The sequence below is a fragment of the Lactuca virosa genome, chromosome 4 (genome assembly GCF_052849685.1).
Source record: "Lactuca virosa cultivar CGN04683 chromosome 4, Lactuca_virosa_CGN04683_v6, whole genome shotgun sequence".
Lineage (NCBI taxonomy): Eukaryota > Viridiplantae > Streptophyta > Magnoliopsida > Asterales > Asteraceae > Lactuca > Lactuca virosa.
In genome coordinates this window covers 437,523,856-437,595,944 of record NC_136429.1, presented here as the reverse complement: position 1 = coordinate 437,595,944, position 72,089 = coordinate 437,523,856, and the positions used below count along the sequence as shown (strand labels likewise).

The 72,089-nt window shown below is 39.3% G+C and overlaps 3 protein-coding genes and 2 long non-coding RNA genes across 6 annotated transcripts; 4 read left to right on the top strand and 1 right to left on the bottom strand.

The window, feature by feature from the left end:
* Positions 1-38,852: 38,852 nt before the first annotated feature.
* Positions 38,853-39,599, top strand: LOC145169209 (uncharacterized). Its single transcript, XR_013742370.1, has 3 exons — positions 38,853-39,161; positions 39,248-39,351; positions 39,433-39,599. It is a non-coding gene; the product is annotated as an uncharacterized LOC145169209 (long non-coding RNA).
* A 531-nt stretch (positions 39,600-40,130) lies between these two features.
* Positions 40,131-41,003, top strand: LOC145169208 (uncharacterized). The gene is made up of 3 exons (XR_013742369.1): positions 40,131-40,201; positions 40,286-40,648; positions 40,742-41,003. It is a non-coding gene; the product is annotated as an uncharacterized LOC145169208 (long non-coding RNA).
* Positions 41,004-41,272: 269 nt separating this feature from the next.
* Positions 41,273-43,182, top strand: LOC145169207 (serine/threonine-protein phosphatase 5-like). 2 transcript variants are annotated; one of them, XM_079087776.1, is made up of 8 exons: positions 41,279-41,525; positions 41,628-41,769; positions 41,845-42,159; positions 42,224-42,352; positions 42,471-42,575; positions 42,759-42,819; positions 42,919-42,975; positions 43,062-43,182. In XM_079087776.1, exons 5-8 carry the CDS (start codon positions 42,477-42,479, stop codon positions 43,169-43,171), a joined length of 327 nt encoding a protein of 108 aa, XP_078943902.1. In that variant the 5' UTR covers positions 41,279-41,525; positions 41,628-41,769; positions 41,845-42,159; positions 42,224-42,352; positions 42,471-42,476; the 3' UTR covers positions 43,172-43,182. The 2 variants fall into 2 exon arrangements, with proteins under 2 accessions (XP_078943903.1, XP_078943902.1); XM_079087777.1 differs by having other exon boundaries at positions 41,273-41,366; positions 41,645-41,769; positions 41,845-42,352.
* An 11,131-nt stretch (positions 43,183-54,313) lies between these two features.
* Positions 54,314-54,751, top strand: LOC145106662 (uncharacterized). The gene has a single exon (XM_079043612.1). It carries the CDS (start codon positions 54,314-54,316, stop codon positions 54,749-54,751), a length of 438 nt encoding a protein of 145 aa, XP_078899738.1.
* Positions 54,752-55,526: 775 nt separating this feature from the next.
* On the bottom strand, positions 55,527-58,422 carry LOC145109062 (putative E3 ubiquitin-protein ligase EDA40). Its single transcript, XM_079046172.1, has 2 exons — positions 57,723-58,422; positions 55,527-57,621 (listed from the first exon to the last, which is right to left on the bottom strand). Exons 1-2 carry the CDS (start codon positions 58,134-58,136, stop codon positions 55,867-55,869), a joined length of 2,169 nt encoding a protein of 722 aa, XP_078902298.1. The 5' UTR covers positions 58,137-58,422; the 3' UTR covers positions 55,527-55,866.
* Between the last annotated feature and the right edge of the window lie 13,667 nt (positions 58,423-72,089).

The window sequence follows — 72,089 nt, the reverse complement described above, 5'->3', positions numbered from 1 at the left end:
CACTAAGCTTCGTGCTTACCGTGTTATGTGTTTCAGGTTGTTCTCAGGAATCGCGGGAAGACACCAGCTTGATTGTATACACAAGAGAAGGAATTAGGTTTTTGAAGATCCTGGGTTTTTACTAAACAAATTACGGAGTTTGAATTGTAAACTTAAATGCGATTTTTGTGAAATGCATTACAAGATTCATGTGATTTCTAATGAAAAATTGTTTGAAAATTTACGGTGTTACAAGAAGTGCCACAAGGAGGAACTTATCTCGCCAAAAAGGAACCACCACAAGAGCTTCTTCTTCTTCTTCAAGGAAATCAAAACACCAATAACACACCAATACCACCAACAATGGTTCAAGGGCTCAAGAGGATCGATTCTAGGGTTTCTCAGAGGTCGTGGAGGTGAAGGAGGTTGAGGAGAAGCAACCCTAATCACCCCTTACCTTTAAATACCCGAAAATAAGGGTTTTGGTGCATCAGGTGCATCTCACATCGTGAGCACTTCATGCTCACGTCATGAGTCTTAAGTGAGCTTGGTCTACAAGTCAACGATCACCCATCCGAACCACTCCAACTTCAAACGGCCATAACGTCTTCGTTTCAAATCCGTTTTCGACGTTATTTATATCCACGGAAAGGTGGAGAGAAGCTCTAAGCATGTATCAATTTATCCTCACCTCAAAACCTTCTGAACGAAAATCCAAAATTCATAAAGAGCTCGAACTGATATACCCCTTGGCTCCAAGGCACAACCCAAACTCCCGGATCACCTCAATTACATTATCCACACCTAAATGGGTCTAAATCTCTCTTTTCCAAAGGCCCTAAGCCTTATGATAACCTATCTTCAGGCCACAGTCCCGAATTAGGAAGATGATTTGGAACAGGGCGTTACAACTCTCCCCCACTTAAATTAGATTTCGTCCTCGAAATCCCTCCTTACTAACACCCATATCCAAACAAACGATTTGAGCAACACGGCTGATGATTCTACGCGCAAGGAAAGCTTCTCAAGACCACCGAAACTCAAACTAAACTACCATCTCGAAGAAATCAAACCCTGAGCCTGCGTAGGAAATCACTCGTACCTCTTTGAAAACGGAAATCCGCATTGGTCTGACTTCCTAACAGACCACCCACGCTGAACTTTACCATGCTTATTCCTCATCGAATGACCGACCAAATGCACACTTCAACCCGGATTCTCCCGATGCTACCAACCGAACCAAGTCACTGACCAGAAACAGTTGTAGAACACTTTATCCTTAACAGAAGGCTCAGATAATCCTTCAAGTAGAAGATTCATCCCTATACGGTTAGACTCATACGAGAGCTGTGCAATAGAGTCAAATCAATTACTCTGAGATTATTTAATCCCACTGTGAGTGACTTAACATTATCCAAGCAATCAGTTACCCATCCATACCTGAAATCCTAAAACATTAATACTGCCTGAGACACTGAAACTGCCCGAAGCACTGAACTGTATGAAACACTGAACTGTCCGAAATAGCATGCTGCCTCCTGGCTGCTTTTCAAAATCCACCGGGACCTCCCTAGTCCCAATTCGTCATTCAGTCACCTGAAATACCAGGTTCCAGCCCGGTCGCTGATCTTAAAAGACTCCCACACAGTCGCCCCCACATGACTTTCAAACGAAATCCTCATCTGTCAATAGTTACCATTAGTTATCTTGCCACTATGGCTCTAACAACCTCCTGACCCAACCGATCAGGTCCATATGTCGAATCCTGACGTCACCAAATCCAAAGCTAAAAGTGAATGCTACATGACTGAAGATAGCCTTATATCACAAACGACCTTATACGGTCCATCGCTTCCTTGATCCCGTGACTGCAATGGTGTTCCTACGGTCTTATCACTGGCTCAAACAGGTCTAATCCATCTGGTAAATTCGTAGGTTTGTCGCGCCCTTACTACTGCACCAGAACTGGTGGGTGCTACTGTTCTTTCCGCGATCTATCAACACTCCCATGATATCTATCAACCTAGTGAATGCTACGGTTACCCTCGCAGTCTTACAACAACCTAGCACTATCTGCCAACCTTGTGAATGTTACGACTACACCCGCAGTCTTACAAAACTCTAGCACTATCTACCAACCCTATGAATGCTACGGCTACACCCGCAGTCTTACAACACTCTAGCACTATCTGCCAACCTTGTGAATGATACGGCTACACCCGAAGTCTTAAAACACTCTACTAACCATAATCGTAACCCAAAGCCTTACCCCTAATCTATTAACTCGAACACACTCAAATTCGAGCACCCACTCGACCGAACACCCAAGCTGAACTCGAGTTCTGAATGGAACCTCAATCCTTCTCCCAAAGTCTGCTATCAAACACCACGAGAACGTGATCTCAATGTTGGTAAGTTTCCCGAACTTCCAACTTAACAATCCTCAATCCAAACAGCCGCTTGATCCGTCTTTTTCCCGAAGAGGATGTGAAACTTTTCCCAGTTTCAAAACCGCTCCTGCTTCTGAATCCATGGACGATTCTCCCCAACTTTGAACCGACTACATCCTCAAAGCACACGAGAATTGAAGGATTCCCATTCCTTCTTTCCTTACAACGATTAGAACTCTGACTACCAACGTTTAACCTTATTATTGGTCCATTACTAGCCCACTCCAAAAACCTCACAATTACCGAAGACTAGATGAACGCTTTTCGAATCCCAGCAATGCTGATAACTCCAAATGCCTTGAAATGATATCTCGCTCAGATCTCGAAATCCAAAGAACGGATGCTCCAACCAAGTCCTCCGTGACAACCCCTTTTTCTCGGCAATTCCGAAAGCCATCCCAAGCACAAATACTACGGCTGCTGAATCCTGGCGATACTGGAAGACTAACTTGCTGAATCCTAACCATAATTCCTTCGTTTAAATCCCTTGAACCGGTCTCGGTCCTAACCCAAGATAAAAACTGAACACTTGGAACTCGATATACGAGATACAACCCCTTACTAACCCACTAACGATTCATGGAATGCAAATGGCATATAACACTTCATGAAGATATAACCCCAACATAAGCAGAGAAATAACCCAACTATACATTTAACCCGAGCGATGCAAGATTCCAGATTGACGTACATACAGCTAAAACCATGAAGAAAGCAACATATAACATAGTCGCAATGTCACCTGTTGGATTCCTGACCTCCTCTGTCTGACATTGCAAATCATGACTCTTCTCTGCTGGGGCTCCTGCCCTACCCTCTCGTCCATTGGTGATTCTCAAAGTAGCCGGAGCAGGCACACATACTGCTCCTCCCTTCAACATCGGACGACCGACCTTCTTGTGGCTCACCTGTTCTTAGAGGAGACATAACGGGTTGGCCCCCTGAGGACAATCCCTGCTAACATGACCAAATCTGCCACACTTGTAGCAGTCCAAACTTATGGAACGACAAGTCCCCTCATGCAGTTTCCTTCACGTGCTACATAGATTCCGGCCCTGCTGCCCTTTCATCCACTGGTCAAAAATCTTGGGTATCTTCCCTGGACCCTCCAATGTTTGCACCTGGTCTACCCCCCTCTCACCAATGTGCTCCAAATCTATCTCCCACTTATGGGATCTAGAAATCATATCATTTAGGGTCTCGCACCCCGAAGTACTCACGAACTCCCTTATATCTTCCCGTAACATATCATGATTCCTCACTTTCTTCATCTACTCATCTGCTTCATATTACGGTACCAACAAAACCCTCTCATGGGGCTTGGCAGTGACCTCTGCCACAACCTCAGTAGTCTGGCGGAGACCCATAAACTCTCGCGGCAACTGCTGCACCTCGATTGCCAGAGCAAACTCTGCTAGATACCTGATCGGGAAATCATCCCATATCACAATATCAACCGCATCATCACCCAACTCACTACCAATCTCTTCCCACCAATCACGTGTCCGGTCCTTCAACAGGCAGGAAGCATATCTGACCTTAGCCTCCTCGGGGCAGAAACTCGTCCAGAACGCGTTAGCCATATCCGCTAATCACCTCCTACTGAGAATGGGGTCCCTAACCCCATGATAATCTGGAGCTCCACAAGCTCGGAACTCCCAAAACTTCATCGCACGCATCCCTATCATAGTCATCACCTCAGAGTAAAATGCGGTCATCCTCTCATCAAGGATCTCCAAATACCCTCCTTGACCGTACCGAAGATCACAGGAGTCTGGTCAATGATACATCGCGTAATCTCAGCTGGAATAAACTCCCTAATCTAATCATCGAGCTGCCCGGCTCCAAAGTCCGAGCATGATCCCTCGCCAGCACCAGAACTGTCTTCTAGTCTATGACGTAGCGTCACCATGCTGGAAACATACCATAACAACGATCCAAATACTCATCCAATATCGAGGGATCACATACGCTACAAGTTCCCTGGTTTCATCTCGGCCCTTCTTTAATCGAGTACGAATCCTCTGCTTTCAGTAGTACGGGCCCATACTACCTTCCATATCTATCTATACTTTCCTCAAGTTCCACCAAGTCCATTTCACTACTACCGCTCTCTGCACTAATCTCATCCTAGGTTTGCCATAGGGTAATCTCCAACTCACTCTCTGCCATCAGCTGCATAAGAATTTCCTGCTACCTCTCCCTAACTAGCTCGCGAATACCATTACATATTACTAAGACCAGATAATTCTTCGAATGAGAGGTATCTCCCTACAACGGTTAGACTCAAGCAAGAGCTGCGAAATAGGGCTAAACCAAACCTTCTTAAATTATTTAGTCCTCATAATATGTAACTTAACATATTCACTTACTAGTTAGTTAAAGATAATTAGAACTCCTAAGAGGACAAAGCAAGCAGCATTCGGGCATTGAGTAACCAAAACCAACCATATCCTAATCAGGCCATCATATCACGGACTAATCAGTACTAGCATGCAGTTCAATAAGCACATACAACATGCATATAACTCATCTTCCTAGATCCTTAGCCCTAATCTAGCATGCAATTCTCATACACATATAGTAGGCATATAAGGCATCCTTCCTAGATCCTTAGCACTATTATAGCATGCAATTCTCATAATCATATCATATATCATAGCAAACATGTATGGTATCTTGGGGAAACTTACTTGAGCTCGGCCGATTACACGCATCACACTCCTTGTTCTTTCTCAAAAACCCATAATTTTAAATTTTAGAAAATTTATTTTTCTTGTAAAAACATTTTAAACCCTCGATTAGAGTTTAGACACACCCGAGAGTGTGCCCAAATCCCTCAAACCAAGGCTCTGATACCAACTTGTACCATCCCAAAATTCAAGCCAAAAATTTCATTTTTAATTAAGTAATAGTAAAACCATTAGTCTGGAAACATCTATAGTAGCATCCCATATCAAAACCAATAGGTCAATAGTCAAAACATGTCATAATAAAACAACATCAGAGTTTAATTCCCAAATATCTCATGTGTGGAAAACATAGTATGATGCGCTACGATTATGCCAGCTCCTTTCCTCTCGAAGAAGAAGTACCTGAAACCAAAACCGAAAACCGTAAGCACGAAGCTTAGTGAGTTCCCCCATCATACCACATACCATACAATAACATATTGCCTAGCATATCCGGGTGTTGGCCTACCCCTTCAGTCTCTTTCAACCGTTAATTGTCTAGCATATCAGGGTGCTGGCCTACCCTTCGCTCTCTTTCAACCGGTAACTGCCTAGCATATCAGGGTGCTGGCCTACCCCCTAGGTCTCTTTCAACCGGTAACTGCCTGACATATCAGGGTGCTGGCCTATCCCTTCGGTCTCTTTCAACCGGTAACGGGGTCTATTTCACCCCTACCACTACCACATAACAGCATACATAATCATACATAAACATATTGTCAGACATATTTGGGTGCCCGACCTACCCCTTCGGTCTTATCAACCGGATACGGGGTCTATTTCACCCCCTACCACTATCACATAATATCATATCATACTAGCACATAAATCATAACAGATAGTGGCATACCAGATAATTATCACAAAGACAATCATCTAACTACAAACTCCTGCTAATGGGTCGGCCTTAGTGCCTTAGACCTGACGGGTTTTATGTACTCTAACATTCCTATGGTGCACATACAACCCTAATGCTTTGGATCTAAGTTTTCTCTAATTATACATGCAATATTGGTTTCCAAAGAATGAAGCTTAAACTAGCATACAAAATTTAACATATGAATCATAAAGATAGTTAGAGAATTACCTTTTGATGTAGCTAGTAGAACTTTGGACTTTAGGAGCTTAGCACCTTAAGTGTGATGCCTCAAATGTCTTACAACAAACCAAGAACAAATGGAGGAACTTGAGATAGAGGTTAGTGAGCACAAAATCGACTAGCTTCTTTATTTTTGTGCATAGAGCCGATTTTAGGGAGTTAGGGGTTTCTTTTATAGCCTAGAGTTTCATCCATGCAAACCCTAATCACCCATGACTCTTCACATTACAAAGGCCTTTTGGACTAAACCTTTATGGACTCTCATATAGGTTTAGTCCATGCCTAGTCAACATGGAGCATGGGTCCAACTATAAGTATTAGTGATTTACCTAATTAGTCCCCGTAACTTTAATCAGTCTCTTTTGATCACTAAATTAATTCCAAATTAATTCTTGACCAATACTAATCAACTAATGTGATTTCTCAATTAATATATTATACTTATAATATATTAATAAATCACAATAACCTCTTTTCAAATATCCATCCTAACAAATCGTTCCAGAGAGTTGCAACCCAAATGGACCATGCTATTTTCAGGTCAAGAACATACCAATTATAGTTATGGGCTTAGACACCTAATCCAACAGTCTCCCACTTGGATAAGTCTAATAACTATAATTTCAAATACAACTTCAAAATCCGATTATAAAACGTAGCTCTAAAAAAACCGATGTCATACTCTGATGTGTCCATTAGATAAGTGATCATATAATCCTTTGTTCTTCAAGATGTCGTGTGGACGAATACATGGAATAAAGTCATACTCTTTTTTCCAACAGTTTGTTTCCCGTTTTTTGATTTGTTCGACATAGAACTTAATTGAACATATCAATTGAGTCCTGACCAGGCCCGACACATAAGTCAAAACAAAATCATCGAGGGGCCCAAGATATCACTTTTAATCCTCTTAGGATAAAAAGAACAGATAAACTTCGACTTATATGCTTGTACCAACTACTCGTTAAATCATACACAACATCACGTTTTATAACATCAAGTTACTGATGCGTTCTCGCACTGTCAATGTGCAACCAACTCATAATCAACAACTCATATATCTTGGTTTGAAGACTATATGATATTATCATCTCACAATGACTCGTGATAAATTCCATTAAGTGATTCATGTGAGTGTGGGTTTAGTCCAATACTCAAATCTTATTTCAAGAGCACTCATGAATGTTTGTAGCAAACTTTGTTATGTCTAACACCTTAGACAATTTTACAAAAACCCATTCATGACAGTCTATTTTCATAACCTACTTCCAAAGTATGATCGACTGTGGACAATTTGAATAATCTTATTATTCTGGAAGTCAAAGAATGCAAAATGAAACAGTAGTAAACAACTGACACAAGATAGTAACTTTACTTATAAATAAAACTTCTTTTATTCAATCATCAAATGTCAATTACAATTTAGCTATTACAAGTTTCTAAATATCTATCTAATCATTAAAACTAATATCGTCTTTCAGCCCAATACTTATTGCATGTTGCAAGTGCTTATCCCTGCTTAGTCCCTTTTGTAAGGGGATCCGTTGGGTTCTCTTCTGATGATATCCTCTTTACTACGAGGAGTCCTTCTTCCACTTAATGCCGTATAAAGTGATATTTTATGTCGATGTGTCTGGATCTGCCATGATCCCTCCGTTCCTTGGCTAAGGCAACTGCAATGTCGTTGTCACAGAAAATTTCCATAGGCTCCTTTACATTTGGTACAACTCCAAGGTCTCCAATGAAGTTCTTCAGCCATATTGCCTCCTTTGCCGCTTCGCTTGCTGCTATGTACTCTGATTCGCACGTTGAATCAACTACAGTTTCCTGTTTGGAACTTTTCCATGTTACTGCTCCTCCATTCAGGGTAAATACCCACCCCGACTGAGAGCGGAAATTATCTCTGTCGGTCTGAAAGTTGGCGTCACTATACCCTGTCACTCTCAAATCATCACTCCCACCGAGGGTAAGGACTCGGTCCTTATTCCTCCGCAGGTACTTAAGAATGTTCTTTACCACAGTCCAATGAGCTCTAACAGGGTTCCCTTGATATCTGCTGACCATGCTCAAAGCAAAAGCCACATCAGGGCGAGTACATGTCATCGCATACATGATCGACCCAACTGCCGAAACATATGGTAACTGACTCATATCTGCTATCTTTTCATTTGTACTCGGACTCTGAGCCTTGCTCAGTTTGGTATTGCTTTGGATAGGTAATTCTCCTTTCTTGGAATTCTTCATGCTGAAACGTTTCAAAACCTTGTCCAAGTAGGTACTTTAACTAAGTCCTATTAGTCTTTTACTCCTCTTTCTCAATATTCTTATCCCTAGAATATAAGCAGCTTCCCCAAGGTCCTTCATAGCGAAACACTTCCCAAGCCAGGACTTAACCTCCTACAAGGTTGGGATGTCGTGTCTAATAAGCAGTATGTCATCCACATACAATACCAGAAAGCTAACTATACTCTCACTAGCTTTGACATATACACATGAATCATCCTCGCTTATCAAAAAACCAAACTCTTTGACTTTCTAATCAAAACAAAGATTCCATCTGTGAGATGCTTGTTTCAATACATAAATGGATTTCTCAAGCTTACACACTGTATTAGGATACTTTGCATTGACAAAACCCTCTGGTTGATTCATGTAAACATCTTCGGCCAACTTCCCATTAAGAAAAGCGGTTTTGACATCCATTTGTCATATTTCATAATCATGAAATGCAGCTATGGCTAGCATGATCCTTATAGATTTAATCTTAGCCACTGGTGAGAAGGTCTCATCATAGTCAACTCCAGGAGTTTGAGTAAAGCCCTTCGCAACCAATCGCGCCTTATAAGTGTGTACTTTCCCATCCATGTTGGTCTTCTTCTTGAAGATCCATTTGTACCTAACCGTCTTACGACCTGGTACATTTTCAACCAAGTTCCGAACTTGATTGCCATACATAGACTGAATCTCGCTGTCCATCGCCTCTTTCCATTTTGCAGACTTGGGGCCTGCCATGGCTTCCTTGTAGTTGTTAGGTTCATCCAAATTTACCAATGTACTATCACTGATAAATGTATCACCTTCAGTAGTAATATGGAAACCATAAAACTCAGGTGCCATTCAAACCCAACTGGAATGTCTCAGAGGTAAGGAGTCGTCAATTGGCTCAACATGAGTTTCCTCTTCGGGTTGAGCGCTAGTGTTTGAGGTTCCTTCATCACTTAACTCTTGAAGCTCTTCAAGGTCAATTTGCCTCCCACTATCCTCTTGACATATGAGTTCTCTTTCGCGGAAAACCCCTCTCCTCGCAATGAAGACAACATTGTCACTCGGTCTATAGAAGAGATATCCAAAGGATTTATGTGGGTAGCCGATGAAAATACATCACTCACTACGAGGTTCGATCTTGTCGTGAGTCTCTCGTCTTAAGAAAGCCTCGCAACCCCAAACCTTGATATGTGCTAACGAGGGAACCTTCGATGTCCACATTTCATGAGGTGTTTTGGCAACCTTTTTAGTTGGGACTAGATTAAGGATATGGGCGGCAATCTCTAAGGCATACCCCCAGAATGAGATAGGTAACGAAGCTCGACTCATCATGGAACGAACCATGTCCAACAAGGTTCGATTGCGCCACTCAGCCACACCACTAAGCTGTGGTGTCCTAGGCAGCGTCAATTGTGAAACAATTCCACATTCCTTAAGATAATCGTGGAACTCGATACTAAGATACTCACCACCTCGATCAAATCGGAGCATCTTTATCTTCCTGCCCAATTGATTCTCCACTTTTTGCTTAAACTCTTTGAACTTTTCAAAGGTTTCTGACTTATGCTTGATTACGTAAATATACCCATATCTACTATAATCATTAGTAAAAGTCACATAGAAACGGTTAGCATCCCTTGTGGTGGATCTGAAAGGTCCACACATATCTGTGTGTATGAGATCCAACAAACCCTCACCCTTTGCACAAGAACCAGTGAAGGGTGACTTGGTCATCTTTACAAGCAAACAAGATTCACATGTGTCATCTGACTTTAATTCAAATGACTCCAAAACTCTATCCTATTGGAGTTGGGCTATGCGCTTTTTTTTGACATGTCCAAGATGACAATGCCATAAGCATGCTTTGTCCAAACCATTGGACGAACAGATATGCAACACATTATTTCCTAAGTTATCTGCAACCATCACAGTTTCATATATACCATTACAAGGTAATGCTTCAAAATAAAAATTTCCATTATAATAAGCATTTATTGAACCAATTTCATTATTAAACGAAAAAGTAAAACCTTGTTCATACAAACCATGAAAAGAAATAATATTTCTCGTCATATCTGACGAGTAGCAACAATTATTCAAATCTAAATTTTACCCACTACTAAGCAATAAAGTATAAACTCCAATCCTGGTAACAGACGACTTTTTCCTATTCCCCATGATCAAGTTCATATTCCCGTGCTCCACATACCTACTTCTTTTTAGACCCTGCAAATCAGAACAAATGTGAAAACCACATCCTGTATCAAGGACCCATGAATTAGCATGTGATGAGTTATTAGACAAAATAGTATAAATACCTGCAAAGGAGGGCTTGATCTTCCCATCCTTTATGTCCTACAAGTATTTGGGGCAGCTTCGTTTCTAGTGCCCTTTTTCATGACATTGGAAGCACTCTGCTTCCTTTGGATTTGAGGAGGGGGTGGCAGGACCACCTTTGGACCCACTAGAAGAGGATCCAACATGGGACTTTCCTTTGTGGCTCTTTGAGGAGGTTTTCCTCTTCTTTCCCTTCCCATGTCCAATTGCCAAGACAGGGGCAGTAGTAGTAGGAGTAGGTACAACAGATTTTCCTTTCAAACTGCTTTCAGCAGTTCTCAAAAGACCTTGAAGCTTGCTTAGAGTTACCTCCTCCTTGTTCATATGATAAGTCATACGAAACTCATCATAAAAAGGAGGTAAAGAGTGTAGGATAATGTCAATTTCCAATTCTTCATCGAAATTGACATTCAACTTTAGCAAGCGGTTCACAAACCTTTGAATCTTTTGCAAGTGGGCCGTGATAGACTCTCCATCCTTCATTTTCGTAGTAATCATGGAGGCAATGATTTCATACCTCTCCTGTCGAGCACTTTGATGGTACATTTCCATCAAATCCTGGTGCATTTCATAAGGCCAAAAGTCCTCATAGGACTTCTGAAGCTCAGCAGTCATGGTAGCAATCATAATACACGACATCTTTGTCGCGTCCCTCTCATGGGTCTTAAACTCAGCAATCTATTCGGGAGTAGCAGTGTTTCCATCAATCTCCTTTAGCTCTTTATCAATGATATATTCTTTGTCCTCATAGCGAATAGCCATGCGGATGTTTCGAATCCAATCATTGAAGTTCGATCCATCAAAGATGACTCTCCCATATAGGTTCATGAGGGAGAAAGAGCCGGAAGGGATTGGGTTTGAAGCATTGTTTGAAGTAGACATCTGAAAAGAAAAACAAAGTTTAGATTAGATAATGATCCTTAATATAACACCCAAAATGGAATATTAAGGCTAGGACCCAACACAATATTTCACAATTCGGAAGAGGGATGTCATAATCCAATTGTAAAATATTTGAAGGTAGGTAAATGACGATTTACCAATTTCTACCATGAAAAATGAAGTTTGTTATTAAGTTTTAAATGAATTGAAATTCCTAGATTCTTTTGAGATTCATTGAATCTTTTCAATGGCATGTTTAAATATCGATTATGCCCTTCTAGTTTTTGACGGGGTACCGAGGATCACAAACAAGGTGTGAATAACCATGCAAATGTGCTTGGTACTCTTAATGTTACAAATTATTTTCTATCCCTCACGGACTTACGAAATAAATAAAACTCGAAATTTTATTCATCGGGTTTGACTTTTGTTGACCTGGAAAGTAACGGGTTGTTACAATTGGTTTCCAACGCATGAAGCTTAAACTAGCATACAAACATTAACATATGAATCTAAAGCTAGTTGAAGAATTACCTTTTGATGTAGCTAGTAGAACTTTGGCCTTTAGGAGCTTAGCACCTCAAGTGTGATGCCTCAAATGTCTTACAACAAACCAAGAACAAATGGAGGAACTTGAGATAGAGGTTAGTCAGCACAAAATCGGCTAGCTTCTTTCTTTTTGTGCATAGAGCCGATTTTAGGGAGTTAGGGGTTTCTTTTATAGCCTAGAGTTTCATCCATACAAACCCTAATCACCCATGACTCTTCACATTACATAGGCCTTTGGGGATAAACCTTTATGGACTCTCATATAGGTTTAGTCCAACCCTAGTCAACATGGATCATGGGTCCAACTATAAGTATTAGTGATATACCTAATCAGTCCCCATAACTTTAATCAGTCTCTTTTGATCACTAAATTAATTCTAAATTTATTCTTGACCAATACTAATCAACTAATGTGATTTCTCAATTAATATATTATACTTATAATATATTAATAAATCACAATAACCTCTTTTCAAATATCCATCCTAACAAATTGTTCCAGAGAGTTGCAACCCAAATGGACCATGCTATTTTCGGGTCAAGTACATACCAATTATAGTTATGGGCTTAGACACCTAATCCAACAAGACCCACTGCTACCGGGAAGGTAACTCACCTCACACTGCTGAAGTCCACTGCAAGAAATCCTTAGTTGCTGTCCTGGCAACTCCTCGAGCTATCAATACCAAAATATCACCCAATTAGCAATTAGGTCCCAAACCATGATTCATAATACATACTTGGGGTAAAATGACCATTTTACCCCTAGTCCAACAATATACATAACTAAGGCCCAAAACTATCAAATCCATAAAAACCCATCAATGGCCTAATTTTCCAAATTGGGCCCAAACCCTTACATGGGCCTTTCCCTAAAGCCCATTTACTTTTCTGAACCAATGATAATCTGATGGCCCAAAGGTCCAAGCCCATTGGGCCCAATCAAGGCCTAACTATATTAGGCCCACTAAGGCCCAATTCATCATCCAAGGCCCATTAGGGCAAGCCCAGCAAGGCAAGCCCAACCAAAAGTCCATTACTCTAAAATCCTTAGTCCATTATGAGCCCAAACCAAAGGATAAGTCCAATACCAAGCTAGTCAACAATTAAAGAGACCAAAACTTACACGGGTGATGCTCACGTCGTGAGGTTGTGACTTTGGCCTTGAAACTTCCTCGAAACTGCTCTCACGTCGTGAGGCTTCATTCCTCACGTCGTGAGTCCAGATCTGACCAAAAATGAGCATTAAGCTCCTAATCCATTAAGCTTTAACATGGGACAGTCTAGAGGGTCTTCCTTGACCCCCAAGGGCCATAAAAATCAAAGCTTTTTAGTCATGTGTGTCCAATGCATGACTCAAACACCAACTTAGGTCAAAATGAAGGAAAAAGGACAAAAACTCAAACTTGGAGTCCAAAACTTCCATAAAAATCCAGATCTGAGGGTTCTAACACATCAAATGACTCAATGGTCCATAAAGTTGCCAACTTTATGGACCTCATGCATGATAATCCAAGATCCCATGCAAAGAAGGTAACCATAACCTAGATCTAGTAAGATTAGAAGAGAAAGGTGGGATCTTTGAGACTTACAAAGGCTTATAAGCTTAGAAGTGCCACAAGGAGTAGCTTTTCTCGCCAAAAAAGAACCACCACAAGAGCTTCTTCTTCTTCTTCAAGGAAATCAAAACACCAATAACACACCAATACCACCAACAATGGTTCAAGAGCTCAAGTGGATCGATTCTAGGGTTTCTTAGAGGTCTTAGAGGTGAAGGAGGCTGAGGAGAAGCAACTCTAATCATCCCTTACCTTTAAATACCTGAAAATAATGGTTTTTGGTGCATCATGTGCATCTCACGTCGTGAGCACTTTATGCTCACGTCGTGAGTCTTAAGTGAGCTTGGTCAACTAGTCAACGATCACTCATCCGAACCACTCCAACTTCAAATGGCCATAACTTCTTCGTTTCAACTCTGTTTTCGATGTACTTTATATCCACGGAAAGGTGGCGAGAAGCTCTAAACATGTATCAACTTATACTCACCTCAAAACCTTCTGAACGAAAATCCAAAATTCATAAAGAGCTCGAACTACCACTTTACCGATATACCCCTTGGCTCCAAGGCACAACCCAAACTACCGGATCACCTCAATTACATTATCCGCACCTAAATGGGCCTAACTCTCTCTTTTCCAAAGGCTCTAAGCCTTATGATAACCTATCTTCAGGCCACAGTCCCGAATTAGGAAGGCGATTCGAAACAGGGCATTACAGGTAATCCAGTCGAGAGACTGTGGGCCCAGGGGCAATCCAATTTTATATTGTGGGCCCGGTGAGCATGTATTGTTTATGTTCTATTGTGTGGGGTATTTTATGGAAACACACTAAGCTTTGGCTTACAGTTGTTGGTTCCATGATTTCAGGTACATCAGATGATCGGGGCAAGGCGAATGTGTGATCATACACATCCTCCTGTTGATATATGTTTTGAGAGATTTTTTATACTCTCATTTTGTGGATTTGTCTTGAAATAATGGTTGATTATATTTTGGTTTGTGGAAATGTTTTACGAAAATAAATAATTTTATCATGATTTTTGGGATGTTACATTTCGTGTCTAACTCGTCCCTATTCGACAATTTTCTAGAATTTTGTAATTTTACGGGTTCAAAATATTGTGATTATAAAATCAAATATTAGACCTATGTCTGAGTTCAAAAATGTTCTCGGCATTTCCATATGAGATGTGCAAGTACCTCAACGGATCAATACGGTTTTCGTTTATTAAGAAAACCAATAGTATACTTATTTAGTTTCTTAAAATAGACGTAACTCTCGTTTTTGACGTTCTTTATATCAACGAAGTCCTGAGATTATAATCTATCCAATTTGATCATAAATTAGTCCTAAGTATACTCGATGCAGAAAAAATATTTTTAGCGTCACAAATAATATCAATTTTGTGATTTTTGATTTGGTCCTTAGCGATAGATAGTTTGTTGAGCAATTTGAGACATTCTGAAAGTAATTATGATTATAATATCTTTAATATACTTTATTAACACATAATTACATACATTAGGTTTTAATACAACAGGGTTCGCGGTGGTTCAACCGACAAACATTGACCTAAAATTACCAATTGTTACATTGCACGTACACCATCTTGTTGTAAAAATTGTTTTTTTTATGGTAACTTACAGGAGACGATTTACATGCATTAACCACCCAACTTCAAATACCCGACTCACAGAGCCTAATTTTGGGTCCATATATATATATATATATATATATATATATATATATATATATATATATATATATATACCCTAATAAATAAAGATCTTTTTGCCACATGTCATATTCTTATTCATTTTGTCACATGTATTTTTATGGTTATTTTAAATTAATTTTTATTCCACATGTCATTTTATGTTTTTTCTATTTTATTAAATTCCACATATTATTTAAATATAATAAATGCATATCAATTTTATTAATGGGCTTTCCTTTTAATTTCAAAATTACTAAATTAAAGTTTCATTAATTTTCTTTATTTGTTTATCTAAATTATTTGTTTAAATTGAAAAGAGAAAAAAAATACTTTAATTTTTATTATTCAATATTTTTCTTAATTTTCTTATAAATTCAAATTTCTCAAAAAATTTGAATTTTATATTTAAATTTTCTGTTAAATGAACTCATGTAATACATGGGTCTTACACCTAGTACATATATATATATATATATATATATATATATATATATATATATATATATATATAAACTTATAATAACGATAACAGTCTTTTTTTCTGGCTTGTCTTAGGCATTTGAGAATATTTAAATCCTCAGGACCGACCATATAAATGGCTAGAATGTAAGCAAAAAATTACCTCACAAATCTAAACAACAAAATTATATCGACCTTCGTCATTAAACCAAGATTAAAGGTTTTTATCTTCAACCCCAAGTCGGTATAGTTTCTAATTTAAACCCTAAATTAAACTTTATAAATTGAGTCAGTTGACAACCTTTTGAGTCCAAAGAACGCAACTATGATTGTAAATTGAACTTTAAGAGTTTGAAAAACAAATGACTACGTATAATGTTACTTTTACGTTTTCATATATGGTTATCAATCTATTAGTATCAATTTATAACAATTTAAGTGGATTAATCATACTTGAAATGAGACAATTTGTTTCTTTGCTAGTAATTATTTTAAATTTATAATAAACAAATCACAATCATTTCAAGAAACTCGAGATTACAACTTAGATAATTTAAAATATGATGATTGTTTTTATTTACTTAAGTTATTATAATTTATACTTGACAACATACTTTCCCCACCACTTTAGAGAATAATCCAAAAAAGTTATGTATTAAAATCTAAAAAACCACCGTTTACATGGGTCACAAGCTGCTCCCCATCATTGTTTTGTTTTTTTTTTTTTTTTGCGCTTTTACATATTCTACATTATAATAATTGAGGTGAAGAGAAACTGTTATTCTTTTTTCATAAAAAGATTGTAGCGTCTACATTTTGGACTGCATTTTTTTTTTCTATTTTTGATTATGTTAATTGTTAAATGCATTAGATGAGTAATCTGATTCGATTAAATAGAAAGTAAACGCCGTTAAAAAAATGAGATATTTTTTTAGATAACATGCGGTGTTTAGGGAAATTTGGTTTTTATTTTTTAAGATAAAACTCAAATGAAAAAAAAAATCAACTATAAGAGCTTCTAACTTTTAATCTAAATAAAAAGTTTCAAATCCAAAGACTCAAGTAACATTTAGCAAAACTATTTTATAATTTTTCAAATCAACTTAATTACCTTAAAAAAAAATCAATGATGTGTTTTTGATAAGTCCTTCCATTTAATTTTATATGTTTTGAAAGCTTCAAGCCAATGTTATCGAGATTAAGATCTTATCTAAGATCGTTTTACATTTTGCAAGATCTTAATCATAAAATCAAATCAGGAATTAGTTTTCTGATTATTTTTTTTTTTTTTGCAATATTTTGTTTGTGTAGTATTCATTATTATTTTATGTTGATTAAAATATTAATAGTGGAATTAACTTTAACTTCATATACATAAATCATACTATCTATTTCCAGAAACTCCAAGAAAACATCTTAAGCATAAAATGAAATAAAATCATGTGCTTATGTACAACTAAACGAATGAGACTATAAAAGCAATACCATAAGTGCCATGATGTATGAAATAAGATCATGTGCTTATGTGCAACTAAAAGAATGAGATTATAAAAGCAATAACATAAGTGTCATGATGTTTGGTCTTTAAGACGAGTGAATTCAATTTTGATGTTCTAAGGGACTTCTTGCGACCTGTTCGATTTTAATTTTGTTGAAAATATACTCTTAAACTTACAAACTGAAATTAATTTGCGTATTGGGTATATAATGTAAATATGTTGTTTTTGTGTGGGTTAAGTTGTAATTTATTCAGGTGTGTCGGGTTTGCACGCGGGTCTTCGGATGCTCCATGGAGCTCTGTGTGATTCGGGTTTACCCGGTGTATATAATGTTGAAGCAGAGATATTTTATCTCATTTAGTCGTTCACCTCTGATTTTATCTTCTCTCTGAGTACTGTACTTAGGGTTTGAGTTAGGGTTTGTAGATTGGAAGCTTGTTCTTATGATTTAATCTTGTTTTCGATATATGTTTGAGTGTGGGTGATTATTTGTAGTGTGATTTTCTGTTGTATTCAGTATATGTAAACCATCTGTTTCTTAGTGAATGGAATGATGATGTTGGGAAAATCTTGAGTTGTTTACGTTTTTAAGAGTGTATCAGAGCTGTAAGCCTCCGATTCTTCGCTTTAGACGCTTGTTGGTGATTTCTTCATCTGATCGTCGGTTTAAGAAAGGTATTCTCTGAATCCTTCATTTTCTCTTATTGTTTTTGGTTAGATCATCACAGTTGTTGTTCGATCTAGGGTTTCTCTTATGAATCCTTAGATTTGTTACATTAACTGTGATTTCTTCGGTTATTCGTTTCATTTTAGGGTTTCCACTATTATACTTTAGATTGAATCGAATATCTATGCTTTTTTTGTTGTTCTTTAAGATCCTGGTACTGCGAGACTGTTTATGATCTTGCAGGATACTGTTGGCTTGATTGTGGTGTTTTTTTCTTGGAGTATCATCGGCTGGATCGTAATCGATCAATCTTGTAGTCTGAAATAACTCTCTAGGGGTCGGATTTGGTCACCGATAAACCCTAGTAGGGAACGGACGAAGAGAGTCGACTCTTCATCATGTTTTCCCTACAGCTCTGTGAGGATCTTCTTGTTCCTTTCTTAATTTCCTTCTTATTGGTATTGTTCTGTTCTGGGAGATCTCGGTTGTCTTGTGTACGCCAGTTATTTTTTGTTTACATTTCATTATTGCTTGTGTTTCTTTGACTCTGTACTGGTAGTCTTGGGCCCCAATATACGTGGTGACCATCTGGACTTTAGACCAGTACAGGTGTCTGTTTCTTTTTTATTTCTTGTCTATTTTCTTGTTGTCTGTGTCTATGGCTGGTGATCCTATTGTTTCACCTGGTGGAAGTGGAAAGGATGATCAAATTAATTTTGATGATCCTCTCTACATTCACCCGTGTAATAATGCTATCACTTCTATTGTCACCACAAAATTAACTGGTAATTGAAATTTTAGACTATGGAGAAGCTCTATTTCTAGGGCTCTTAAGGCTAGAAATAAACTTGGATTTGTTGATCGTTCTTTAAAATAGAATGATGTTGATGAATCAAAGAAATCGAAATGGGATAGGGATAATGTTGTTGTTTTTTCTTGGCTTCTGTCTTCTATCTTTGATTCTATATATATCAGAGTCAAGCTTATTCTGAGGTTGCTGAGGATATTTGGAAAAATCTTTTTGAAACATATACTAAGTTTGATGGTTCTGCGATGTTTAATATAACATCAACAAATCAGTTGTCTTAAACAGAATGTAATCTCTTTATCAGATTACTTTAATAAACTTGATTCTTTATGGAAAGAATTTGATGGTCTTACTAGTTAAACTGAGTGTACTTGTGGGGCTTTTATTAAACTCAAATATCACTGTAATCTCATGAAACTTATGCAGTTTCTATTTGGACTTGATGATTCTTATGGTCAAGTCAAAAGTCATATCTTACTAATGGAACCCCTACCTAATGTAGAAACTGCTTTCCCTATTGTTTCAAGGGAAGAATCTCTTCAAAGAAATGGTTCTTTGTCTTCTCTTCAGTCTTCTCAGTCTGTGTCTAAATCTCAGTCCACTGCTTTCAACAGCATGTTTAATAACATATTGAATTCTAATAACTCTAATATAAATAAAAGTCAATCTGTTCAGTGTAAGAACTGTGGAAATAAAGGTCATAATATAGAAAAGTGTTACAAAATAATTGGTTACCCAAAGGACTTCAAGTCAAGGAATGAGTCTAATAATCAGAATAATTTTAATAAGAATTTTCTGCCAATTCTTCTACCACTACTTCTGGAAGTACAATTACTTCTAATCTTTCTAATTCAGTTGGAGATTCTGAGTTTCATCAGCTTACTAAGGAACAATACATCAAATTTTTACAACTTATTGGTGATAGGCAATTTAATGAGGAAGCATCTGCTAGTGCTAATATGGCAGGTACTTGCTTGTTTCAAGTCTTTAATTCATCTGTTACTTTTCAAAAATGGATTGTTGACTCAGGAGCTAATCAACATATGATTGTTTCCGAGTCCCTTCTTCATGACATTGTGGATGTGTCTAAGTTAGATCTTCTTGTTAGTCATCCTAATGGTACTTCAGCTAAAATTTAGAAAATTGGTAATATTAATTTATCTAATTCTTTAACTTTGTTTGATGTTTTTGATGTTCCTGACTTTAATGTAAACTTGTTGTCTATCCATAAAGTCTGTAAAGACAGTAATTGTGAGGTTATTTTTAATGAACATAGTTGCAAAATTCAGGGTTTACAATCAAAGTAGATGGTGGGGAATGGTAGAGAATCTGGAGGTCTCTATTAGATAAATAGTGTACACTCAGGCAATTCTTTTACTGTTAATAACCCTTCTTCTATTTGTTGTGTGTCAAAATTAACTTAGCATCACTACAAGAAAAAGAACATTTTACGACGCGCAAACCACGACACTCATTGATTTATGTTACGCAAAAGAGAGTGACATTAAAAAAGTGTCATCTTTTCAAAAAATTTAAGGATTTAGGTCACGCATTATTGCGTGCCCTTAAATTAGTGTCTCATGTAAAAAAATTAAAAACACGGAGGGCACTTGTGCGTCCTCTGTGAGTGTCCTTTTATATTTTTTTTAAGAAACATGCGTCTCTCTTCTTAGAGGGAAAATGAAATCCCCAAAAATTTTAAACCCCGCTTTCTTCTCCTACATTCGTTTCGATCTGTTCTCTAATATCTCCTCCCCTTCGTCTCCGCCCCTCACCCACCTCCACTACCTCCAACCCACACCGACTCTTCAGGCCTGCACGACGACGATGTACCGGCCTTATCGACCAACACTTCATCCACCATCACCATTTGTAGCTCTCTCACCCCATACTCACTATTAAACCTTGCAAAATTGTTATATAACATTCCGACGACAATCAGGTTCCGGCGCTCTGTGACTGTCGACGTGTAACATCCCAAAATTCAAGCCCGAAAATTTCATTTTTAAATTAATAATTTTTAAAACATTTTACCATAACACTGTCAACAAAGCAACACATTACAAAATCATAAAGTCGTGTCCCAAACCATGACATCAAAAATAAGGAAAATCAGAGTACAATCCCAGAAAGTCCGATGCGGAATCATGTGTGTGTGTGTGATGCGATGCTACGCCGTCGGCTCCTTCCCCTTAGACGAAGAGGTACCTGAAACCAAAACTGAAACCGTAAGCACAAAGCTTAGTGAGTTCGCCCATCATGCCACATACCATACAATATCATCGGTATCTTTCAACCGGTAATCATCGTCGGTATCTTTCAACCGGTAATCATCATCGGTATCTTTCAACCGGTAATCATCATCGGTATCTTTCAACCGGTAACTGGGGACTATTCCACCCCCCTACCACTAGCATACAACAACAAGATATAAACATACAGTCAGGCATATCCGGGTACTGACCTACCCTTCGGTACTAAGGACCGCTGTCAGGGAAACTAATCCCTATTATACACGTAACATATCATACAGATAAAACTCTTGACCAAAGCACGTAACCAGACCAAGATAATTATCACAAAGACAATCATCTTCTAAATAGCCCTCTTTGGTGGGCCGACATTGTGGCCTTAGACCCACCCCTACTGGAAGGTAACTCACCTCGTACGAGTAGCTGCTGATAATCTGTGCGGGAAACCTCTGTCTGCTGCTGCTCCGGAAATCCTCCGGCTACAATCCCCACAAAACACTCAGTCAGAATCTGATATCCACTCTTAGGGTAAAATGACTATTTTACCCCCAACCAAATCCAAGTCAAAGTCAACTTCCAGTTGACCCGACTCGCCGAGTTGGGCCGTCAACTCGTCGAGTCCCTTCCCTTTACTCGTCCTTATCCACGACTCGACTCGTCGAGTTTGGCAACGACTCGACGAGTTCCCCTTCTTTACGAACATCAATGAACCTTCATCCGACTCGCCGAGTCGTATGAACAACTCGTCGAGTTCACCTTCAACTGATGAACAAGTCCTGACCTTGACTCGCCGAGTTGTATGAACAACTTGTCGAGTTCATCTTCAAACATAAGGAGATTGCGTTGGACTCGCCGAGTCTGTTCTAGCACTCGTCGAGTCCCATGAACTCCAGGTCTAAAACTAAGTCCAATGCGTTGGGTCACTCTTTCTGTCCTGCTACAACCCTTCTAACACCCAACTGAGTTCTTTTGACCCTCAGCAGATATGGGACTCAAAGCCTTGGACTCGTTGAGTCCCAAGAACGGACTCGCCGAGTCGATAACGTCCACACCCTAAATCCTCGATTTCTGATGTACAACACTTAACCAAATGATAGATCCAAGCCCCTAAGCTCGATCTAGCACGTAAAGTTACAAACTTTACATGCATGCATGGGAATTTTGAGCCAAAAAGGCTCTAAAATGGCTCATTTGTTGCATGGGGCCTTCCTTGGGTGCAAAAGCAACGTAAATCTGCCTTGTGACTCTCCCCAAGTGCTAGGTCTGAAGTCTTGACCCGCAACCATGTTTGCAAATCATGGTTGGTCACCTCATATGGCTTAAAAGCCCTAATCCTCCCCAAAAAGGGATCTAACAAACAAGTAAGCAAGGTACAGACTTTATACCTTTCAAAGACTGCAAATGATGAACCAAACTCGAATCCTTCAGTTTCCTCTTGATCCTTCTATGCTCTTCTTTCTTCCTTGTGAACAAAGCCACCAAAATCACCACAAATGCCTTTAGATCTTCACACACTCGGCTATGGTTTGCTATGGAGGGTCTTTGGGAGCAATAGGGGCGAGTGGTGGCTGAAAGAGATGATTAAATAGGGTGCAAACCCTCAGATTAGGGTTTTGTCCAGTCAGAGTCTGGTCGCCGACTCGACGAGCCCATCACTTAAGTCTCGCGTCCAGTCTCACTCCTACTCGACGAGTTGGGCCTTCAACTCGCCGAGTCCTAGGCCAGAAATGAAAAATACAACAAAATAAATTACATACCAGGAACCGAGTGCTACAAATCTCCCCCACTTATTTCAGACTTCGTCCTCGAAGTCTACTGCTCATTCCTGGAAAAGTTCTGGGTAATGCTCCATCATCTCATCCACCGGATCCCAAGTCCACTCCGAGCCCTTCCGGTGCTCCCATTGCACCTTCACTAGTTCCACCTTCTTGTTCCTCAGATCCTTCGACTTCCGGTCGAGGATCGCCACTGGCCGCTCAATATAATTCAGGCTGTCATCAACTTGAATATCCTCTAAGGGTACCACTGCTGATTCGTCCACCAAGCATTTCCGCAACTGGGAGACGTGGAAAGTGTTGTGGATCTGGCTGAGTTCGGCTGGCAGATCCAACCTATACGCCACCTTGCCCACTCTGGCTAGGACCCTGAATGGTCCAATGTACCTGGGGCCCAACTTGCCCCGTTTCCTAAATCGGATGACACCCTTCCATGGCGACACCTTCAGGAGAACCATATCCCCGACCTGGAACTCCAGGTCTGATCGGCGCTTATCGGCATAACTTTTCTGCCGACTCTGAGCGGTCTGAACCCTGCTCCAGACCTGCTGAATCCTCTCTGTCGTCTTGAGCACTACTTCGGTGCTTCCCATTACCCTCTGGCCAACCTCGCCCCAACATATCGGGGTCCTGCACTTCCTCCCGTACAACATCTCGAAGGGAGGACTATCGATACTCGCGTGATAACTATTGTTGTACGAGAATTCAGCCAACGAAAGGTAATTATCCCAACTACCTCTGAAGTCTAAGACACACGCCCGCAACATGTCCTCCAAAGTCTGGATCGTTCGCTCACTCTGACCATCGGTCTGCGGCTGGAAGGCGGTGCTAAAATGCAGACGAGTACCCAGCTCGTCATGAAACTTCTTCCAAAACCTGGAAGTGAACCGAACATCTCTGTCTGAAATCACCGACACTGGCACCCCGTGCCGCGCCACCACCTCTCTGATATAAATGTCGGCCATATTCTCGGCCGAGATGCTCTCCTGAATCGGAATAAAATGAGCGCTCTTGGTCAATCGATCGACGATGACCCAAATCGAATCCGCCCCTCGCGCGGTCCTGGGAAGCTTTGTGATAAAATCCATTGTAATGTCCTCCCATTTCCACAGCGGAATATCCAACGGCTGCATCTTGTCGTGTGGCCTCTGGTGCTCTGCCTTGACCTTCCTGCAGGTCAAACACCGCTCCACGTACCATGCTACATCCCGCTTCATGCAGGGCCACCAATAGTCCAGGCGAAGATCCCTATACATCTTCGTCGCCCCGGGATGAATGGAGAATCGAGATTTGTGCGCCTCCTCCATCAGAACCTGGCACACACCCCCGAGATACGGCACCCATACCCTACGGTGTAGTGTCAATAATCCTCGGTTGTCATAGTCGAAGGAGGAAACATGTCCCACAATCCGCTCGCTCTTCCGATGTTCCTCCTTCATGGCCTCCTGCTGGGCCTCCCGAATCCGCTTCAAAAGCAGAGTCACCACTGTCATCATTAGACAGATATCCCTGATCGGCGCTGCCTTGCGGCTAAGTGCATCGGCCACCACATTGGCCTTTCCCGGGTAGTAGAGGATCTCAAAGTCATAATCCTTTACCATATCAAGCCACCGACGCTGCCTCATATTCAGATTTTCCTGGTCCATGAGATACCTCAGGCTTTTGTGGTCCGTTCAAATCGTACAACGAACCCCAGAGAGGTAATGATGCCAAATCTTGAGGGCGAACACAACAGCCCCCAGCTCCAAATCATGCGTCGGGTAGTTCGCCTCGTGAGGCTTCAGCTGCATTGAAGCGTAAGCAATGACATGCCCTCTCTGCATCAATACTACGCCCAAACTCAAGATGGATGCATCATAGTACATGACGAGATCCTCCATGCCCTCTGGCAGGGCTAAGATTGGCACCTCGCACAATCTCTGCCTCAATGTCTCGAATGCAGCCTGCTGCTCAGGCCCCCAACGAAAGACCACGGCCTTCCTCGTTAGCCTGGTCAGGGGTACGACTATCTTGGAGAAATCCTGGATGAATCTCCGATAGTAACCTGCTAATCCTAGGAAACTCCGAATCTCAGATGGAGACCTCGGAACCTCCCATCTCATCACGGCCTCCACTTTGGCCGGATCTACCGAAATCCCGTTCTGGTTGACAAGGTGCCCAAGAAACTACACCTTGCGCAACCAGAACTCACACTTGGAGAACTTAGCATACAAGTTCTCCCTTCTCAAAGGCTCCAGAACCTCTCGCAGATGCTCCTCGTGCTCCTCCTGCGTCTTGGAATAGACCAAGATGTCATCGATGAAAACTATCACAGACCGATCCAGCATCGGCCTGCACACACGGTTTATGAGATCCATGAACGCGGCAGGAGCGTTGGTGAGCCCGAAAGGCATCACCACAAACTCATAGTGACCATAACGGGTCCGAAAGTCAGTCTTCTGCACATCCTCCTCTCTGACCCTCATCTGGTGATACCCTGAACGCAGATCAATCTTGGAGAACCAAGACGCTCCCTGTAGTTGGTCAAAGAGGTCATCAATCCTCGGGAGTGGGTAACGGTTCTTCACCGTTACCTTATTCAGCTCCCGATAATCTATACACATCCGATGCGACCCGTCCTTCTTCTTCACAAACAGAAAAATCGAGGCTCCCCAGGGAGAACTACTCGGTCTAATGAATCCCTTGTCTAACAGCTCCTGCAGCTGTGTAGACAACTCCTGCATCTCAGGAGGAGCCAACCGATACGGTGCCTTGGCTATCGGAGCCGCACCAGGGACTAGGTTGATCCTGAACTCGTCCTGTCGCTCCGGATGTATCCCAGGCAACTCCTCGGGGAATACGTGTAACACCCGTAGATCCGGGCTAGTCAATTTAGAGATAATAGGGGTCGAAGACGACTTTTTGACAAAAGATTATTTAGAATAAATAATCTTAACCAAGTTGTAGAATACGTCTCAAGGGTTCCGTACATATAAAGAACGTTGAAATCCGATTTATAACGAAGAAGTTATGGTCCGTCGAAGTTTTATGGCAAAACCGGCACGACACCGGGAGACGTAAATAGTGAATTTACGATGGAGGACTTTTTAGCCTTAGTGATCTAAACAAAAGTTGTAGTATACGTTAAACCGAGAACATACAAAAAAAAGAACACCCAAATCTGACTTCGTATGAGGAAGTTATGAATTTTCTAAGATTTGGCATAGCAGTGCACAGCCTGAAACTCGAATTTTAGATCGAGCGGTTTTTGGCGTACGCGACCTAAATGAGAATTGAATATCTCATTAATAGGAACTCAACGGTAAAAAGACAGACGAAAACAGAGTCCGTATGTAGAAGTTATGAATTTTACGCGGACATTTAACAGTATAATCTCCTCGTACTGTTAAATTTAAAATCGGTCAAGAATTAGCCGACGGAGTCAAAATGAAAGTTGTAGATCTTATTTTTACCTACGCATGGATATAAAGAACGTCAAAAACGGAGGTCGTATGTGAAAGTTACGGATTTTAGAAGTCGGAAGTGTGCTGTGCGAAAATGGGTGATGTGGCACAATCTTGGCCATTGCTTTCTCCCCAAGTCTTGCCACTAGATGGTGACATGTGGCACCAAGTTCAGCCATTTTTCACCCTATAAATAGAACCTCTCCCACCCTCATTTTCTTCACACATTTCCCATTCTTTCTTTCTCTCACTAGTTTCTCTCTCTAAGCCCCCAAACCCCCCGAAAAGCCTAGGGAACCTCCCTAGCACGAGGCGGAAGCCCCGGAGTGCTCGACGGCTCCGAGAAGAAGAGCTTTTCAGCTCGGGAATGCTGCTCCAAGCAAAGCCCGGTTTTCTATAAAACCCGTTGTAAGTGAGCTACGCCTACGCTATTTTTAATATATCGTTTATTTAATTCTAGTAACGTTATTATGAACTTATAATAAGTACTTGGGCTATTATTATGGGTTATATAAGTATTGTTTAACGCTTATATAATAGTAATAATAGCTAGACTATTAATTAGTCTCGGCAAATAATAGACTAAACTCTAGTGGTAATAATACTAGGTTTCGTCGAAGGAAATTATTTTTAAGAAGCGAAGCGCTGTCTGAGTTCGGATTCACCACCTTTTCAAGTGAGTGCATAGTTACTTTCATCTTACAAATAGATATGAAGTATTTTATATAAATTACGTGCCATGTGTGCATATTATCTGTATACTTGCTATCTATGTTGGAGGAACGATTTTATACAAGTTTTATATGATTTAAAGTGTATATGTATTTATATCTACATAATATGTTGGGTAAAACATGGGTAGATGACATATGAGTTGGATGATGAGTTAGACCATGAGGTAAGGGTGAGAGGTGGACGATGTGAGAAGCCTTTTTCCCAAATGATGTCCCCGTCATCTAGCAGAGTATGGATGACAACCACGGACTATTCTAGACAGTCCAGTGGAACGCTAGCAGGCTCGCAACCTGTAGGTGTTGTGAACGATGTGTTACCCGGTGTACTCTAAACCCTGGCGATCATGCAGACTTGGTGCCTAAACCTTGGCGATCATGCAAACTTGGTGCCAAAACCCTGGCGACTATACGGACTTAGTGCCTATTATATAAACCATGACGACTATGCAGACTTAGTGCCTAAACCCTGGTGACTATGCGGACTTAATGCCTTATGTATAAATCCTAGCGACTATGCAGACTTAGTGCCTAAACCCCGGTGACGATGGACTTCGTGCCGATTCCTTAGGATGATCCTTAGGAATGATTGAACGAGGAATAGTTGATTCTTAGGGTAGATCCTTAAGAGTAAAGAAGATAATGGGGATGGGTAATTGGGTTGATTGTTTGATGTTTAAACATAATAATTATATTATTGTGGGTTGAAAACCTTATGTACTCACCAGGTTTCCCAACCTGACCCACTCAAGCTTATTTGTATCACAGGTGTCAATATGAAGCTACTTTACACTGAGAGATTTAAAAGAGATGTAGATCACTAGTGTAAATGAATGTAAGTTCTGTTTATGTTTATGTTTCTGTATTGACGATGACATCCCAAATGTTTTAAAATGAATAAAAATACATTTCTTCGAAAATGCTTTGATAATGTATTTATCATGTTTTACTGGGAACTAATTCCGCAACATTTTTATTAAAAGAAGTACTCTGATTTTTATAAAGCATAAACAAAATCGGTCTTTTCTGGCCGTGAAAATGGGGATGTCGCAGTTGGTATCAGAGCATTAGTTTAAGCGAACTAGGAATAAGGATTTATTTCTAGACTTAAACTTAGAATGCCAAGCGATGATTGTGTCTAATATATTTTAGTTAGTACACCTAAATAGATGCAAGCACTAGCTTATTTAGGGAAAATGTCTAACATGTTTTTATGTGCTAAATGATTTGTGATTCTTTATGCTATCGTTTGATCGGATCTATGGTCTTTTGCCGACCAGATCTGGAAATTTTATGTGCTTAGGTTTCTAAACGTTTAATGACGATATTAGAACTGGCATGTAACTTTTTGGAGTAATAAGGAGGAATACGCATCTATATCTTCCTCTATATATATTCTTGTCTCGATACACCGAACGCCTGCTTTGGTGTATAGAATGTCATGATAAGGACTCATAGCAGACTGAGCAAATGGAGGAAATGAGAACGCTTACGATATTGAATGATACCTATCGGAAGATATTTTAAGAGTGATATCTTGCCTTTAGAACGTGTCTAAGAAATAATATGTCTAGTATGGGAGAAGTACACTTTCGATTAGTAGAAAGAAATATTTTTTTGTATAATCCATGAAGTTGTCCCATCGTCTGACATTTCCATCACCTACCGAGTTGAAGCAGAATTGACGATCAAAGATACGCATGGAAGAAGTCCTAGTAGAGTCTAGGAAAAATTATATGATTGTTTGGACACATTTGTATGTGTTAAAATTGTTTTTGTGATAATAACTTGGAAAAATGCGAGACAATACTTGGGACAAGTATGAGTAGGTGTGAATGGTAGTAGAGGCCTATACTACCGGAAGCACAGGACTCACACTTGGATCAGGGAAAGTCACAAGGTTACCAAGGAGCTAGTAATCGATTTCGTTTTATTCAAGTATGTCGTTACCATCGTTTCGGTAATGACTAAGATGATGATTGTTATTCCGACCCTAATGGTCATATCAAATTGAGTCCAACTACGCTGAGTATGTTATGTGGTTCAGAGAATCAAGTTCGATGTAGCATCTGACTTAAAACGGAAGATTTAAATAAAAAGCGATCAGTAGAGGTATCGCGAAAAGTTGCTTGTAGCTACAAATGCTACCTTTTAAGATGAGATTAGAACATGAAGGAAAGTATAGTCTGTTCTGGAAGACTCTAAGAGACCTGAGTCTAAGCATTGCAGCATACGATGATAGGTCATTGGAATATGACACATCGTTCCATTTTAGTAATAAAATAACTTATCTTAGGTTTGTTAAGAAGAAGAGGCAGTCTCCAGTAAGGATCGAGATTGTGACTTGAAGGCCATACTTTGGAGTCTAATGTGAGATAGGGAGCAAGTGCAAGATCGAGCACCACCTGCAATCAGGAAGTCTTAGAGTTAGATATTCGTTCGAAGAAACATCAAAGTTACGGTTATTACTTAGGATGAAGAGATAACGTATGGAGTCATCATGTGAGCCATGTTTCGTTGATGATTCCGGGACGTAATCATCCTAAGGGGGGGGATAATTGTAATGCCCGTAGATCCGGTGTAACATCCGGATTCCCAGGTATCTTATTTTAAGTAATTATATTGAATTTTATAGAGCGACTCGGCGAGTAGGCGCTCAGACTCGCCGAGTGGGATTGCGCATTTCTGGTCTGATTTAATGAAGGACTCGACGAGTCGATGCGTGGACTCGGCGAGTCCACGCTGTTAAGTGAAACCCTAATTCTCGGGGCATGTGCCCTATTTAAAGGCCTTTATAGCCTCCATTGCGGCCACTTCACCCCTGAGAAACCCTAGAAAGAGAGAGAGAGAGAGAGAGAGAGAGAGAGAGAGAGAACGTTTGTGGTGCAAGAGGAAGGCTAATTCACCATTTCTTGTGTGTTTTAGCAAAAGAGAAGTAGTTTCCAACAAGAGGAGGTCAAGGGAGCTGTGGATCCAGGGTTTTCAAGTTCAGATATACACTATTCAGGTATCAAATCGAACTTCCCTTCTGTTTTGGGTTAAGATCTATGATTTAGGGTTTTCTATAAACCTTTTAAGGCTTGAAAGGTTGAGGTTATGGTCCCTTGCTGGGTTAGACCTCAGATCTGGACCCATAGAGGTCCAGAGAACCTTTCCCATTCTTCTTTATGCTTGTTCATGGAGGATTGGAGACTAGGTTGCCAGTTTTAGAGTTATTTCTCCATTTATGGCTTGATGTGGGTTGCATGCACGTAAAGGTTGCACCTTTACGTGACCTTTGAGCACTTGAAGGCCAGATCTATAGTTTAGAGAAGCAGATCTGACATCAAAAGGTCATTTGAGAGTTGTTATGGGAGCAACTCGACGAGTCGAGTCGCGGTTGCCCCGCGATTCGTGACAGGTGTAACCCGTCGAGTGGAAGGATGACTCGACGAGCCAAGAGAGGCTGAAAGGATTCAGAGGACCCGCATGGACTCGCCGAGTCACCCTTGTGCACTCGACGAGTCGGGTCAAAGTTTGACCGTTGACTTTCGTTGACTTTAGGGTTCTGGTGAAGACTGATTCAGGAGAGTTCAGGGAAGGGTAGAATGGCCTTCTACCCAATCTGTAGAGATGTGATCATGAGAGAATATTGATCGGGGATGCTATTTGAATAATAGGAGGAGGCTAAGTCGGTACGTTGAGCACGAGAGTTTATCCGACTTCATTGAGGTGAGTCTTCTCACTATACTGTACCTGGAAGGGTACCTATGTGTGACCGGAAGGTCTTGTATACTATGATGTATGTGCTACATGCGGTTATGTGATATGTATGTGCTATGTATGTTACGTATGGTAAGGACCGGAAGGTCAGGATGAAATATATGTATGTGCTATGTATGTTACGTATGGTAAGGACCGAAAGGTCAGGATGATATGGACCAGAAGGTCAAGAGGTTACGGACGGAAGGTCGATACGGGTAGGACCGGAAGGTCCATCGGGATTTGGGACGGAAGTCCCCTGAGACACATGGATCAGAAGATCCTATAGGGTTATGGCCTGGAAAGGCGTATGTGTGGTATGTGGTATTTGGGGAACTCACTAAGCATTTATGCTTACAGTTGTTATGATATATGTTTCAGGTACTAGCGAGGATCGCGGGAAGGCGCCGGCATGATCCGTACACACTTATGGAGTTTATGTTATTGAGATTCTGGGACATGTTTTTTTATGACACAGTGAATACATTATGTTTATTGATTATCGTGTGACTGAAAGTATGATTTAAAAGTGAAAAATTGTTTGAAAAATCACGTTGTTACATCCGGGCTAGTCAATTTAGAGATAATAGGGGTCGAATACGACTTTTTGACAAAAGATTATTTACAATAAATAATCTTAACCAAGTTGTAGAATACGTCTCAAGGGTTCCGTACATATAAAGAACGTTGAAATCCGATTTATAACGAAGAAGTTATGGTCCGTCGAAGTTTTATGGCAAAACCGGCACGACACCGGGAGACGTAAATAGTGAATTTACGATGGAGGACTTTTTAGCCTTAGTGATCTAAACAAAAGTTGTAGTATACGTTAAACCGAGAACATACAACAAAAGAACGCCCAAATCTGACTTCGTATGAGAAAGTTATGAATTTTCTAAGATTTGGCATAGCAGTGCACAGCCTGAAACTCGAATTTTAGATCGAACGGTTTTTGGCGTACGCGACCTAAATGAGAATTGAAGATCTCATTAATAGGAACTCAACGGTAAAAAGACAGACAAAAACAGAGTCCGTATGTAGAAGTTATGAATTTTACGCGGACATTTAACAGTATAATCTCCTCGTACTGTTAAATTTAAAATCGGTCAAGAATTAGCCGACGGAGTCAAAATGAAAGTTGTAGATCTTATTTTTACCTACGCATGGATATAAAGAACGTCAAAAACGGAGGTCGTATGTGAAAGTTACGGATTTTAGAAGTCGGAAGTGTGCTGTGCGAAAATGGGTGATGTGGCACAATCTTGGCCATTGCTTTCTCCCCAAGTCTTGCCACTAGATGGTGACATGTGGCACCAAGTTCAGCCATTTTTCACCCTATAAATAGAACCTCTCCCACCCTCATTTTCTTCACACATTTCCCATTCTTTCTTTCTCTCACTAGTTTCTCTCTCTAACCCCCCAAACCCCCCGAAAAGCCTAGGGAACCTCCCTAGCACGAGGCGGAAGCCCCGGAGTGCTCGACGGCTCTGAGAAGAAGAGCTTTTCAGCTCGGGAATGCTGCTCCAAGCAAAGCCCGGTTTTCTATAAAACCCGCTGTAAGTGAGCTACGCCTACGCTATTTTTAATATATCGTTTATTTAATTATAGTAACGTTATTAGGAACTTATAATAAGTACTTGGGCTATTATTATGGGTTATATAAGTATTGTTTAACGCTTATATAATAGTAATAATAGCTAGACTATTAATTAGTCTCGGCGAATAATAGACTAAACTCTAGTGGTAATAATACTAGGTTTCGTCGAAGGAAATTATTTTTAAGAAGCGAAGCGCTGTCTGAGTTCGGATTCACCACCTTTTCAAGTGAGTGCATAGTTACTTTCATCTTACAAATAGATATGAAGTATTTTATATAAATTACGTGCTATGTGTGCATATTATCTGTATACTTGCTATCTATGTTGAAGGAACGATTTTATACAAGTTTTATATGATTTAAAGTGTATATGTATTTATATCTACATAATATGTTGGGTAAAACATGGGTAGATGACATATGAGTTGGATGATGAGTTAGACCATGAGGTAAGGGTGAGAGGTGGACGATGTGAGAAGCCTTTTTCCCAAATGATGTCCCCGTCATCTAGCAGAGTATGGATGACAACCACGGACTATTCTACACAGTCCAGTGGAACGCTAGCAGGCTCGCAACCTGTAGGTGTTGTGAACGATGTGTTCACCTGGTGTACTCTAAACCCTGGCGATCATGCAGACTTGGTGCCTAAACCTTGGCGATCATGCAGACTTGGTGCCAAAACCCTGGCGACTATGCGGACTTAGTGCCTATTGTATAAACCATGACGACTATGCAGACTTAGTGCCTAAACCCTGGTGACTATGCGGACTTAGTGCCTATTGTATAAATCCTGGCGACTATGCAGACTTAGTGCCTAAACCCTGGTGACGATGGACTTCGTGCCGATTCCTTAGGATGATCCTTAGGAATGAATGAACGAGGAATAGTTGATTCTTAGGGTAGATCCTTAAGAGTAAAGAAGATAATGGGGATGGGTAATTGGGTTGATTGTTTGATGTTTAAACATAATAATTATATTATTGTGGGTTGAAAACCCTATGTACTCACCAGGTTTCCCACCCTGACCCACTCAAGCTTATTTGTATCACAGGTGTCAATATGAAGCTACTTTACACTGAGAGATTTAAAAGAGATGTAGATCACTAGTGTAAATGAATGTAAGTTATGTTTATGCTTATGTTTCTGTATTGACGATTACATCCCAAATGTTTTAAAATGAATAAAAATACATTTCTTCGAAAATGCTTTGATAATGTATTTATCATGTTTTACTGGGAACTAATTCCGCAACATTTTTATTAAAAGAAGTACTCTGATTTTTATAAAGCATAAACAAAATCGGTCTTTTCTGGCCGTGAAAATGGGGATGTCACAATACGTCCGCAAACTCTCGTACCACGGGCACATCGCCCACCGTCGCCCTACCCGCCCTCGCTGCCGAACAAAAAGCTGGTCCTCGCTGTGGCTTTTCGCCTTGAACCACCAGCTCTCCCCCACTAGGGGTCCTAATCCGTACTGACTACTGCGCGCAGTCAATCACTGTCCCATTGGGGCTCAGCCAATCCATACCAATAATAACCTTGTTCCCCCGGAAAGGTATGGGAACCAAGTCCACCAGGTAACGTTCCTCGAACAGCCTCAAAACACAATCCCGGTAGACCTTTGACGCTCGTACCGACCGGTCGTCCGCAATCTCGACCTCTAGAAGGCAATCCAACATGCCCGAAGACTCCGGAAACTTCTTGCTAAGCGCAAGAGAGACAAACGATCGAGTGGCACCTGAATCAAACAGCACCTGAACTGGGATACCGTTCATATGGAACGATCCTAAGCAAGGCACATAATATATCAAAATCACAGCGACATAACATAAAAGCATAAAAATAAGAAATCATACCCGTCACCACATCGGGTGCAGCGCGTGCCTCCTCGGCTGTTAGCTGAAATGCTCGGCTCTGAACCACTGGAGCCTCTAACTTGGCCTTCCGGCCATCCACAATCCGTCCTGCCGCTGGAGTCGGCGCCACTGTCGACGCCGCTGCTGCTGTCAATCTAGGGCAATTGTCCTTTTTATGGCCCTTCTGATTGTAATGAAAGGAAATCAGGTCTGATATCTGAATCGCAGGAGTAGGGGCAGTACAATCTCTGCCAAAATGCCCAACCTTGCCACACTTATAGCAGCATGAACCCGGCCCAGTGCGACAAGCTCCCTCGTGTGACCGACCGTATTTCCCACAGCGGTCCCGCCCTGACTGGCCTTTCGGCTTACCATCGGATCCCTTGGGCTTCTTCCCCTCCGCTGCCTTCCTCTTCCAGATGTGCTCCAGATCAATCTCCCTCTCCCTAGCCCTGGCAATCATGGAATCCAGGGTAGGGCAAGCTGAGAAACTGACATGCTCCCGGATGTTAGCTCGTAGCATGTCATGGTAGCGGGTCCTCTTCATGTCCTCATCACCCGCATACTGGGGCACCAGCAATGCCCTCTCCCGGAACTTGGCGGTGATCTCCGCCACAGTCTCCGTAGTCTGTCTCATGTCCAAGAACTCCCTGGCCAGCTGCTGAAGCTCCACAGCTGGCGCAAACTCCGCCCTGAATCTGGTCATAAAGTCTGACCAGGTCATAGCCTCAACAGCCGAGGCTCCCAGAGAGTCGCCAACCGACTCCCACCAATCTCTGGCCCTGTCTCTCAAACACCCTACACCGAAACGGACCTTCGACCCTTCCGGGCAGAAGCTCGTCAGCTGCGCAGACTCGATGTCTGCGATCCATCTCCTAGCAGCAATGGGGTCTTTCACCCCATGGAAATCTGGCGCACCACTCCCTCTGAAGTCCTTAAAGGACAGTGTGCGTGATCCTGACTGGCTGGCCGCCATGTCACTCCTGAACGCCCTGAGGCGATCCTCCATCAGCTCAATGATCCCTTCCTTGATCGACCCGAAGATAACCGGCGTCGCATCAAGGATACCTCTCGTGATCTCGGACGCGATGAACTCGCGTAACCCATCATCCACATGCTCGGATCCTGCGCCCGAGCCCGATCCTGACCCAGATCCTGAACCTCCTGCTCCATGTCGCGTAACCACCATTCTGAAAATAAACATACGAATGTCAGGGTCACATATACTTTTCGGAGGTCTCGTACACTTTCCAAGTTCCCAGGTTCCATCCAGGCCCTCCTTGATTCGAGTACGGGTCCTCTGCTTTCAGTAGTACGGGCCCATACTACCTTCCACATCTACCCGTACTTTCCTCAAGGATTGCTTCGACTTCACCAAGTCCCTTTTACCGATACCTTTTCCACTGACCTCATCCTAGGCTTCCCTAGGGCACTCTCCGACCTACCCTCCGCCATCAGCTGCACTAGGAGTCCCCACCACTTCCCCCTAACTAACTTGCAGATACTGTTACATATCCGTTCCTTAGGTAGTTGAAGATGGCCAGAACCCCCATAGCACAAAGCAAGCAGCTTTCATGCATTGGGTAACCAAATCAGGCATAACCTACACAGGCCATCCTACTGCTGACTAAACAGTCCTAGCATACAGCTCATACAACAGGCATATAAGGCATCCTCCTAGATCCTTAGTCCTATTCTAGCATGCAGTTTTCTGAATCAAAACCATATAGCATAACATAGCAAGTATGGGTATCTTGGGGAAAACTTACTTGAGCCCGGCCGGTCGCATGCATCACACACTTCGTCTTTCTTATAATCCTTCCATTTAGATTTTAGAAAACCATTTTTATTCCTTGTAAAAATCTTTTAGTCCCTTGGTTTGAGTCCAGACACCCCCGAGGGTGTGTCTGAATCCCTCAAACCAGGGCTCTGATACCAACTTGTAACATCCCAAAATTCAAGCCCGAAAATTTCATTTTTAAATTAATAATTTTTAAAACATTTTACCATAACACTGTCAACAAAGCAACACATTACAAAATCATAAAGTCGTGTCCCAAACCATGACATCAAAAATAAGGAAAATCAGAGTACAATCCCAGAAAGTCCGATGCGGAATCAAGTGTGTGTGTGTGTGATGCGATGCTATGCCGCCGGCTCCTTCCCCTTAGACGAAGAGGTACCTGAAACCAAAACCGAAACCGTAAGCATAAAGCTTAGTGAGTTCCCCCATCATGCCACATACCATACAATATCATCGGTATCTTTCAACCGGTAATCATCATCGGTATCTTTCAACCGGTAATCATCATCGCTATCTTTCAACCGGTAATCATCATCGGTATCTTTCAACCGGTAACTGTGATCGGTATCTTTCAACCGGTAACTGGGGACTATTCCACCCCCCTACCACTAGCATACAACAACAAGATATAAACATACAGTCAGGCATATCCGGGTACTGACCTACCCTTCGGTACTAAGGACCGCTGTCAGGGAAACTAATCCCTATTATACACGTAACATATCATACAGATAAAACTCTTGACCAAAGCACGTAACCAGACCAAGATAATTATCACAAAGACAATCATCTTCTAAATAGCCCTCTTTGGTGGGCCGACATTGTGGCCTTAGACCCACCCCTACTGGAAGGTAACTCACCTCGTACGAGTAGCTGCTGATAATCTGTGCGGGAAACCTCTGTCTGCTGCTGCTCCGGAAATCCTCCGGCTACAATCCCCACAAAACACTCAGTCAGAATCTGATATCCACTCTTAGGGTAAAATGACTATTTTACCCCCAACCAAATCCAAGTCAAAGTCAACTTCCAGTTGACCCGACTCGCCGAGTTGGGCCGTCAACTCGTCGAGTCCCTTCCCTTTACTCGTCCTTATCCACGACTCGACTCGTCGAGTTTGGCAACGACTCGACGAGTTCCCCTTCTTTACGAACATCAATGAACCTTCATCCGACTCGCCGAGTCGTATGAACAACTCGTCGAGTTCACCTTCAACTGATGAACAAGTCCTGACCTTGACTCGCCGAGTTGTATGAATAACTCGTCGAGTTCATCTTCAAACATAAGGAGATTGCCTTGGACTCGCCGAGTCTGTTCTAGCACTCGTCGAGTCCCATGAACTCCAGGTCTAAAACTAAGTCCAATGCGTTGGGTCACTCTTTCTGTCCTGCTATAACCCTTCTAATACCCAACTGAGTTCTTTTGACCCTCAACAGATATGGGACTGAAAGCCTTGGACTCCTCGAGTCCCAAGAACGGATTCGCCGAGTCGATAACGTCCACACCCTAAATCCTCGATTTCTGATGTACAACACTTGACCAAATGATAGATCCAAGCCCCTAAGCTCGATCTATCACGTAAAGTTACGAACTTTACGTGCATTCATGGGACTTTTGAGCCAAAAAGGCTCTAAAATGGCTCTTTTGTTGTATGGGGCCTTCCTTGGGTGCAAAAGCAACCCAAATTTGCCTTGTCACTCTCCCCAAGTGCTAGGTCCGAAGTCTTGACCCCCAACCATGTTTTCAAATCATGGTTGGTCACCTCATATGGCTTAAAAGCCCTAATCCTCCCCAAAAAGGGATCTAACAAACAAGTAAGCAAGGTACAGACTTTATACCTTTCAAAGACTGCAAATGATGAACCAAACTCAAATCCTTCAGTTTCCTCTTGATCCTTTTATGCTCTTCCTTCTTCCTTGTGAACAAAGCCACCAAAATCACCACAAATGCCTTTAGATCTTCACACACTCGGCTAGGGTTTGCTATGGAGGGTCTTTGGGAGCAATAGGGGCGAGTGGTGGCTGAAAGAGATGATTAAATAGGGTGCAAACCCTCATATTAGGGTTTTGTCCAGTCAGAGCCTACTCGTCGAGTCTGGTCGCCGACTCGACGAGCCCATCACTTAAGTCCCGCGTCCAGTCTCACTCCTACTCGACGAGTTGGGCCTTCAAATCGCCGAGTCCTAGGCCAGAAATGCAAAATACAACAAAATAAATTACATACCAGGAACCGAGTGCTACACGACGGGAGTAAAAACCTAATTTCGAGACAATGGCTTGTGTATATAAGCCTTCGCTTTACGACTTCTCCGACGACCTCGAGCTCCGACAACCTCCTTTTACCTTTTCCTGTCGGCGACCTCGAGCTTACCTCACCTCACCTCACCGAGACCGCGATGACTGCTCAAGTGTACAGGCCTTCGTTTAAGAGCCAACCATTTACGGATCCTCGTGCCCACAAGACTATAATTTAGGGCTCGTTACATTGTGCCTATGTTGGACTTACAAAGAGATTAAAGGTTTTACGACTTCTCCTTATCGCCATCTATGAACTAATGAAGCCTTAGATAGGTACGATTGAAGTATCGTGTAAGTTAAAGGTGATAGGTAGTTCAATCTCAAAATCCAACGACTGTTTATTTCTTCAAAATCAAATGGTTCTAGCTCTTTAGCAACCAGTAATTCCGGAGAACGTTGGGCCTCCTTTTGACTATGATCTATTCCGTCATCATCTGAATGGCAATCGTCTACATCAGAATCATCCATTAGATTCACCGAAATCTGTATTTCATTCTTAATATCTGATGTCGAAGACTATCGGTTTGTCTCTTCAAAAAAAATTGGTCATTAAGGTGTACTGGAGTCGCATTTGCAGCAGGTCTGCTTGGAGCTTGCTTTCCTGGAACAGGTGCTCGTATGGTGGCACTAATCAGAGGTCCCTGCACAGAAGGCCCTGGTTTAGTAAGCCATTTTGATATCTTTTTCCATTGAATCATTTCTACTTCCCATTAAACCCAAACCTCCATCCCCCTTCAATCTTCTTTCAGATTATCTCAAAGATCTCTCAAATCCTGTTCGTTCACATAAAGATCTGGACAAAGATGCAGATCCTGTTCAGGGGATCATAGGACCTTGCACATCCTTGGATAAGGTGGAAATTTAGTCATTTACTAAATTGTTCATTAATCTTTACCAGTTTGTATATAATTTTTTTTGGCTATTTATGTTGCAGAAAGGACTTGATGTTGCAAACACACTGATAGGTCAAGGGAACACCACATCATGGAAGCTATGTGGACTTGATAAAGACACTTGTTTGACTGTTTTCTTTGATATATCATCAAGTGATAAAGATCCTTCTGGAAATGTAAATCCACAGTTGCATATACAAACCACCACAAGGTAAATCCACAGTTGTATATATTTTTCAGATTGGATCTTCACCTGGATTTGAAGATGGAGAGTTTGAATCTTCTAAAATAATCCACCCTGCTGCTTTCTTTTATCACAATGAGGATGATTCCTCTATTTTGTTGACTCAGAGGTATTCTTTTTTAAATGAATAATTACAAATATATTGATAGGCGATAGTCTTATTATGGCTTTTACTTTTCATATGATGAAAGAATCATGCTATAAGGAGAGTTGATATGGAGAGCAGGACAGTTGAGACATTATATCCGAAACCTAATGTCAGTGAGACAAAAAGTAGTTTAGTGAGTTGGATCATTGATAACCTTTGGAGTACGAATGACATTCCTTCAAATTATGAGGAAGTTGATCCTAAATTACTTTTTTACCCCTGGCATCTTCTCAAGTCACTGGAAAACGACCTCTTTATTCTCAACCGCAGGTAAACCACATTTTACATGTCATATTTTAATTAACAGGATATACTGTTAAGTGTTATGTGTTAATCTCCTATATAATGTTTTCATGTCGTTTTGAAACTTTATGGATCTTGGATCTGTCATCTGGTATCATTAAAGAAGTGGTCAAAGGTTTGACTTCTATTATCTGGATGATGATCTTTTAACATTTGCAATTAATTATCTCGTTAATTATTAATCGTTTATGCTGTGAAGGATCTGCAAAGATTATAAAGATCTGTGGACAGTTGATAAAGGTGAAATTATCCTTTGTAAAAGAAATACCGCCTAGTCAGCTTCCACAAAATGATTTCTCGGTGGAGGGTATTTCACATGCGGGTCTACTCTTTTCCGTGGCAACTTTTCGGGACAATATCGTAATTTGTGACACATGTAAAATTAAATATTTTCTTTTTCTTTTAATTGACGAACTACAATATCCTCTAAGCAACGAGAGTGGTTAGATGGTTAGGTGGTGCTGAAATACAACAAAACTTGTGACTCAATGACAAGCTTCGAGTTCTCAAATTTTGGATTGCTATACTGGTTGGTCCCCACTATGGAATCAGCTTATGCTGCGTGAGTAATCTTATTCTATTTCTACAACCCATTACCCGACCTCACCCGTTTAGGACACTCATGTATGTATACCTTTTTCTACCGATGTGATAGTGGTTTTGGTGTCGCGGGACTTCCTGTGGATCATATTCAACATTTCAGCTTGTTACAAGGTAATTAATTAACTGTCTCTTTCTACATGCTCTTTCACTTCACCATTGTATCTATTTTTCTTTACTAAAAACAATATTAGGTAAAAGCATGGTGTGGTGTTATGAAACAAACAGGCAGGACAAACATATAGATGAAAGTAGAAATCCCTCATACACTTTAATCTGTTTGAGCTTGTGGAGCTGCCACTGCCACCCATATTAATCTGTTTGAGCTATATATATATATATATATATATATATATATATATATATATATATATATATATATATATATATATATATATATATATATAGCCCCAACATGAGCGAGGAGCTGCTAATGGCATTTCAATGACACCCATTTTCTCGATGATCTTCGCCTAAACAATCCATGGCATGAACTTAAAAAGTCAGTTTTTGACTTTCAAGGTTTACTCTAAATTACCAAGTTACCCTTTCAGTATTGTAAGTTTGTAACATTTTTGCTTTTTAGGAACTAATAAAAGCAAAAACAATCGCACCTGATGAAGATAATTATAAAGAAGCCATTGAGGCCTCTTTTAAAGTTTTTGCTCCTCAAGGAATCAGTAAGTAGCCATTTTATATAAAGTGTTTATATAAGGTTTTGATATTTTTTTTTTTGGTGTTTATATAAAGTGTTATTGTGATGGGGTGTTTGTGTTTGTGCTTGTGCTTGTTATTGTGATGGGCAAATTTGCTGCTACTGTGGGACCTGAACCTACCAAGTAACTATATTTTTCATTTTAATAAATAAATTTTGAATCTACAAAATCCATTTTAGATAATCATTTGCTGAATATATATGTTGTTGTGAATCGTGAATATAGAACGGATTTGGTTCCAGCATATGTTCGGCTACTTAGAGACAATGAAGTAGAAGTACGTATTACAGCTGCTGGAAAAGTCACCAAATTCTCCCGTATTCTTAGTCCAGAACTTGCAATTCAGCATATTCTTCCATGTGTCAAGGCTTTTTTTTCATAAAAAAAAACTTAAAAAAATTTGGTTATCTAACTTTTTCTCATAATGATATGTGATATGTAGGAGTTGTCTTCAGATTCTTCTCAGCATGTTAGATCTGCTCTGGCCTCTGTTTTTCTCATCAACACTGAAAAGCATACCATGAGCATATGTAATCTGCTGCATCAAAAAAGCTTAAAGCAATCAACAATCTCATGAACACTGCAAGTCAGCACTGGGATTTAAAAAATAAATATATCACAAGGCAATTTTTTTCATTGTACTATTGATTTTGGGCTTTGGTTATTGTTCTCTCCTTTAAGATTCTAATTCTATTGTTCAGGCTTCAAAAGTCAACCAACCGCATATATATGGAAGTGGAAAAGGGGAATGGACCAGGTTCGTAGCTAAATCATCTTTCTGTTGAATTTAAATATGCTTCAATAGTAACAAAGATATGTAGAAACAAAGCCAATGAAACACCTCGACATTAAATACATTCTTAAACGTTTAATGATGAATGACTTCAAAAATCATAAATCATGAAGAAAATGATGGATGACTTCAAGAATCAGAAATCCTTACATAAACGGTATACATATTACATATATACTTCTTATCAAAATATTTAATTTTTGATTGCTATCAATTCAATATCATACTCTATCTTCTCTTAGTTTTAATGTTATTGTTGTTGGTATGCTTTTCAGTTTGTCATGCAAACAAGGGACATTCTAATGGATTTGCATTCTCTTGTTGATGTAAAAGTTCCATATGGAAAACACTTCATAGTTTGTGTTGATGTACATGGTCAGGTAAACAATTTCTAAAAAATGTTTGAGAAAATGAATGAAAAAGTACCATTTTGTATCTTTTTTTCTTTTCTGATGAACCACTTTATATGAATGCAGTTTTTTTATTTGCTAAACATCTTTGCACTCAATGGTCTTCCCTCTGATGAAAATCCATATTTGTTTAATGGTGATTTTGTTGATCAGTGGTCTTTCTCTGTTGAGGTTATTCTTACACTTTTTGCATTCAAGTGTATGTCTCCATCAGGTAATTAATTTTGATCATGTATCTTTATTGATATTAAACACTACTATAGATTATAGAATCCTGATACATTAGTAATAATCATTTTTTTAATGTTTTCAGCTATTAAACACTACTATAGAAGAAGAGGACCCTGTTGTGTTTACGGGCGACACACTGGTGGGTGTATCTTGTAATTTCTTGATGTATATTTTGGGCTAAATGGTACTTTCATTTTTTTTCTGATGATGTATTTTTTTTGGTAGTTTGTTGTTGGTTGTGGCAGTTTTTTGAGGGGACAGTAGGACAGATGCATGAGTCACTGTGTGTGACTTTGGCTTCTTTGCCAAAACCAACGAAATTTACTGCGATCTGATCTACCTCAACTTCAGGTACTCTTGTTGTTTTTGACTTTTTTCATATAGTTTGGAACAAGAAATGTCTTATTTCGACTTCAATTATAATGCAGGAGAAAGTTGGACATCATGACAGTTGTATGCTCCTTTTATGTTCAATTTTCCCTTTCTTTCTTTCTTATCTTTTTATTTTTTATAATATAACAGTTGTGTTATTTCAGCTTAAATCCCTACATTATACATTTGCTTAATTAGGTTTGTATAAAACCTGTGGTTGCAGGAATCCCTTAAGAAGTGTTGTAGCCAACGTGTTTTCCTTGTATGGTTCATTGGTGTAAGAAACATCCGCTCACCCTTTTGGTGGTTGGCCGGTCCTTAAATGGGAAACATCTCTACTATTGGTAAATTTTATCCACTTGAATAACTTCCAACTTCTAACAATCTGACTACATTTCTTAATGGAACCCGGAACACCACAAAGTCATCTGCTATCGATACACACTTGTGCAAATATTTTCAATGCAGAGCAGGTTTTAATGGAACCCGGAACACCACATGGATCAAATATCATATCTCAAGTGCGGTTCCACATTCTTTGGATGGAGAAAAGGGTAATTTCGTCTTTTACAACTAACATTCCATGTTTGATTCTTCTAATAATTATATTAGCATATTGATATTTTGACTTTTATTTGATCAGGTCACAAGAATTATCAGAGCAGGGGTTCATTAGTCTTAAAGAATTATGAAAGGCAAGATGCAACTCTACTTAGTTGGAATTTGATGTTTATCATCTTTTTGTATATCTTTTTAGTTTGTATAGCGTTACATTACAGAAGGTGTTCCTTAATAGCAATATAGTATTAGGTTATATAGTTAGGGAAAACCTCTTAATAACAATGTACAATTAGATCCCCTTAATATCAATGTATTACAATTTTTTGACATGATGTTATTGGATGAAATTGATTGTTTTGGTATATATTTGTTTACATATTTTTGTATTATACATAAATGAGTATCGTAAAGACGCGTCGTAAATGCATATTGAAAATGGTTACTGAAGTTTATGACACGCAAATGCGTGTCATCTTCATTTATGGCAGGGGCTTCCTTTATACGCATTGTGTGCCATAAACACGCACGTCGTAAGGTTACGACACGCAAATGCGTGTCGTCTTCCTTTATGACAGGGCCTTCCTTGATACACATTGTGTGTCATAACTGCGCGTCGTAAATGTGTGTCATAAATGTGCGTCGTAAATGCGCGTCGTAAATAGACGACACGCAAAAGCGTGTCGTCTCTCGTTATGACAGGGCCTTCCTTGACACGCATTTACACGTCGTCTGAGCGTTTTTCGACACGCATTGCGCGTCGTAAAAGGCTGTTTTTCTAGTAGTGCATAATAGACTTGGTCATCCCTCTGATCAAGCTTTAAGTTCTTTAAAAAACAAACTTAAATTTGGTAATGAAGTCCTTCCACCTTGTGATATATGTCATAAAGCTAAACTTGGTGAGTCAGTTCATCTAGATGTTTGGGGACTTTATAGAGTGACAACCACATAAGGATTCAGGTATTTTTTTTTACCATTGTGGATGATTATACTAGAGCAACTTGGGTTTATCTATTAAAATCAAAAGATGAAGTTTATGATTGTGTTCTTGTTCTCTTTAATATTTTGCTTAATTAGTTTGGTGTTAAAATCAAAATTGTTAGGTCAGATAATGTAACTGAGATTTTGAATCATAGAATGAGAAAATTAATGGAGTCAAAAGGTAATTTGCATCAAACATCTTGTGTTCATACTCCACAACAAAATGGAGTTGTGGAGAGGAAACACAGACATATTTTAAATGTTGTCAGACCTTTTAATGTTCCAATCTGGTTTACCTCTTAAATACCGGGGAAAAGCAATTTTAACTTTTGTGTTTTTAATTAATAGAACTCCTACATCTGTTTTAAATGGTGCTTCTCCTTATGAGCTTGTTTATAATAATGCTCATGTTTTTGATAAAATTAGGGTTTTTGGTTGTTTGTGTTTTGCAAATAAATTGAATAATCCTGATAAGTTTTCTAGAAAGAGCTAATAAGTGCATATATCTTGGTTACTCTTTTGATAAAAAAGGTTATAAAGTTCTGAGTCTTGATTCAAATCTTGTTTTTGTTTCCAGGGATATAAAATTTTATGAATCAGTGTTTCCTTTCAAGCTAAAGTCTTCATCTTTGACTGATAAATCTAACGTCCCTTTAAGTGATCTCTTTTCCTATGATGCGTCATTGCATTCTAGTACTCTTCTTGATAATACTAATTTAGAGAATTTGAGAAGTGTCAATCAGTCGGATGGTGCTAGTGCAGACCAGGACTTTGATGAGATGTGTCCTTTTGATGTCAACAACTAGACTGGTGAGGCACACGTGCCTTCTTCTGGTGTGATGTTTCCAAGTTCCTCTACTTTGACTGAGGAAACTGATTCAATTAATACTAATCCTTCTGATGGCCAGTCTTCTAAGGTCACTAGGTCTTGACGTAATATTCACATGCCAGTAGGTTCAGTGATTATGGTGTGGAGGGAAAACACAAATATGGTATTGAAAGATTTGTTAACTATTCAACTCTTAATAATGAGAATCTTTGTTTTGTTGCTAATCTTAATAAAACTGTTGAACCCAAAAGTTATAATGAAGCTGCTTTAGATCCAAACTGGATAAAAGCAATGAATGAGGAAATGGAAGCTCTCTATAGAAATAACACTTTGGAAATCACTAATCTTCCTAAAGGAAGAAAGGCTATTATTTGTCGTTGGATTTATAAGATTAAATATAAATCAAACGGTGAAATAAAAAGGTATAAGGCTAGGTTGGTTGCTAAAAGGTACAATCAAAGAGAAGGGATCAATTATGAGGAGACATTCTCTCCAGTTGCTAAAATTGTTACTATTAGAATTTGTCTTTCTTTGGCTATTCATCATTCTTGGTCTTTATATCAACTTGACATAAACAATGCCTTTTTATATGGTGATTTATCTGAAAGTTTTTACATGCAACTTCCTGAAGGATATCATTCTAAGAATGATGTCAGAGTTTGTAAGTTAATTAAGCCTATTTATGGACTTAAGCAAGCTCCCAGGTTGTGGAATGAGAAATTAAGTTGTTCACTTTCTTCATTTGGTTTTAAACAAAGTATTAATGATTACTCATTATTTGTTAAAGAAGTTAAAATTACTATTGTCATTCTATTAGTTTATGTGGATGATATTATTATCACTAGTAATTGCAAGATTGAATTGGAAAATGTTAAGAGTTTTTTAAAATCACAATTTTTAATTAAAGATTTAGGAGAGTTAAAATATTTTCTTGGAATTGAGGTAATAACAACAGATAAAGGAATTTGTCTTAATCAAAGAAAATATTGTTTGAAATTGTTGCATGAGTTTGGAATGTTGGCTTGTAAACCTGTTAAGACTCATTTGGAAGCCAATCTTGTTATTAGAAAGGAATGTGATTTAGATAGTTCTGATTATGTGGTAAATATTACTGAATTTCAGAAATTGATTGGTAAATTGATTTACTTGACTATGACTCGTCCTGATATTTCATATGCAGTTCAAATTTTAAGTCAATATATGCACAAACCTTATAAGTCACATTTAAACATAGCTTTTAGACTATTGAGATATTTGAAAGATAGTCTAGGAAAAGAAGTTCATATAACTAAAAATAATTCTCTTAGTCTTGTGGGTTTTGTTGATGCTGATTGGGCTAAATGTCTATTCAGTAGAAGGTCTGTTATAGGATATCTTGTTTACTTTGTTGGTTCACTTGTATCCTGGAAAAGCAATAAACAAAGTAATGTTTCTCATTCTTCCACTGAGTCTGAATATAGAGCTTTAGGCTCTGTAACCTGTGAAATTGTTTGGATTTTAAAATTACTTTTTGATTTTAGGAATAAAAGGTTTAACTCCAGTAAATGTTTTTTGTGATAATGAATATGCTAATAAACTAGTGTTAAATCCTGTTTTTCATGAGAAAACTAAACATTTTGAGGTAGATCTTCATTTTGTTAGAGAAAAAGTTGAAAATGGTGTTTTAAAAGTTAATAAAATTGATTCTTTAAATAAAATGTTGATGTTTTAACCAAAGCTCTTGGATCTGCTCAACATGAATATATTTATAATAGACTTGGTTTAATAGATGTTTTAAAAAAATAAATGTTTGAATTAATGTTCAGTTTGTGGGGGGTGTTGAAAATATACTCTTAAACTTACAAACTGAAATTAATTCGTGTATTGGGTAAATAATGTAAATATGTAGTTTTTGTGTGGGTTAAGTTGTAATTTATTCAGGTGTGTCAGGTTTGCACGCGGGTCTTCGGATGCTCCATGGAGCTCTGTGTGATTCAGGTTTACCCGATGTATATAATGTTGAAGCAGAGATATTTTATCTCATTCAGTCGTTCACCTCTGATCTTTTCTTCTCTCTGAGTACTGTACTTATGGTTTGAGTTAGGGTTTGTAGATTGGAAGCTTGTTCTTATGATTTAATATTGTTTCCGATATATGTTTGAGTGTAAGTGATTGTTTGTAGTGAGATTTTATGTTGTATTTTGTATATGTAAACCATTTGTATCATAGTGAATGAATTAATGATGTTGGGAAAATCTTGAGTTGTTTACGTTTTTAAGAAAGTTGATGATGAATATTTGATGATCGACTATATATTAAAGACTGAGAAGGTGGGATCTGTTGGTGATTTTATATCATCAATATTATTTAAGTGTAATAGGATTAAAATTGTTGACCAAAAGTGATATTGTTGAATATTGAACAAGTTAGGATGGTGTAGGAGTGCACACTTGTTCAAGTTTTTCAAGATTCAAAGTATATTGTTATTTAGGGGCGAAGCCCCTAAACGAATGGGGGTCCGGGGGCAGCGCCCCTGGGAGCGGGGTCACAGGGGCGGCAGCCCCTGGCGGGGTCCAAGGGTCAGAGCCCCTGACTGGTTTGGAAAGTTGACCCTTTTTTGAAAGTTGACTCTTTTTTGGAAAGTTGACCCTTTTTTGAAACAACTATGTTGCTATATTAAAAAATGCATCAAAAATCCAATTTTAGAATGTTGACCCTTTTTCCCTGAGATCCGTTTTGACAGGTTTGGTAGTTTTATGACAGTTTGTAACTGTCTATTGACAGTTTTCAGACAGGAATGATATATTCGTTTTTGGTCATTTTTCTGGTACATCTTGAAGAACATTTTCACATACATTCTCAGATTTCATTCTCTGAATTACATCCAATTGAGTGTTCGATCTGTATCATCGAAATACTTCAATTTGATAGTGAATCACGACTTTCAGAGAATTCAAGCATTCTATTCATCCCCTATTTTTCTAACAGGATCAGAATGTACTAAGATCCTAGTTGAGATCCTAAGATCTTAATATATATTACTTCGGACAGATCTTAGTGTGATCAAGATCGTTTTTGGTTGTAAGAGTTTAAAATCTTAAGATATTATGATCAAGATGAGGATCTTAACAACCATGCTTCCAACTATTTTGTCGAACACTCATATTTAAATAAAAGCTACAGCTCAAACTTCCAACTTCTAACTACCAGCTACTATTACAACTAATTTTACCGAACACGTTCAAAATCTGCATATAAAATAATTAAATATTAGTCGATAATTACTTAAAAGAACGTTTGTAATTTTCGTATAATGAATAAAATATTCATTCGTAAAGCATTTAGAATATGCCAGATTTTGAAATATTGATAAGATTTCTCTTATCGATTTGTGAGTAAGATAAATAATTGTTTGACATTTCTAGAGACAATCAAAATAAATGTGTAATTACAAATTATAAAAAAAAATAGTTTCCTCGAATCAAAGAAGATCAGGATAACGTGATGCAATTTTCTAATTTGGGTTTATATTTTATCTGTTAAATATAAGTCAAAGATTCGTTGAAGAATATCAGTCGTATTGAAAATATTTGTTGCCATGGTTGCGAAAGCATCATATCAAATACGTACACGAACAAGTGTGCTTTTAGTTTTATTGCATGTCGAATTTGCTTTTAAGTTTTAACTAACTAATTTATTCGATTCATTTCATACTATTTTTTCCCTTAAACATCCAATATTATCATTTATTATGCATTTATATGTTTGGTTCTTAAATGTAGATTGATTAGACTGAAAGAAAAGTTAAAGAAAAACGTGTTATTCGTTTATTTCTTTATATAGAACAGCTTTCTTCTTCAACATATCAACTTATTATACATAAACTTGTAACACACAAATTAAAAAAATACAAAATTTGTTATTCTTTCATTTATTTAAATAGTCATATGTCATCTGTATTACTACGGTTGTTGGCATACAATTAGCCAATTGCTTATTCTTCATATATCAATCTAGATATCTATATATACATATATTTACTATAAAATATATATATATTTAGTTATATATGTATTTGAAACTTTCAACTATTAAATTTCTAACATAAATATAATATATTATCATATCAATGATATATTTTTGAATTATCAAAATAATATATTTAATTTGTTACCTTAAATATCAAATTAATTCATAATATAAATCAAAATATTAAAAAAGAAAATCAAAGACATATTTTTTAAAATAAATAAAATGTTTAATTATTTTAAATGAAAAACCTAAATCAACATGTCAAAATTCAATAAAAAGATATTCAAAACATATTTTTATAATAATTGTTTTTAGTTAAATAATAATTACAATAGTTAAAAGTAACATATAAATATAAATATTACGTTACTGCTTATGTTATTTACATTAACATCTCTAAAATAATAATAAAAATGATCAAATAAGTAATTTCCAAAATGATAAAAATAATTAATCATGCGATTAAAAAAGTAATAATAAATCGAAAACCTTATTGTTTTATTCACACGTCATCCCAAGCGACAAACATTGAATGTTATGATACTAATATATTATCTACTAATTATTTCAAATAAAATAATTATTTTCCATTGACAAATTTTAAATATATAATCTCTAAATATTATTAAAAGAGAACCTTTAATTTTAAATTGAAGAAATCAGGATCATTGATTGCATTTCAATCCTATATTTTCTATGATTGGATTATTTGCTGACATCATCTTTGTCAATCCTTTTATTTTTGTCCACAAATTTTATAAAACATATATTACGTTTTAAATTAGGAAGTCTATTGATGACAATTAAATCTCACCAAAAATAAAATGAATTAAATTAGGAATTCTATTAATAACAATTAAATCTCACCAAAAATAAAATGAATTAAATTAGAAATTCTATTAATGACAATTAAATCTCACCAAAAATAAAATGAAAAAATGTCTCGTCCCATCCCTCATTACCAGTACCCCTACCTTCTCTCCCTTTTTTCTTTACATAATTTATCTAACTTAAGTTTTGTAGAGTGGAGGAAAATGGGGAAAGAAGAAATAGAATATATGTAGGTTTCGATCTGTGTAGACTAGTCTTGTGTTCGATTATCATGAAAGAATGAGGAATGATATAGAGATAAATTTATTTGGATTCTAATTTAATTTGGTCTAGATCGATTTTGGGTACGTTTTAGATTATGTTTCTTTTATTATGTTTCAACTATGAAGTTCCAATCTATAAAACCTTTCGATTTAAGTTTAAATCCATAATTGTTACATTTTCTGAATTTGCTTCGATTTTTGTTCTTATGATCTGTATTGTTGATTTTGATTTTTTAAGTTATAGATATCTGGAGAGCAAAATGATGGACATAGCAGCACCGCTACCTCTCATCCATTGTTTCGATTTGGAAGATATGTCCACTAAGTAGTGAATTTGTATATGTCCATTTTCTTTTTTACTTTTACATTTTTGTATATTCATTTAGTCAATGATTTTTTTGTGGCTTACCAGGTCGTGAATGGAAGATATAGTCGAGTCAATATCTATAATGCTTTACCCATTCGATCCCTTCCTGGATTTGGAGATGGAATTTAAACCCTTATACCATTGAGTGATCCACATATTCTACAACTCAGCAAAACCCAGTAGTGATATGTGTTTTGATTTATTGTAAAAAAACATCTTTAAAAATACAAATTGGGCTCTCAGAAATAAGTTATTCACTTATCCTTTTTTAATATTATAAAAAAACATCATTTAGACTCAATAGCAAAGAAAAGACAAAGTTTTAGTATATAATGTAAACAGATTACATCGATAAATCTTATTGGAAAATGTTTGGGATTGATTAATTTTGGTTAATTAGCAGGGTTTTTTTTTGGTTAACTTGTGTTGTCTGGGCACGTCGAGAAGCATAGTAAGAACCTTGCACAACCTTATTCTTTCGTTTAACTGGTTTGAATATTCTTATTGAGTTTACTTTCTCAATGATAAATGGGTACACCCTACACTTTTGAAAATAGGGTTGGTAACATTGTGAGTATTAAGGTTTTCTCAGCAATAAGAGAAGATATTTGTATAAAGTTGCAATATAAACCATTTTTAATTGCATAATAATAACTAAACAAAGATATGTGAAGGATTATCTCTATAATTTAAATTGCAATATATAACATAAAAATCGTATGAAATTTTCATTGTTCCATTCCATGCCTCACAAACATGTTTCTAGAATGGAATTACTTATTATATTATCTTGCTTTTACGATTACCTATCCATTCCATTTCTTTGTTGTTCCATTCTTTGCAACCTCACATATCTCAAAAAAGTAATTCAGAAATCCATCATACAATAGAAAATGTTTTATAAACTCTTATAAGGGAAGAAGAAAGATAAGACTAAATGAGTGTATGGTGTTAATCTAATTATGATGTCCTTTCGTCTCTATTTGCATGTTTCTAGCTTGTTTGTAGTATTGTCCATAAAATATTGTTGTTATATTTGAAAGTTCATTTTACCCTTTTCATCTTTTTGTGTGTATATTTTAATCTTTCAGGTTTTTTTTTAAAGTATTTGAGGGAGCGTTTCTGCTTGGGAGTGGGGTGAAGTCAAGGGCCCTAAAACTGGAGGGTAGTTGTATTTAGAGCCACTTAAATATTGAAGATTTTTGTTGGCATTAATTTCGATAATAATATATACCCTAGAAGAGATATCATAACCATAGTTTATTTTTTATAATGCTTTTTTTTGTATATTTATTAAATGTTGTACAGGTGATGTCTACAAGGTGTTGGTATTTTTTTTGTTGGCAAGTTATTATGCTATCTAACACCCTAATAATCTATAATATTTGTATAAGATGTTGACAATTATTATTTTTTATTGCAACTTCTCTTCATATTGATTATCCAATGTGGTTTGAGTTCTGGAATGCTGCCACTGAAAGGATTCTACATTGTGGGGCGTTGGAATTAATTACAGAATGAGGCATGATTTATATGCATTTTTGGGTATTCATGGAAATGTTTAATTCTTTCTCATATAGATCGATAAGTATTTTACAATATGCTCTTTTAACTTTATATTAGGACCTTTTCTGGAAAAAATTGTTTTTAGTATTGAACTTTGAAAAAAAAAAGTTCATATATAACATCGTACTCTTAAAAAAATGACTTTTTTGGATTATTCTTAGTTGATATGGAAAGTTACATTTTTTGTATATTGAAGATCATTTAAAGGATTGTCTTCTGGAAAAAAAAATATTCATTAATAACATTAAACTTTGCAAAAAAAAGTTCATTAATAGCATCGTAGTTTCAAAAAAGGACTTTTTCGTATTCTTTTTGGCTAATCTAGAAAAGTTTTATTTTTATGTACATTAGAGCTCATTAATAGGATTTTTTTGAAAACATTTTGTTAATGGAAAGTACATTTTCATTTTCTTTCGCATATAGACTATTTATGTAAAAAAAAACATTTCAAATATGGACCATTTATGTATTTTTGTTCACAAGTGAACCATTTATGTAATATATAAATTTAAATGTTAATTAGTAGGTCATTAATATGACAATTTTCTAGTGAAAATTTGTTTTTAGTATTGAAATTTGCAAAAAAAAAAAAAGTTCATTAACCGCATTGTACTTTAAACAATATATTATTTTGGAATATTTTCAGATGATATTGAAACGTTTCATGTTTCCAACATTGAAGCTCATTTGTAGGACAGTGTTCTGGAAGCGAATTTCATTAATAGCATTGAACTTTGCAAAAAAAAATCATTAATAGCATCGTACTTTAAAAAAATAACTTTTTTTGGAATTCTTTAACTGCAGGTAGATTCCTTGAATGCCTACCTTGATGAACATATGTGGAGAAATCTTTTTGGAAAAGGATAAAATCCTGATATGACAACCCGAACAAGAAAAAGAAAAACCCAGTTTTGACTAACCCAATTTATTCAAAGTCTTTATTCATTTTAGTAGCTTACACACCATTTAGATGCTCTCAAAATAGCATATGAAATAACTTCGAGATGTAATGAAGCTAAAATGTTATTTGACATGTTTTGTACTTTCTAATGATCATTACCAGGAAACATTTGAAGGATTTTTTTACCAGAAAGAATGTGATCAATATACAAAACAATGTTGCATATTCAGAACCTAATGTTCTTAAGTTACTGTAATAAGGTCTTCCTGTAATAGTTGATTGGCCCTACCCAACTATCCCATGCAAGTTAATGGATTTATGTTGTTCTAAATGTGTTAAAATGCTTCACTTAGGTGTTACTCAGCACATGGTCTGCGGACTATCCATATTGATTTCATGATTGAGAAGAACACATCATATCGACCAAGATCAGACCATCAACCATATTAGTGACCCCCACTGAGATTAGCAATGTAATTTGAGTAATCATCCAAAACAGACAATGAGCTTTGAACTGTAGTAAATCTAAAATCAATTCCTAAATTGTACATCAAACTTCCAACATTAAATCTTTAACATTTTCAATTAATGTTATCGAGTTGATATGCATTCGATTATTTAGGTATATCGTAAATTGTTTAGCTTCCCATGTTAAATTATGGCATGAATGTAAAGTTTTACGTTTAACCGTAAACATGAGGCTTTAGTTTGGTTGTCTAACTAATGATTTGGAGGAGACAAAAGCATTTGATGAGTGAATTCTTAAAATTAGTGAAGGTAATACTGGTGGCCCTAATGATGGTGAAGTTGAAGTTGAATTTCCAGAAGACGTTGTTGTTCGCTCTACAGGTGACCATATTCATTCAATTATATCCACCATTTGAAAACCATCTTGATGATCCATCATATTTTCAAGATAAAGCTATTTTGGTACCTACAAATGAAGAATTCGATGCTACCAATGACTACATTTTTGGATTGATGAAAGATGAAGGGAAAACATATATGATTTCAAACTCTTTATGTGAGATAGAGTTACCATATTTTTTTGAGGAATCAATCTACTCTTCAGTTGTGTTGAATGGTTTTAAGGTGTCTAGAATTTCCAACCATAAACTTACACTAAAAATAGGTGTTCCAGTCATTGTTCTTTGTAATATCGAACAAACCAAAGGACTATGCAATGGTACTAGGTTACATATTGTTAGGATTGGAAGACACGTCATTGAAGCTTGAATCATATATGCTAGATTCTTCAACGAGACTACATATATACCTTGCATGAAGTTAAATCCGTCTAATAAAAGAATCTCATTTCGTTTTTAACAGAGGCAATTCCCCATAGTTGTTTATTTTGTTATGGCCATTAACAAAAGTCAATGACAATAATTATCAAATGTTGGATTATACTTGCGTATGCTCGTCTTCACTCATTGTCAGTTATATGTCTTTTGTTTCTCGTGTCACAAGTGAAAAAGGATTGAAAGTACTCATATATGACGAGGAACGTCGTCCAACTAATAAAAGAAAAAGTTATGTTTACAAAGGGATCCTTCAACGATTATAGATATTCAGGTGTTTCATTGTTTTTTTTTTCAGACATTTCAATGTTACCAATAATATTAAATCTGTTTTTGTTACTTTATTTTTTTATAGTGCCAACTTTTTTATACATTTATATGTTCTCCGCGTTTTACGCGGGTCATAATCTAGTTTTATTATATACAACATACAAATATCCAATCTAATCAAATACTATATAATTAATGCATTTAGCTACCAGTCATCCGATATGATATGCCTAATACATGCATGCATCATTTATCTCATAAATAATCCAACAATACTTTCTCATATATTATGTTGTGTTATGATATATGCAAAAATCTTTTGGACTTCAATTTTGGAATTTAGGAAAAAAGAAGAAGCTGAGTGTCGATTTTGTAGTTAGATTCATGTATACATTCGATGTAATGATCATATACCCAAAAGATGACAATCGAAAGACAAATTTATACCCAAAACACAACAAACTTTAAATATTTATATATCACAAAAAAAACAACAAAAGATACCCCCTCCCCTTCTACTCCTCAATCATAGTCACAGTTTTTTTAAAACCTTTTTTGGATTCTACAATTTAATATAAACAAAAAGACAAAAAGATATAGAGCCCCCTCCCTTTTCAATCAATCTCAATTATCTCTACTGAATAAAAGGGTCAAAACATCGGGTACCCTTTTGTCTCTATTATACTCAATAGGTCCCACCACATTTTTAACGTTTTATACTCTTCAAGGGTGTAAAGTGTAATAATAAAAACAACAAGGACTTAAACTGTAAATTTCTTATTAGAATCTGGCGTCTTCAAACCCGTGTAAGTCGCTGACTCTGTTTAACGACTTTCTCATAATCGCGACTTTCGCGAGCTTCTCAGCCACTCTCCAAGCCGACGTCGGCGTTAACGGCTCTACCGCTGTATCTAATGTCGCTCTCCCGGCTTGAACCACGCGCCGCCGTTGTAAATCGTTCAGCTCGGCTTCCAAGCTGGTTAGAAACTCGTTGGTGGGAGTTGAAGCCGAGGTGGTTTGTTGGATTAACGCGCGAGCCGAGATGAGGATGTGGTACGCGCCGATGATGTCGTTACGAGCCGTGAGCCGGTGTGATTCGGCTATAGCTCGAGTTGTGACGAAGAGGCTTCTCAGCCGTTGGATGGTGATCGCTGATGATCTGAGGGTTGTTGGATTAGGTAAAGGTACAACGAGTGTATTCTCTTTAGAGTGAATAATTTCATGGGTTACGGATTCCCTGTAGGTGCAGCTCACGGATAGTACTTGGTGGACCCTCATCGCCGACGTAGGGACTTTCATTTCAATCAACAATTCTCTTTCTTCATTAGCAAACAATTCTCTGATTCGGATCCTACCCGACCCGAGAGCGACGGGTTTGGGTGTATACGAGTACACCGCTGTGATTTCCGCCGGAGGTGAGCCGAAGATAAACCGGAAGTCCAATTGAAGATCTTGAACCACCACGTTGAGTAAGTTTCCGATCGATTTCGCGAAGGAATGATCGTCGTTAATGGCGAGTTTTACTGTGTGTAGGGCGACGTCAAGGTGAGTTTGAGAGTGGGAGTAGCGCGTGGATGACACGTGTGATGACTGGTCGGGGACGTCGGAGATGAGGATGATGCTACCGGCGGCGTTCTTTTCACGACGGTCTTCTAGCACTTTCGCGGCCTTTCTTACGGCGTCGATTCCGTTTGATGAACCTTCGAGAACTGCCATGGCGTCGACTATACGACGCGCCGTTCGTTGGCCGGTGGTTGTCATCCTCTTCAAAGGGAGTAATCTTTTGGAATATGAAGAGAAGGCGACAATTGATAGACGATCGGAGGATGAAAGTGATGAAATGATTAATCTCATTGTTCGTTTCATCATTTGTATCTTCTCGGTTGACATTTTTCTACTCACATCAACGACGGTTACTACATCAATCGGAGCTCTGCCCTCTGATTTCGCCGGCGGCATCGACGGAGCTTTTACTTTCAGAATAATCGCGTTCGTTTCGTGATTCCGGCCAGCTGAGATGACAGCTGTCTCCGGGAGCAATCGTACGTCCACATCTTTTGCATGAACGCCGACAGGACTGTTACTGTTACTACTGTTACTATGAAATCCTTGAAACTCTTCAATGGAGTCTTCGTCGCAGTTTTCATCAGTCTCCGGAATCGGATTGAACCGAGCTTTTGGCGTCAGCGAAGGTAATGGTTCATCATCATCATAAATTTTCAAATCTGGTTTAAACGAATGCTGTTTCCTCAATTTGCTGTTCTTCTTCTCAACAACATCGATCATTAGTGTCGTGGCTAGCTTTTCCCTAAGCGTTTCTTCTTCTTCACCAAAATGATGCTTCTGATTCTCATCGTTTACAGACAACACAGGCATCTCTTTCCACACGGTGCCACAAGTAGGGCAAGCTAAGCTCCCTTTTTGCTTCACGTGACCGGCGATGCACGGAAAGTGAAAACCATGAGAACACTCCGCCGTGTAAATTGCTACGCCGCGCCCTCGCTTCACGCTCTGCAAGCATAATCCACATCTATTCTGCAAATTCAAAGCGTATTACAGTTTAGATTTCTTCTATACCATACGATAATCATGAAACGGAAATTCAAAACGAATAGAATCAAAGAATCAAATCTTACTGAGGTGAGGCGTAAGTTTGATTTGAGGAGAGAGAAAGTTGAAGGAGAGCGAGGCGACGATGGAGTCGATGACCATTGAAACACTCCATGGCTTCCGGTTGTTTTACATTGAAGCTTTGGACTTACAGGAACAGACGCTGATTTCTCCGGCAGGTTTACGCTAGTTGTTCGACAACGAAGTCTTGGAGTTAAATCCGTCTGCGATTGAAGCCGAGGCGTAGACGGATTAGAGGAAGAAGAGCTAAAAAATCCAAATCTTCCACCAAATTTGGGAGTACCACCACCGCCACCGCCACCTCCACCGCCACCATTCCTCTCATGATCCGGATCATCTCCGGTTGCTCTAACAGCGGAGGAGGAATCCACTTCACGTGGAACCGATGTACAGAAAGCTCTTCGCCAACCAAACACCATTTCACACTCTACACGATTCCTTTTTCCGAAAATTGATTGAATCTGATGAATAATACCAAGTGAAAACAGGATTCGATTGAAAGATGATGAAAAGTAAACAAATTACAGATTATAGAAAGGATAATTGATGAAATGTGTCTGTGTGTGTGTTGAATTTAGAGTTTGAGTGATGAGTGGAAGATGGAAATGGAAATGGAAGCCAGAATATTGAAAAGAAGGATGAGTAATAAATAGGAAGGGGAGAGTCTCTGCATCTTAAGTTTCTTGGGCAGAGTTTCTATTACGAGGTCAATGAATATATTTATTTATAGCAAAAATCGGTTGACAGTAATAGAAAATAAATGCTGCATTCTGTTTTTAATGTGGTAACTATTCATAACACTAATTACTTTCACCACTATAGATAAAAACATATTGTTTCTTTTGGTTATTATAATCAGTTTTACTAGTAATATTTTGAAATAATTGTTAAAATATAAAACAATAAATTTAAAACTACATCTGAATGCATAACTCAGTTATATGGGATTAAAAAATTAATGTGCATAAATTGTTATTATCTTGAATATTATTAAATAGTTTTTTAGAAAACAAGTATGAAATGGTAGTTAGACATTTTATTAAAAGATTAAAACTAGATTTTATGGAATTTATTTTAACTTATAAAATAAAAAGTAAATAATAGTAATAAAAATCTAATCCGGGAGGAGTTTTGTATTAAAAAAGAAATAAAAATTCATGAAAGAATAACAAGACAATGAAAAATCTAATAAATTGTAACCATTAAAAAAAAACTATACTTTATTCTTTAAAGAATACTGTCATCTATGATTTTTTTTTAAATCTTGAAAGAATTACGACAAGATATGAAGATCCTACTAAATTATAGCCATTTTAAAAAATATGCTTTATTATTGAAAGATTACAGTGTCATTTTTTTTTTGGAAGAACATGTTATTCTAAGAAACAATACACCTTTTCATCTACTTGTATATGTGTGAATGTTCATCTAAGCAACCCTTTCTTCTCTTTCCATTTTTAATCCAACCTAGCCTCTCTTGTGTTATCTTACAATCGATCACACAAAGGCTTCATAAAAAAATAATAATAGATGTATATTTAATACATCAATGATAATCTTTATAAGTAAGAATGAAATATGAGAAACTTTTTAAAAAATTATACCAACACAAGGAAAAAAGTTGTACCTTATGTCCACAGTAGGAGGGATCAACAACGATCAAACAACACTCAAAATATTAGGTTTTATTAGCATCAATACACATAATCAAGGCAACGAAAACAAGACATAAACTTATGTGTACATGGATTCTAAGATCTAGGTTTTAATAGTTATAGCAAAGAACTTAAAAAAAATACAAAAACTAAGAATACTAACATCTTGGTTCTTTGCTTGTGACCTTGTGAATGCCGGTGATTGCATTTGATGAAGGATCTAAAATAGAATCTCTCTAATGTAGTCAGACGAAACACCAAAAACAAAAAAGGAAGAACCCTAGTTTAGGGTTAATTCGAAATTCACTAACCCTAGGAGAGGGGTTATGAATTTCGTATGCTAAGAGAGAGAGAGAGAGAGAGAGAGAGAGAGAGAGAGCTTGGACTAAAACAGAGAAAAAAACTAAGACCATGTTTAACCCCTAGCAGTCTATCTATAGGCTGTAGTTAAATCTTTAATAGATTCAAACTCTTTAGGTTAATCATTTTCTGATTTAAACATGCCTTATCCCTATCAAAAATCGTCCATAACCTGTCTCCAGGAGTTTCTGGAATATTCTAATTAATCTCTAGGAATTAATTAATATTCAAGCTCTTTAATTAATTAAAACAGTTTAATTAATTCCAAAATAATTTACAATTAATTAATTAATTAATTAATTAATTATCAATTTATTTTTCTCCATTTCCTTGATGCTATTTGGGTCATAAGGTCAACCAAAAGAAAGCTACTATTATTAGAAATATTACCAAAACAACTAATGCCATTGGACACTATTTCCAACAGTTTCCCTCTTGGACAAGTCGTTAACTTTTCATTGTCTTAATAGTTCACTACCAATCAACAGAGAGTATTCATCCAATGCAACTGTCAAACTCTGATCATAATCAAAATTCAATCCTTAGACAGGTGATCAATTATCCCTTTGTTCTAGATATCTTTATGAACATGAACCATAGATACGGGTCAATGTCATTCTTCAACATTTTGTTTCCCGTTTAACGATTTTCTGACAATCACATCTGACTTCCAAATCGAACACATCAATTTAGTCGGGGCTCGACCAAGCACTTCATACGTCAGCAACAAATCATCGAGGTGCCCAGAGATATCGTTTCCCAGTTACGAGATGGAACAAATAAACTTTGACTAAATAGTTTTTTGTCTACTTGTCTAATCATACATGGACATACCATTTATGACTACTAGTTATAGATAGCGTTGGAATCATTCACTCACTCCCAAAGTGTGACCGACTGTGGAGGTTTGAATATAATTAAATATTCTAGAAGTGGGTTCAAAACATGCAAAAGTGAAACATAGTATTGAATTAACACAACTTTGATAGCAAAGTAAGTTCTTTATTAAGTCTCCATGAAATAAACATCGAAATGGTTACAATTCATATTGTTATACTGTTTCTAAACAATTAAAACTAGTCAAATAATGTCACACCCCCAAACCGGAACGGCGGAAACGTTCGGGGGTGGAGGACGTCATGTGTAGTATCAGAACAATTGCATCATAGTAATCAAAGTAAACACAACCATTACATTGAATATATATAAAAAGGTATATACATCTGTTTGATTCATATTTATATACATCAAAAGTAGCAAAATATAAAGACGTAACTCTATGCACTCCGTCTTCTCAAAAGTCTACGGGGTACCTGTCTACTGATTTCCTGAGAATACAAACGGTTTTGAAAGAGTATCAGCATTAAGCTGGTGAGTTCATAAGCATGTTTTTGTAATGAAAACATGTTAATAAATCAATGAAAATGTTTGTATGTTTCCAAGAAAATCCAATATTTTATAACATGTGTTTTTGTTACAATATCCCATAATGTATTAGTTCATGTGCCTGGTTACCACTAGATGTATTATATTTTATTGTTTTGGATGAAAAACCCTTTTACATGAAAACCCTGACTATCACCAGTATATATAGTAAGTTAGGAAAAACGCTGGAATCCTCCAGTATGTATAGTAGTTCTATTACTTTTAAATAAAACTAATTGAAGTTATTACCATTCATACATTAATCGTATTATTTAGTACACAATTTATGAGTTGTTATAACCATACTTGACCATTGAATTGCCTGAACGATGTTCTTCAGGTGTCGGAATCGAAATGACTTTGTCACCCAGGCCTGTCGGCCTAACTGTAGCTAATAGTTATGGTGCGGGATTGTCAATCCCGTATAGATCTATACACAAACTCACGTTCTACCTCAAGGAGACTCTGGTTATAATCTTAGGACTTTTGTTAGTACTAAAGTAGGTACGCGAAGAATGCTCACTCATAAAATCCTATACTAGCGATTAAATGTAGAATAAAGTGAATCCGTTGAATTTAAATGACTGTTTTTATGACCCATAAACTATACCCTATATAGCTTATATGATTGTTCGCATTGAATCTATGTTTCGTACATTGATAAGATAATTGTTCCATAAACTATACCTATTATAGCTTATATGATTGTCCGCATTGAATCTATATTTCATACATTGATAAGGTAATTGTTCCATAAACTATACATATTATAGTTTATATGTTCGTTAATGTATTCAGTTTATGTTTTTCACTGAAAAATCTACGATTATGTTGAAAACTTCCCTTATGCTCAGCATTTCACAAAAGGGATGAATATCTAAATGTTTTATAAAATGTAAAAATCTTTAGTTTGGATCAATCGCACTAGTTTTAATCCTGTTTATATAAGTCACAATATTTATTTATGTCTTGCTTGTATCCTCCCCCTAAAAACGTTAAAAACATTAAAAATGTAGGGGTATGAACTCACTGTTAGTTGCGTTAAAGTGTCGGACAATGAAACTGGAAATGAAGACCCTCGGGTTGATGTACGCGACACTTAACGAGATCCTAATAACAGTTAAATACATATATGCATTTTATTAGCGAAACCATTAATTATAGGGTTGAAAAAGCACTTGCTTTTGGTTTAGGAATGTTATCGGGACTCGATTGAATCGGAAAAACGAGTTTTCAGCCAAGTTCACGACTTGAGAAGGTTTGCGGCCGTGAACTGTTCTCGGTCGTGAACAGTTTACTGCCCTTGAAGGGTTTACGGCCTTTGAAGGTTTGAAGGGTTCACGGCCTGTTCTTGGTGAATATGAAGATTTGAAGGGTTCACGGTCGTGAACTCAAGAACAACAAAGCTCGATTTGATGAAAAACGGATGTTTTGATGCTCCAAAATGAGTTCCAAGGCGGATAGAGTGCTAGATGAAGAGAAATCTGGTGTTTTCGGGTGACGATTTTTAGAGAGAAAGAGAGAGGGTGTTCGCGGCTAGAAAAGTGTAAATGAGGGGTAGGAGCTCATATTTATAGGGGGTTTCATGGTCGGTGAGGGTCCACCAGTCGTGAACGGGTTTACGGCCGTGATCGGGTTCACGGCCGTGAACACTAGTCAGGCCGGTTTTCGCTGATTTTCGAAGTAGCTCGGGTTTCCGCGCGATTTTGGTTCCGACTCATATATATAAAAACGATCTTCTAAACCATGAGAATTTAACAGAACAAATAAAATTCAAACTTTATTTAACGGAATCGACTAACGTTAACGGAAAAATGTTCGGGTTGTCACATCATCCCCCCGATAGAGGGAATTTCGTCCCGAAATTCAAACGTAGAATACAATCTTGGACTCGGAAAAAGATGCGGGTACTTCTGTTTCATCTGATCTTTGTGCTCCCAAGTGAATTCAGGTCCCCGCTTGGCATTCCAGCGAACCTTCACTATCGGTATGCGACTTTGTTTTGTTCGTTTGACTTCCCGATCCATGATTTCGACTGGTTCTTCTACGAAATTAAGGTTCTCGTTGATCTCGATCTCATCAAGAGGGATCACAAGGGTTTCGTCGGATAGACACTTTTTAAGTTTTAACACGTGGAAGACTGGATGAAGGTTGCTAAGTTCTTGGGGTAAACGAAGTTTGTATGCTACAGAACCGATCCTAGCGAGGATCTTGAATGGTCCTATGTATCTCGGATTCAGCTTTCCACGCTTTCCAAAGCGTATCATGCATTTCCAGGGTGAGACCTTCAATAGAACATGGTCACCAACCTGGAACTCCAAATGTTTTCGTCTCTTATCGGCGTAGCTCTTTTGTCTATCTCTTGAAGCTTTTAGTCGTTCTCTGATTTGTACGATCTTTTCTGTGGCTTCTCGGATGATTTCTGGGCCTGTGAGAGTGCTATCGGGGACTTGACCTTTAGCTAGCTGCGTGTCACCCACCTCAGCCCAACACAGAAGGTATATGCACTTACGGCCATAGAGGGCTTCAAACGGCGCAACCTTGATGCTAGAATGATAGTTGTTGTTGTAGGAGAACTCGACCAAGGAAAAATGAGTATCCCACGACTTGCCAAAGTCGATAATACATGCTCTCAACATGTCTTCTAAAATTTGAATTGTAACATCCAAAATTTTACACCAAATTTAAACTTTTCAAGCATAAATAAAACCCAATAGTATTGTTTACAAAAATGTTTTCAATTCATTATTCAATCAGAGTGTCCCAAAAGCCAGATCATAAGGATGAGGAGCGGTACGGTCATGCCTTCGCCTTGCCATGAACTCCTGAAGTACCTGAAACAATAAACTGAAAACTGTAAGCCCGAGGGCTTAGTGAGCTACCCCCAAAATACCAATACCACACTGATAATACCATATCCATAATAACGAATCAATCAACATGCATACTGGGCCATCGGCCTGACTGGACCGCCCTACAGGGACTACAGTCCAACTGAATCTATACGGAGCCTTCGGCATGACTGGACCGCCACGTGGGCCTACAGTCTTCCCGGACCGCTCATAGGGTGTGTTGGTCTTCAGCACAAAGCAGGACCGCCTCAACCCAAGCAACAAGCAAATAACCATGTGCGCATAACTAACATATACAGACATATACAACCATCAAACATATCTATCTCACTGAGCACCAAACATAGCAATCTCGCATAACTAGAGCACTGACCTAGCAGGTCACTAACATATCAATCCCTACAGATCATAAGAGCATAACATACTGTCTATCCTGATTCTGATCTAACAGATCATATCCACATGTAGCATACCATAAGAAGACTCGTCGGAGGTCGATGTCGCATCATTTGGCGCCATCCCGGATTCGAGCAAGTAGCAAAAGCCTCAGTTGGTCTCAAGCTCGTTTTTTCCTAGATCTGTTCAGATCTGATGTGTTTTCACCTAAGGTTTGCTCATATCTGTTCATTTCTACATTTCTTAGTTCAGATCCGTTTGGGTCTTGGCAAAGATCTATCCAGATCTGGTTAGCTATGTTTCAGATCTGTAGATCTATTTTATTTTTAGCTCAGGTTTTTAGATCTGAAAGTTTTTTCTTCACTTAATTATCTCTCAAGTTTAAAAACACCAACTCAGTCCCGTTTTAATTATATTTTCGGGGAGAGAAGAGGTTCTCAGGAGCTCTTCTCCATTTTTGTTCATATTTTGGTGTTTTATGGAACAACTTGAGAGTTGAAGAACTTTTTGGTAGATATTTACTTTATTCTGAGTTTATGTTGTGAAGAAATCACATTCAGTTGATGGTTTTTTTTTGCAAAACTCTTTTAAGGCTGTCTATTTTCTTTAGATGCTTAGAAAAGAAAACGAAATTTTCTCAGATCTGTTTGTTGCTCATACTTTAATGGCTTGATGAGCAAGCTGAAAAGAAAAGAAGTTTTATGAGTTTTAAACCCACTTTCATCAGCTCATAAGATCAGAAAATCATTTGTTAGTTGGCTTTTTCCGTATATAACTCCATTTTACAACTTCAGCTCTTGTATTCATTTGCATTTTGGTGATTTCTTGAGCATTGAAAAGGAAAGAGGTTTCTACAGTTCATAAACCATCCTTTTTGTTCAAATTGAGAAGAAAATCCGTTTTTTAGATAAGGATTTTTGTATGTTTTTTTACCAATTTTGACAGCTGCTTGTAAACATAGCTATGTTTCTTGTACATTGCAAAAAAAAAGAGAAAGGGAGAGGAAAAATGACTTAAGCTCGTAATCTTCTATAAATCTCTATCTCTGTAATTATTTTGCTTGTACACAAAGCTCTGTCCATTGTACACTTCTTAAAACCCACAAAAATTCGTTTATCCCTTCTCACCAAAACCACCTGAAAATATTTTGTTATTTTTACCTCAAAGGTTTATCCTATCCTTTTCAAAACTTATTGTTCAGTAAAAAAGAAAAAAAGGGATAGAAAGATGTTGAGATATGTTGTTTTGAACCAAAAAAAAAAGAGAGAGAAAAAGAGATGTACGTGAGATGTGTTTGGTCAAAAAGATATATGCACTTGTCTAATCAAAAAGAGGGGTGAGGGTGCATAGTGCACTAGAGACAGACAATGCTGTCAACAAAAACCAAAAACCCGTGTGGGGCCTACGTGGTCCAATCCTCAATGAACAGGAAAGACAGAAGAGCCGGTGCCCGCACGGTCAACACACCTTCTCAGGCAGTCAAAGACCCCGACCCTCCATATTCTCTATTCACCGCCAAAGCACCCGTTAGCCTCCAGGGACAACGACCCCAATGTTGATCGCTGTCAGTGCCACCCGCAATTGCCCTAGCCGGCAGACCTTCAACAAGTGATGCAGTTGACCGACACCGCCATCAAGCTTACTGAAGTTTCAGCGCTGACCCATCGTTGCCGACGAACCATTCCAAATCGCTGGTCCTCTCCAATGCCGGCGCCCCAACAGATCAACGTTGTCGGCGAAGTTAAGCTCTGATTTTCCTTGTACAACCGATTCCTGCCTACTGCTCCACCACCATCGCCAATCGATCAGCCTACCAGCGCAACCCAACACCGCCGCTTCTTCACCACTCGTCAACCTGCAATGACAGTCCCAACGCTAGCAGCCGACGAGTTCACCACTCTGGCCCCTTCTTGCTGGCGATTTCACAGCTCCTTAGCAGCCGGCGAACATATCTCTTCTCCAATCTCCCTCTGCACCTGGCGACTTTTGGCGAAGGATCCCCAATCGTGGTCGAATACGTCGTTCCCTATTTGGTATCCTCACAGCAGATAGTGAAAAGAGGATGGAGACGCGGATGCTGAACTGGCGTATTTTCTCAATCAATAAAGAAAAAGGGTGGGCCCCACAAATGCCATTTGGGCTCCCACACACGTCTAGCAAATTCACATTAGGCTGATTATTTCCTAAGTGGGCTCATAACTCGAACATGGGCATTATTTCTCAGTTGGGCCTATTAATAGCTAAATGGGCTGATATTTGGGACTCATATATCTATTTTTGGGCTTCTACACACGTTCAGCAACGAAAATATACATATATAAAAAAGAAATTGGGTTTGTCATACGCGATTTGGGCTTCCTTCCTAAAATTGGGCTTCGTATAAGTTAATCTTGGACTTATAACATAAGTGGTCTGCAACATTTTAATTTGGGTTTTCTTCCAAATTAATTTCACGATTATGTCACAATTTTGTGGAACCAAAATTAGCCATTCGCACGACGCAAGCACCGCTTAACATAGTACGCTTTGGAATACGCATGGCAGACCGAACCGCTCGGCACTTTCAAAATATATGATAAAAATATTAAAAAGGGGAAAGGGAATTGGGCTAGTCACTTTCAAATGGCTTCTTGAATTTATTTTAGCAATGTGGGCTTCTCTACATCAATTTTTCATCTTATTGGGCCCATTCTTGCAAGATAAAAATCAACAGCTAATGATCACGTATTGCAAGTCGGTCCAACAAAGTCAAAATCCAAAAGATACATTGCGGTCCGACTCGAAATTTTCAAAAAAAAAGGAGGAGGGAGAAGAGTAGTACACTACTACTGCTACTCGTGAAGCATTTCGAAATAGCCCTCAACAATTATGTTGCTCGGCTATCAGCAACTGTGTTGACCAACTTCAGGCAGCCTTGGCACTCAGCTCTCGCCACTCATGTTGACCGGCCCTCGCTAGTCTCGCTGCTTAGCCCTCAGCAGCTGCGCTATCTGGCTCTCAGCGGTTGCACAGCCTGACTCTCAGTATTGATGCGGCCCAGCTCAGCAGCTGCAAGGCCTAGCCATCAGTAGTTACGTTGTTGGACTAGCAGTCGCACTGCCTAGCTCTCAGCAGCCGCGCCAACCTAGTTCTTGTTAGTACTTGGGTCGCCTAGCTCTTTCCAGCAACTATGTATCTCAGCTTTTAACGGCTATACATCCATCTCTTTGCCTCCTCTAAGAAAAAAAGGGGGAGGGCTGGCATGACACTATGCAAAAGTGATTTCTATTCCGAAGGGGCAGAGTTAAAGTACATGAAGAGCTGATGTTATGCATGATAGTGCACTCCCGAGGTGACATTAATATTCCTGGTCGAAAGATCAGCCTCGTGGTTCAACCCTCGGTAGTCTCACTGCCCAGCTCTCAGATGTCGTGCTACCCATCTATCGCTAGCAGCTCGATGCTCAGTTCTCAGCGGCCCTGATGAGCAGCTCTCGACGGCGGTCTCGCTACGCACCACTTGACAGCAGCTACACTATCCAGCTCTAAGTAGCATCGCCGCATAGCCCTCTCCAGACAGCCAAGATAGCATGGCACCAACTATCACTACAACTAATGATGCAGCAAAGCATCAGGCGCCATTACACTTCGACACGGAATGATCACCCAGGCCACACACATACATAGATTGCGGGCTGCTACACCCAGTCATGCGAGGTTCAGCACCCTCGCCCCGAGTCGTCTGGCTTCCCAGCCCGACTCCATTATAGCAGCACGCTCCGCATACGAGGTTCAGTACCCTCGCCTTGAGTCGTCTGGCTTCCCAGCCCGACTCCATTATGACGGCAAGCTCCGCATGCGAGGTTCAGTACCCTCGCCTTGAGTCGTTTGGCTTCCCAGCCCGACTCCATTATAGCGGCAAGCTCCGCATGCGAGGTTCAGTACCCTCGCCTCGAGTCGCTTGGCTTCTTAGCCCGACTCCATTACAGCGGCAAGCTCCGCATGCGAGGTTCAGTACCCTCGCCTCGAGTCACCTGGCTTCTCAGTCCGACTCCATTATAGCGGCAAGCTCCGCATGCGAGGTTCAGTACCCTCGCCTCGAGTCGCTTGGCTTCTCAGCCCGACTCCATTATAGCGGCAAGCTCCGCATGCGAGGTTCAGTACCCTCGCCTCGAGTCGCCTGGCTTCTCAGCCCGACTCCATTATAGTGGCAAGCTCCGCATGCGAGGTTCAGTACCCTCGCCTCGAGTAACCTGGCTTCTCAGCCCGACTCCATCATAGCGGCAAGCTCCGCATGCGAGGTTCAGTACCCTCGCCTCGAGTCGCCTGGCTTCACAGCCCGACTCCATTATAACAACTTGATCCGACCATTCCACGTGACGCTCTTCCGCGTGAGTTATCTACGATGGTTAGCAGCCAAGCCCGATCCATCCCACGCGACGCTCTTCCGTGTGAGTTATCTACGATCGTTAGCCGCCAAGCCCAATCCATCCCACACGACGCTCTTCCGCGTGAGTTATCTACGATCGTCAGCAGCCAAACCCGATCCGTTACACGCGATGTTTTCCCACATGACATCTCAATGTCCACTGGCTGCTAAGCCCAAGCTACTCTCCTAAGTCGCGCAACATAAGCCGCGCATCACAATCTTATTCCACACCATGATCTTGGTGCTTCCTCTCTCACAGTCATCATGGTTCTCTTGTGCTCAGACGATCGATGAAGTGTTATCTACATTACACCATGCTATAGTGAGGATACTCTCCAGCAAGAAGGTCATCCCGACAGTGGCCCTGCTACCTACGACCCCACAGCATCTCTGTTTCCTGGCTCTCGAAATGGTCTCGCTGTGCAACCCTACCTGTAGCCTCGCCGCGTACCCCACAACATCTCTGTTTCCTGGCTCTCGGAAATGGTCTCGCTGTGCAACCCTACCTGTAGCCTCGCCGCGTACCCCACAGGACCTCTGTTTCCTGGCTCTCGGAAACGGTCTTACTATGCAACCCCAACCTATAGCCTCACTGCCTATCCCTCAACAATTCTATTGTCTGGCTATCGGCAATAGTCTCACTGTGTGACCCTCGCTAGCAACCTAATCGCACAGCTATCGGAATATCTGCCACTTATATTATGGTCAACAACCTTATGGTTTATTGGTTTGACAACATAGTCTGATGCGGCTACCTACACTACCCACATCAGACTGGGGGGAATCCAGCTAGGTGTAGCCCAAGCAAGAAAGACCCTCAAGACGGTTAATAATGCAGACTATGTAGATGGTTACTGGTGACATCCCATCTGCGTATGGATACCACAAAAATCACGTCGGATAACAGTCTCAGGGACTGTATGGCAAGGTTACGCTTCTTAGCTACCCCGGCCCGACATTCCATCTACATCAGTGTCATGTAACACTCTTTAGCAGCCTCGGTCTGCATGATCGCAGCAACAGTTACGTTGCACCGCACCGATCGGCTCGCGCTCCTCTCAATGAAGGATTATCAAGTCATCTCAAGCTACGTAAGCAATGCTTGGCTCATCGCACAACCCCACGACTCTCGTGGGTGAGGTTCGGTCATTTCTCTTTATTATTTATTGTATTGGTGCTTTATCTAGTCCGATCCGATTGTCAGCAACCCAATCGGATCAGACTAGGGGGACTTGACGACGCACAGTTTATATGACTAGTTCCAGTCCGATGTCATTGGCCGCGTACCAATAACACCAGACTGGGGGGACTTGATGATATATGGTCCACTAGCATGGCCCAGACTGCTCTAGCGTGCCAGCCTAGCCTGGCGCGCTCCTGCCAGCCTTGTCTGGCGTTCTCCTGCCAACCTTGCTGGGGACTCCCTTGCCAGCCTCGCTGGGGACTCTCCTGTTGGTTTATATGACTAGTTCCAGTCCGATGTCATTGGCCGCATACCAATAACACCAGACTGGGGGGACTTAATGATATATGGTCCATTAGCATGACCTAGATTGATCTAGAGCGCCAGCCTAGCCTGGCGCGCTCCTGCCAGCCCTGCCTGGCGTTCCCTTGCCAGCCTTGCTGGGGACTCCCTTGCCAGCCCTACTGGGGACTCTCCTGCCGGCTCGGCCAGGCGCTCCCTCGCCTGGCACTCCCTTGCCATCCTCTCCTGGTGCGCGCCCGCCAGTTCCGCCCGGCACCTCCGGGCGGCCTTGCCCAGCTCCTTGCTAGTTGGGCCTGAATTGGGCTGGCCTAAGGCCTGACCTAATTCCCCTTGACCTAATTGTCCCCTATATAATGAACAGTACCTCCTCCATGGAGGAGGATCCTTCCCCATGGCTCAGCCGCCACTATACTCCAGCAGGGTGGCTCAGCCGCCACCCGCCGCCATACACCACCACTAGCACCAAGATGGTTCTCTCCAGCTATGGAGGACCATCTCAGATCTTCTAGCTGATCTAACTTGACCGTCGGAGTCCGCTCCCGGGGCACAACCCCTGGGACGGCTCTAACGACTTTGCACTGTGATATCCAGATCTCCGCCGCAGCAGAAGACCAGAAGACTCGTCGGAGGTCGATGTCGCATCACCGGCCTTGGTGCCTTAGACCTTATCGATATAGTGAGGATAACTCACCTTGCAGATGTCGACTTGGTAGGTGAACTTCAACCCTCGGATCACTGCCACAAACTCCACCACCTATTACCATAGTATGATCATACCCATAAGCCAACTAAACAAACCCTGGTCAAAGTCAAAGTCATCAGTCAAGGTCAACAGTCCATGTTGACCTTGACTCGCCGAGTACCCCCGGCTACTCGCCGAGTTCCTTGAAGTACTAGCCCACTCGCCGAGTCACCTGAGTGAGTCGTCGTGTTCCTTTGGCTTACGATCGAGACCCTAAGGCCACTCGTCGAGCTTCCTTCTTGCAACTCGACAGTTACCCGCGCATACCTAATTTGGGGCAACCTCATCCGATTCGCCGAGTTGTTCATCCACTCGTCGAGTCTACGACAATCTTCATTGGACTCGCCGAGTTGTTCTTCCAACTCGCCGAGTTCATGCCTATCTTCATATGACTCGCCGAGTCGACCATGCGACTCGCCGAGTCCCTTCAGTCCTTTTTGCCATACAGACTCATTTGAGCCATGCAGCGGCTCCAAACTACAGATCCAAGCTTCTAAGGCATGCTTTTCACGTAAAGTTGCAAACTTTACGTGCATGCATAGCTACAAAGGCTCTTAATGTCAAATCCAAGCTCACAATGGGGGTTTCATACTCAAAGAGGCTTCATACATGACCAAATTCGGAGCTTTATGACTCTAGAACCCAAGAAGGTTACAGATATGAAGTTACAACTTCAGATCTAACTCATATCCCACACTACCATCTCAAACAAACCATAAAAACCCTAGATCTCAACCAAAAGAGGTCTAGAAAGAAAAAGGAGAAAAGGTGACGACTTGATACCTCCAAATGATGCTATCTGAGGTAGATTTCTGATTTCCCACACCTCCTTGCTCCTAGCCTTTTGTTCCTCAAGCTTCTCTTCTCAAAAGATCTCCTCTCCAAAGCTTTACACACACAAGAATGAAATACCACACGAATTAGGGTTTTCTGAGCTCTCAAAGGACTGCAAAGAGGCCAAAGGAGGCTTATGTTTCCTTAAATAGGGTGCAAAACCCCGGGATTTAGGGTTTCTTCTGCCAGCTCCTACTCGTCGAGTCCCTTCATGG

Bases quoted from the DNA above. Each gene is read 5' to 3' on its own strand.
- LOC145106662 (XM_079043612.1), top strand. From the start codon at position 54,314: ATGGTGAAGTTGAAGTTGAATTTCCAGAAGACGTTGTTGTTCGCTCTA.
- LOC145109062 (XM_079046172.1), bottom strand. From the start codon at position 58,136: ATGGTGTTTGGTTGGCGAAGAGCTTTCTGTACATCGGTTCCACGTGAA. The intron at 57,622-57,722 runs GTAAGATTTGAT...TTGAATTTGCAG, and splicing joins CAAACTTACGCCTCACCTCA to AATAGATGTGGATTATGCTT.
- LOC145169207 (XM_079087777.1), top strand. From the start codon at position 42,477: ATGCAAACAAGGGACATTCTAATGGATTTGCATTCTCTTGTTGATGTA. The intron at 42,820-42,918 runs GTAATTAATTTT...TAATGTTTTCAG, and splicing joins CAAGTGTATGTCTCCATCAG to CTATTAAACACTACTATAGA. The intron at 42,976-43,061 runs GTGGGTGTATCT...TTTTTTTGGTAG, and splicing joins TGTTTACGGGCGACACACTG to TTTGTTGTTGGTTGTGGCAG.